Below are 69,040 nucleotides of genomic sequence, written 5' to 3' on the forward strand. Positions count from 1 at the left end.
AAACCCTCAATTCTTGAAGAGAGAATTAGGCAATAGAGTGTCACTTTATTACGTAATGTACCTCTAAAGTCAAAATAAAAAAAGTCTTTGCAAAATTAATACGGTACTTCGTTACTTCGTAAAATCATACGCAACCAATTGTCCCATTGTCATTTCATTCATCTTTGGATTATTTTACTATGTATATTTGAATATTTATAAACTAGTCTATGTCCGTGCATTGGCACGGGATTTCTATAAAATTAGTAAATAAAGCATTAATTTTAGTTTCCTTTTTATTCATATTATTATTTAAATTGAATAATTTTTTTAATAACTTCCTATTTTTTTAGTAATTTTTTCCTCTTGTTGATTTTTTAATTTCATGCTATGCTAGTTTCCTATTTGGTTCAACTTGATTTAAGGTAATTAAGGGGATGACGTGGAGTAGTTGTGGTTTGAGAATTGGGACTCTGGAAGTCTCTTATTGCTCACCACTGTACTTTAATAATATAGATTTTACTATAGAACATTGAAGATACTAAGGACATTGTCAATCAAAGTATTACACTTAAATTAAAGGTGGAGGAAAAAAATAAAATTATTGTTCAAAATCCTAGCCGTCCTCCTCCCTTTTTTTTTCTCTAGGGTTTACAAATTTCAAAGGGTTTCTAGGCCGTAAATAGTCAAATTTCTTCGGAAATTTGGCTATTTCCGGCCCTTTTGGTTTAATTATTCATGTGTTTGTCTTCAGATTCAATAAAACTACACCGTTTGAGTGTAGTAAGTTCTCCTATGGTGGGATTAGTGAGTGTAGTAAGTTCCCCTATGGTGGGATTAGTTGAGTATTTGGGTCTTAGTATTAGTATAGTTTTGGTGGAGTATCGTCGTGACTTCGGTTCGTTGATAAAGAATTATACGAGATCGAACCAGTTATCAAAATTTCAAATTGACTTAGATGAATCGGATGGAAACCGTCCTCGCGGCTATAACAAATCGTTAGACCGTCTCTCCGAAAAGGGTGTATGTTCCAGCGATATGTGCGAGAGATGTCCCACAGTGCAAGATCTTCCCAACGATGGTAGTTTTGATGAAGGAATACCTCTTTTTGATTCAATTTGTTATGTATTTGTTAAATTCGATTTCTGTTGTAGATGTCGTATGACTTTCTATTAATAAATTGATTTTACATTCAAAAAAAAAAAAAAAAGGTGGAGGAAGTGCAAAAATACTCCGTAAAATGTTACTTACTCTGTTTTTGTTCAATTGCTCATTTCAATCTGCCTTAAACATCTAAAATATATGGAGTAATTTTCAACGAGTCCAATAATAGGTTATACTAAAAAAAATTACTCCATCGGTCCCTAAAACATTGTCTCAATGGTTTTGTTCACCTTAAAATTGTGTATATTCAAAAGGAAATGGGTAAGAAGGTCTTTTAATAACATGTTGAATTCACAATCTAAATTAGGTATGAGAAAAATAAATATGACATTGTACGGAGTAGAAGTAACCTAGCAGATCATCCATGTTACAGCAGACCATCGGACATCTGATAAGACAGATCAAGCAAAGCAACCGCAGGAAGTACCTATTGAAAGTACCACAAGTCCTCAAGAACCGCGCAGACCCTCAGGTCTACGGGGAAACGACCTGCTAGACGACAACATAGATACGTCGTTAAGCAAAAGGACAAACAACAAGTACATCACTAGCGTACACGCGGCAACATCTGAATAGGCCAAAGTACTGAATAGTACGCCTATAAATACTGCTGTCCCCATTCATTTGCGGACACGTTCAATACAAGTACAATTCTTAACCCTCTCTACTTTCTCTCTCTAGAGTATTATCTCATTTGCTGACTTAGGCATCGGAGGGGGTTTCCTCGGTTAAACCCCCGAGGTTAGCTTACGTTCGTTCTGTCTGACAGGGCAACAACACCAGGCAGGGCTCCCCCAGTTCCATACTCGGAACAAGTGGCGCTAGAAGGAGGGGGACCTCCCAGACCTCGCTCTTTAAAAACCTACCCTCCCACATAATGACCGAGTCAAGCGAACCGGTAATCCAACAGATAGAACCTCCCACCTCAAAAAACAACCAGAAAACCACAAACATACCCTTGTTTGGCATGCCTCAAAGTCTTGGTCCGCCAAGAGAAACACCACAACCCAGAGCTATGACAACCCCCAGCCAGGCCCAAGGTATCCCAATTCCGACCAGTGCCTCGCTAGCATGGCTGGGGGCACAGTTCTCACCTGACCAGATGCGCACAGCAATAGAAGTCCTGACATTCCTTACTCAATCAACCCCACAAGCCTAGGTCGTGAGAACAGCCCCAGAGGTTGAGGTTGAGCAGAGGAGAAAACGTCCCAGACCCCAACATAGTCCGAATGTTTGGAGGAGGAACCTGCAGCAAGACATGGAAGGCGCTGACAATCAAGAGTATGAAGCAGAGAGTATCACACCGAGCAGAGCTCAACCCCGAGCAAGGACTGAACAAGCACCCAGTCAAAGACACCACTCCGTGTCAGGTACGCCCAATCCCATCCGAGCAGTAGTTAAGCCTGATAACTCTCCCTTCTGCGATGAAATACTCTCTGAAAGAATGGAAAAGATAAAAATGCCCACCTGCAAATACTCCGGAAAGACAGACCCAACGAATCACCTCTCTGCCTTTGGGGGACACATGATGCTATATACCAACACAGACTCTATGTGGTGTAAGGTCTTTCCTTCCACTCTAGAGGGGATGGCACAGAGCTGGTTTGGTAAAATACCCAAAGGCACCATAACCTCTTTCCGGCAGCTAGCTATCTTGTTTCGCACCCAATACGTGGCAAACATTGCCAGAGAAAGGATGACAGGGGAGCTGATGTCAGTCATCCAGGGGCCTCAGGAATCTCTGAGGGAATACATATCCAGATTCAATATGGAGGCGTCGAATATAACCAAGTTGCAGCAAGAGGTAGCAGTCCTGGCCATGATGACTGGTCTGCGGGATGGAGAGTTCAAGAGTTATCTGGGCAGAAAATCATTCACAACCCTGGCAGAGGTACTAGGAAAGGCAAATGAATTTATAAAGAGTGAAGAAATTGGCAGAGCAACCTCACGTCGATATGTGGCAAGTGAGAACAATTACGGTAATCAGAGCAAGAAAGAGCCATACAAAAAAGAATACCCAGACAGAAGAGAAAACCCACAGCCCAGAAGAGACTGGCAGGGACCAGGCAGAGGCAGAGGTAGCGAATTCAAAACTGAAAAAAGGGGGAAGTTTAATGAATATACCCCCTTAGTGGCATCCAGAACTCAAATTTTTGCCATCAGCAAAGAAGACGAGAAGTGGCAGAGACCTCCCAAAATGTACAACAAGTACAGGGACCCAAAAAAGTACTGTGATTTTCACAGAGATCATGGCCACCTCACAGAAGAATGCACTCATTTGAAGGATAATATCGAAGATCTGATCCGGAGGGGATACTTGACTCAATTCAAAGCAAAAAGCTCGTATAGCAGGACCTATGAGAACAGAGATAATGATAATAGGTCCGACAATAAGAAGGTGGAACCCTAGCAAAGCTATCAAGCAGACCAAAAGAGAATGGGCGACATTTTGGTCATAACAGGAGGGCCAGTTTACGCAGGAACCACTGTTAGCGGGGCCAAGGCCAGTGTGAGCGAATTCAAACACCAGGTTAATTACCATAATTCTGGCAGGTGGCCTGCCCCTCCAAAAATCCCGCAGTGCACTTTCACAGAGGAGGACTGTAAAGGCATAATATACCCCCATGACGACCCTATGGTACTAGCCCTGAACGTAGCAAACAGAAAAATCCACCGTATTCTGATAGACGGAGGTAGCTCTGCAAACATCTTGTTCTGGCCTGCTTTCCAAGAGTTGCAAATTGATGAGAAATACGTAAAGCCAGTCAATTACCCAGTAATCAGATTCACAGGAGCCACAGTGATACCAGAAGGGATAGTCAGTTTGCCAGTGCAGATTGGCCAAGGGAAGGATATCAAGGACATCATGGTAGACTTCATGGTTGTGAAAGTCCCCGCAGCCTACAACGTCATTCTTGGCAGACCATTCATTCATGACGCAGGGGCTGTAGTCTCCACTTATCACCTCACCATGATGTATACGACAAATGATGGCCGCTCAGCCAAGGTCAAAGGCAGTCAGGAGCAGGCTAAGAAGTGCTACCACACAGCGCTAAAACAACCACCTAGACCCCCACCACTGGCAGAAGAAGAACTTCCCCAATCTCGAAAAGGAAAGAGAGCAGAGCGCAAAAAAGACAAGTTGCTAAGCATGGAAAACTTCGAGCATCGGGAGGAAGGTCTGTTGGAACCCACGTCAACTGACGAAACTGAGGAGATAGAATTAGAGGAAGGGTTGACAGACAGGACGGTTCGAATTGGCACAGACGTAGATCTATCCCTTAGAGTGAACCTCATTGGTCTGCTGAGAGAGCACGCAGACATATTTGCTTTCTCAGCGGACGAAATGCCAGGGATTGACCCCAGTGTTATGGTCCATAGACTGAATGTCAGCAGAGAAGTTAGGCCAGTGAAACAGAAGAAGAGAAATTTCTCGACAGAGAAGAATGTAGCCATCCAAGAAGAAATCAACAAATTGCTAGCAGCCAAGTTTATAGAAGAGTGCGATTACCCAGAATGGCTGGCTAACGTTGTGATGGTAAAGAAAGCAAATGGTCAATGGAGGATGTGTGTAGACTTCACAGACCTAAACAAGGCCTGTCCGAAGGACTGTTACCCATTGCCCAGAATAGATCAGCTGGTTGATTCCACCAGTGGACACGCTCTCTTGAGTTTCATGGATGCATTTTCCGGCTACCATCAGATCAGTTTACTCGAATCAGATCGTAAGAAAGCTGCTTTCATCACAGACGCTGGAGTTTATAACTACAAAGCTATGCCATTCGGCCTAAAAAATGCAGGTGCAACTTACCAGAAGCTTGTAGATAAGATATTCGCACAGCAAAAGGGCCGGAATGTGGAAGTATATGTGGATGATTCCATAGTCAAGAGCAAAAAAGAGGCTGATCACATCGCAGACTTGCGAGAAACATTTGCTACGTTGAGACAGTACGGCATGAAACTAAACCCAAAGAAATGTGTGTTCGGTGTTAAGTCAGGAAAATTCTTGGGATTTCTGGTCAGTGAAAGGGGAATAGATGCCAACCCAGAGAAAGTGGAGGCCATACTCAACTTGCCAGAGCCAAAAAACATACGAGATATACAGAGATTAACTGGAAAGATGGCAGCACTCACTCGTTTTATCAGTAAATCTGCAGATAGATCCCTCCCATTTTTCCAGGTACTGAAAGGCAACAAAACATTCAAGTGGGAAGCAGAGCAAGAAAAGGCATTCGCAGAGGTAAAAAATCATCTGAAGAACCTCCCAACAATAGCCAGACCAGAAGTAGGAGATGTTTTGCAGTTGTACATCTCGGCCTCCAAAACGTCTGTAGCAGCAGCCTTAATAGTGGAAAAGGACAAGGCCCAACAGCCAGTATATTTCGTCAGTCACATTCTCAACCCCGCAGAGCAGAGGTACCCCCTGATCGAAAAAATGGCCTTCGCAATTATGATAGCTGCCAGGAAGCTGAAACCATACTTCGACGCTCACAAGGTACAAGTATTAACAAATCAGCCTTTAGAGAAATCATTGCGAAGGCTGGATACCTCAGGCAGACTGCTGAAATGGGCGGTAGAACTCTCAGAGTACGATATTGAACACAGGCCAAGAACGGCCATAAAGGCACAGGCATTAGCAGACTTCATAGCTGAGGCATCTTACGAGGAGGAAGAGGAGCCTCTGGGGACCTGGCAGATATATGTAGATGGCTCAGCCGCAGTTACAGGGTCAGGAGCAGGCATTATAATGACTTCACCAGAAGGTAATGTCTTTGAATATGCCATAAAGTTCAAGTTCAAAGCCTCAAATAATGAAGCAGAGTACGAAGCAGCGATCGCAGGCATTCAAATGTCCAAGGCAGCGGATGCTAAAAAAATCGTGTTGAAAACAGATTCCCAGTTAGTGGCCAGTCAGTATAGAGGCGAGTATGAAGCTCGAGAACCGTCCATGCAGAGGTATCTGGCACTGATGAAAGAAGCAGTAGCCCAGTTGGAAAGCTTCGAGATCCAGTTGGTCCCCAGAGCAGAGAATAGCCAAGCAGATGCTCTCTCAAAATTAGCAAGCTCTTCGCTGCAAGACCTTGAAAGAACAGTGATGGTGGAAGTACAGGAAGAAAAGAGTATCGATAAGAGGCCTATGGTAAATGCCATCAGCACAGAGCCTCAGTGGTACGACAGTATTGAAGGAAATAATGCCCTTGGTCCAAGTATGCATTCAATGTTAAGTCTAATAAATGCGGTTCAGTATTAATTAACAAGTTAATAAATTCAGTGAGATCAAGTGAGCTGAATGCCTAGCTAGAGGCCGCTTCAGTTCAAGTGGAATTAATGATATTAATCCACAGCTTACTCTTGACTGAACCCGTAGGGTCACACAAATAGTACGTAAACGGATCAAGTATTTAATGGCATTAAATACTCCATCTATGGATATTCAGAATCGACGGATCTTGGTTTCAGTGGGAGCTGAGATCGTCACAGGCAAGAAAAGAATACTCCGGAAACGATGATATTGCCGGAAACGGAAATATGGATCGTATCGGAAATATAAATATTATCCAAGTCGTAGATGTTGCCGGAAACGGAAACATGGTACGTATCGGAAAATATTATCGGAAATAGAAATATTGCCGGAATCGGAAATATTGCCGGAAACGGAAATATTGTCTGAATCGGAAATATTATCGGAATCGGAAAATAATTCCGGAAACGGAAATATTAAATATTTGTTCGAAACGGAAATTAATTCCGGAATCGGAAATGTTAAATATTGTTCGTATCGGAAATGAATTCCGGAATCGGAAAATTAATCGGAAGCGCGTCGTACGAATTAGCATCGGACGAGCTTGCTAGACGAAGGCCCAGCACGAAGCCAGGCCCACGTCCAGCGAGGGAAACGCGCGCCACAACACGCCAGCCCAAGGCTGCGCCAGGCCCACCGCAAGGCAGGCCCAGCGCGCGCCCAAGGCTGCGGCAGTCGTGGGCTGCGTTGCTCGGGCTGTGCGCGCGCGCGCATGGCGCCCCTCGTGGGCTGCTGTGCGTGCGTGTGTGTTTGTGTTCACATACGAAACCTAAAACGTACAGGATTCGTTTAATGATTAAATTCCTAATCCTAAAAGATAAATTAATTAAATAAGAGTTTCACTAGGATTCTAATTTAATTAATTCGTATCCTAGTAGGATTCCAATTCTCTTTCCATACCCCTATAAATATGTGGCCTGGGTTCACAATTTATAACGATTTTTCAAGTATTAAAAGTGAGTTTTTGAGAGAAAAATTCAGTCACATATCTTGCCTAAAAGTGCCCAAATTATTAGTACCTTAAGGGCGATTCTAGTTGGTCAATCTTAAGGCGGATCCGGACGTGCTGTGGACTATCTACGGAGGGACGACACTTGTAGTCCTAAAGACTTGTTCTTGTTCGGTTCGGGCGCAGCTAGGGAAGGCACGCAACAAAGAGTATGCATCTAAACTATGCTATATGATTATGTGTAAATACTATGTATTCCTGGCCAAATGGTTTTTCCGCATGATTTATGAATTGTCATATGTATCATAACCTAACAAGGCGTTCTAAAATTTTGACAAAAAAAGTATTTTTCTGCCGAACCCAGAATTCTCAAATTCGAAGCCTAACTATGACTTTTCGAAGGTTTTAGTTTTTCGAATGCAAAATTTCGTAAATTTAAGATGTTAAATTAAATATTTGCGATTCTTGTTGATAAATCTTGAATTTTTATTGACCTACTGTATATGTTTAACAAGTTTGAATGCCTAGCCTTGTTAATTATGCAATCTAATTTGTAATTATGATTAATTTGTTGAAAATTAGAATAATTTAGAATTAATTTGATTTTCATAATTAATTATAATTTAATTAGATACCTATGATTAAAAACCACCATAAAAATTGTAAATTTATGATAAATTTTAAATTTTTATGACCTAGGCTTGAATCCATGATAATCGGAAATCAATTGAATAATAAATTTTCGATTTTTCGCCCTAAAATTATGAAATTAATATTATTTATTAATTTGTCATTAATTTTAAATATAAATTTTCAAATTTTATGCGATTCGTTCATATAACTTGCACGCACAAAGCAATGGACGCTACGTGTTACCCTTAAGGGGTGTTGTATAGTGCGGGCATGTGACGACGAGCAAGGGAGCTCGTCGCCCATGCGGCACGAATGCAATGAGCAAGGCCATGGTGCACGAGCACAAGGCAGCAGCCCTGCCTTGTGTCGTGGGCTATGAGCAATGGACGAATGGGCATGGGCGAAGGCAAGGCACGACAGTCGCGTGTGGGCAGCAAGCGAGCTGCGCCACAACGCGCACTGCCTCGCACAAGCGCGCGCAGCCTCGCGCGCAGCGAGCGCAAGCTCGCGTGCAGCGAGCGCAAGCTCGCGTGCCACGAGTGTTGCGCCCAGCGTCGATGCCTCGCGCAGCGAGCGCTGGCGCGCACAAGCGAGCGCTGGCGAGCGCGCACAGCGAGCCCTGGCTCGCATGCAGCAAGCGCTGACGAGCGAATGCAGCGAGCGATGGCTCGCGTGCATCGAGCGCTGGCGCGCGCGCAGCGAGCACCAGCTCGCGCGATGGCTTGCGAAGGGTAGAAGCAGCAGCTATGCGACGTAGCGCATGGGCTGCGCGCACATGGCCAGCGATGGCTGTGTGCGTGTGGCCCATGGGCGTGCGATGCGTAGGGTGTTTGCGTTGCGATTAGATCGTTTTGAATGTTTAATTTGAAATTTTCAGTTTACGTAATTTTAATTAATTTTAAAATTAATAATTTAAATTATTTTCTTGGATTTTAATTTTGAATATTGTAATTATAATAAATTTTATTTATTCTAATTATTTTACTAAAATTAAAATCATGAATTAATTTAAATACGACTGAAATTAAATTAAACTTTTGGATTCAATTATAAATTTATATGAGCTTTAAATTTTAATTAAATTTGTATGTTTCCGGTTAGACTAGAAATACATTTTTATGTTTAAAATTAGTAAAGCATATGAATTTATTGGTTTAAGTGGGAGCCCTTTTTAGTCATAAACTCTTGATTAGGTCTACAAATCCTTAAGGTTAAAACAACTTGATTAGAATTAATAAGGACTGAATAATTGGTAGATTATTGGTGCCCTTGATTAATTGCTGCAAATGTTTACGTGATGCATAATGTGTTTTACTAACCAGCTATGTGGGCCATTCATGATAATGAATGGGTGAATGGTATATATTGTATATGTACTGTTTTGCAGGTTATGAAGTGACTAGTATGGCCCAAATAGGATAGAAAAATATGGTCTGCGTACCATTAATTTGAATGTAATTGGTCTAAAGTACCAAAGTTGTTTTTCAATTCAAATATGGTCTGCGTACCATCAAATAGTTGTAATTAGTTTTAATTATAGCTTATCCTATTTGAAGAAAATGGTGCCTCCCACGGAGATTTTCAAGACGGACTTTGAAGTTGAAGCTTCAAGATGAAGTCGGGCCATACTAGATCACATTTATCTTATGCATGTTTTAAGTTATTTATTGCTTTTAAATATGTCTTAAAATGCATGAGATCAAAAGCTTGATTATGTTGCATGATTAAGGATTTTAGTTCACTTAAAATCTAACCAACATAGTAAGAGCCTTAAGTTCCAAACTTAAAAATTGAGTTATAAGGTGCCATGCCAAAATATACACTTGCTTGGATATCCTTTACATCAATCTAGTAATAGTTTTCGCTCAGCGAGGTGTTACTTATTGGTCCTAAAGGGGCAAGGTACACAAATAATTGTGAGTACATGTTAGTTTTGGTGAAACTCAACGATATAAGTAAGGAGTCCTTTTATGTCGTGGCAAAATCGATAGGTTTACCTAATAAGTTCTTAGACGTACCTATCAACCAAGAATAGTTTCTAGACTATTAGCAAAAGGCTTTTGCTTACCTAAGATGTTTTAGGATTAAGTCGACAAACTGTGCTTAGTTCTTCAATGATTTTAGGATCTTGGAATCATTTTATTCACACCTGCCGGAACACATAACTTGAATAAAATGCTTAATAAACATTGAATTATGCATGTATGCTAGAATTTAAGTTTATTAAGAGAAACTGTGAATGGTTATTTATTTGTTTATTCTTTTCAATTGTAGTTTTTAATATGGCAAACAACAATCAAAACATCATCATAGGTTCTGAGCTTATGGTCAAGCTGAACCTGGCAAATTTTCTTGAATGGGAAGCTAAGCTAGTTGAAATAGTCAAACTCAATGGACTTGAGTATGTACTGTCACATCCCATGCCAAGCTACTATGCCAGAGACATGACCCCTGAGAGATTTTACGCCTGGGATGCGGATCTCAAAAAGGTTATGAGTCTCATGCTGAACAATATCCCTGATGATTGGGCTAGAAGGTTTGTAGCCTATGAACCTTTTACGCTCATCAAGAATCTGAGGGATATCTGTCGTGGAAGCACGGAGGACAGGGACCTGAACGTCCATGAGTTGATTGAATCAATGTCTGGTCTAAAGGTTAGTTCTCCCAACATGTGTTATAGGATGAAGGTCCAAGAAACACATGTTCAGCTCCTTCGCACTAAACAGAGGGTAGGCGTCCCACTGAGGTTCCATGTGGATCTTATACGTTCATACTTTGATCGCCTAAGTCTACTAGGAACACCAATAAGCGAAAGGATGGCAGTCTCTATCTTGCTCAATTCACTACAAAGTGGGTTTGGTCGCTTCAAGCAACTATACCTAAGTGAACCAAGAGAAGAAACAGTTGCAGAATTTGTTCACCTTGTCAGAAAGGCTGAAATAATACTGGACTGTGAAGCCAAAGATTTACTCAAGGCTAGAAGGAGACCGTTCAAGAAAGGTGGAAAGTCCAAGGGCAATGCTAAATCAAAGCAGGACAAATCCACATCAAGCTGTCTTTATTGTGATGGAATAGGCCATTACAAAAGAGAATGTCCAAAGCTAAAGGAAGATCAGAAGAACGGAACAGTCGTTCCATCTTCAGGTATTTTCGTTATAGACTGTATACTTGCTAATTCAACTTCTTGGGTATTAGATACAGGTTGTGGCTCACACTTATGTTCCAATCCACAGGGACTAAGAAGAAGTAGAAAGTTAAGCAAGGGTGAAGTCGACCTACGAGTGGGAAATGGAGCACGGATTGCTGCATTAGCTATAGGAACTTACTATTTGTCATTGCCCTCCGGGCTAGTTTTGGAACTGGAAGAGTGTTTCCATGTTCCAAGTCTTACTAAAAACATCATTTCAGTTTCTTGCTTAGATGCTAAGGGATTTTCCTTTTTAATAAAAGACAATAGTTGTTCGTTTTATTTTAAAGAGATGTTTTATGGATCTGCTAGATTAGTCAATGGACTTTATTTATTAGATCACGACAAACAAGTATATAACATAAATACCAAAAAGGCCAAAAAGGATGATTCAGATCTCACCTATCTGTGGCATTGTCGATTAGGCCATATAAACTTGAAACGCTTAGAAAGACTTCAAAAGGAAGGAATTCTAGAACCATTTGACTTAGAGGATTATGGTAAATGAGAATCATGTTTACTTGGCAAAATGACAAAGCAACCTTTCTCTAAAGTTGGAGAAAGAGCAAATGAACTATTGGGTTTAATCCATACAGATGTATGTGGACCAATGAGTACAAATGCTAGAGGTGGTTTCAGCTACTTTATCACTTTCACTGATGACTTCAGTAGATATGGTTATATCTACCTAATGAAGCATAAGTCTGAATCCTTTGACAAATTCAAGGAATTTCAGAGTGAAGTAGAGAATCAATTAGGCAAGAAGATTAAGGCACTGCGGTCTGATAGAGGCGGTGAATATCTGAGCTATGAATTTGATGACCATCTGAAAGAATGTGGAATTCTATCAGAATTGACTCCTCCAGGAACACCACAATGGAACGGTGTGTCGGAACGGAGGAACAGAACCTTGCTAGACATGGTCAGGTCAATGATGGGTCAGGCCAAACTTCCATTAGAATTTTGGGGACATGCACTAAATACAGCTGCACTCACTATAAATAGAGCTCCGTCTAAAGCTGTCGAAAAGACTCCATATGAATTATGGTTTGGAAAGCCTCCAAATGTGTCTTTTCTTAAGATTTGGGGATGTGAAGTATACGTCAAACGATTAATTTCAGACAAACTTCATCCAAAATCTGACAAATGTATCCTTGTGGGCTATCCAAAGGAAACAAAGGGGTATTACTTCTACAATACATCTGAGAACAAGGTGTTTGTTGCTCGAGATGGTGTCTTTTTGGAGAAAGATCACATTTCCAAAATGACAAGTGGGAGAAAAGTAGACCTCGAAGAAATTCGAGTCGAACAACAAACTCTAGAGAATGCTCAAGATGACATTCAGGATGAAACTCAGAGATCTTCAGAAGAATCTGGTGAGAATCATGGTCAAACTAGAAATGTTACCCCGCGTAGATCGCAAAGATATAGATCTCAACCGGAAAGGTACTTAGGTATTTTGACGAACGAGAGATATGACGTTCTATTACTTGAAAGTGATGAACCTGCGACTTACAAGCAAGCTATGACGAGCCCTAGCTCCAAGCAATGGCAAGAAGCCATGCAATCTGAATTAGACTCCATGTCTGAAAACCAAGTATGGGATTTGGTCGATTTGCCAGATGGCTACCAAGCCATTGGAAGCAAATGGGTTTTCAAACTAAAAAAGGACAAGGATGGGAAACTTGAAGTGTTCAAAGCTAGATTGGTTGCAAAAGGTTACAGGCAAGTCCACGGTGTGGATTACGATGAAACCTTTTCACCAGTTGCAATGCTAAAGTCTATTCGGATAATGTTAGCAACCGCTGCATATTACGATTACGAAATATGGCAGATGGATGTCAAAACTGCTTTCTTAAACGGCGTTTTAACAGAAACTGTGTTTATGACACAGCCTGAAGGTTTTGAGGATCCAAAGAATGCTAAAAAGGTATGCAAGCTAAAGAAGTCAATCTACGGATTGAAGCAGACATCCAGGAGCTGGAATATACGTTTTGATGAAGCAGTCAGTGACTTTGGTTTCATCAAGAACACAGACGAATCTTGTGTATACAAGAAGGTCAGTGGGAGCAAAATTGCTTTCCTAGTATTATATGTCGACGACATATTACTTATCGGAAATGACATTCCTATGTTAAACTCTGTCAAGATTTGGCTTGGGAAATGTTTTTCGATGAAAGATCTAGGAGAAGCACAGTACATATTGGGCATCAAGATTTACAGAGATAGATCTAAAAAGATGATTGGACTTAGTCAAAGCACTTATATCAATAAGGTGCTTGATAGGTTCAAGATGGCGGACTCCAAGCGAGGCTACCTACCCATGTCTCATGGAATGACTCTAAGCAAGAATCAGTGCCCAAAAACACTTGATGAGCGTAGACGAATGAATGGAATTCCATATGCATCATTGATTGGTTCAATAATGTATGCTATGATATGTACACGCCCAGATGTTGCGTACGCACTCAGTGCTACAAGCAGATACCAGTCAGACCCAGGAGAGTCGCATTGGACTGCTGCCAAGAATATTCTGAAGTACCTGAAAAGGCACAAAGATGACTTCCTGGTCTATGGTGGAGATGATGAATTAATTGTTAAAGGCTATACGGACGCAAGTTTCCAAACCGACAAAGATGATTTCAGATCACAGTCGGGGTTTGTCTTCTGCCTCAACGGAGGAGCAGTAAGCTGGAAAAGTGCTAAGCAAAGCACCATTGCAGATTCTACAACTGAAGCGGAGTACATTGCTGCACATGAAGCAGCAAAGGAAGCTATATGGCTAAGGAAGTTCATAGGTGAACTTGGTGTAGTCCCCTCCATTAAAGGACCAATAGCCCTGTATTGTGATAATAACGGAGCTATTGCACAGGCAAAGGAGCCTAGACACCACCAGAGAGTCAAGCATGTACTTCGTAGATTTCACCTTCTACGAGAGTTCGTTGAAAGAAAAGAAGTCGAGATAAGCAAAATTGGAACTGATGACAACATATCAGATCCATTGACTAAACCTCTGCCGCAGGCGAAGCACAACTCGCACACTGCAGCTATGGGAATCAAGCATATTGGAGAATGGCTTTGATGTCTCTGTTTAATGTTTTAAAGTTTTAGAGTTTAAATCTTTGTAAAACATTATTGGTTAATCATTCACAATAAATGAAGAGAATTCATTTTTCCATTTAATTTGTGGTTTATTAAATGATGAGTCCCTTCAATTTGACGATATATTCAAGATAGACTGTCAGGACCAGTCCTGTGACTAAGAAATGTCTATCAAGTGAACTTGAATGTCAAAGGTTGAAAATGGTCCCTAGTCGGAGTTTTCTATAAAATTGGACGCATAGAAAACGTTAGACGATTAGAATGCAAGATGACTAGTAGTTCTGTTTCTTGAACTATGTGGACATAGCAATGTCATAATCATTTGCATAGATACTTACTTTGTGAAGACTAGTATCGGACAAGACCTATGAAACTTTACTGTAAGAGATGAAAATCTGTCATAAGTAAATTTCATTAAAATTATTAGACACTAAATCCTCAATACCTGAGTGATTTGAGATTACTTGTTTGAGAACTGGTTGCTTTGACGTTGACCAACCGTCGCACCGTAAAAGGAGGCTATAAAGGCAACGCTCAGGTAATCACCTATCAAACGAAGTCTAATCTCAAGATCGCAAGATTGGGATTGTCCTCCCATAAATCGGGATGAGATGCTTAAAAGTTGTACAAGGCCACTCGGAGAGCTAGAAACTGTGAAATGCATGGCCGTGCTCGGATGAATCATAGGCTATGATTATCTGTTTATTTGATCAGTTGAACTCTGAAACCGAGGAACACCTCTGGACATAATAAGGATGACAACTCTTACCTTATGTTCAAGAGCAAGCATCGAGCGACAAAGGAATTAGAAAATGCACACTTGTCCCTAAGGACAAGTGGGAGACTGAATGAAATAATGCCCTTGGTCCAAGTATGCATTCAATGTTAAGTCTAATAAATGCGGTTCAGTATTAATTAACAAGTTAATAAATTCAGTGAGATCAAGTGAGCTGAATGCCTAGCTAGAGGCCGCTTCAGTTCAAGTGGAATTAATGATATTAATCCACAGCTTACTCTTGACTGAACCCGTAGGGTCACACAAATAGTACGTAAACGGATCAAGTATTTAATGGCATTAAATACTCCATCTATGGATATTCGGAATCGACGGATCTTGGTTTCAGTGGGAGCTGAGATCGTCACAGGCAAGAAAAGAATACTCCGGAAACGATGATATTGCCGGAAACGGAAATATGGATCGTATCGGAAATATAAATATTATCCAAGTCGTAGATGTTGCCGGAAACGGAAACATGGTACGTATCGGAAAATATTACCGGAAATAGAAATATTGCCGGAATCGGAAATATTGCCGGAAACGGAAATATTGTCTGAATCGGAAATATTATCGGAATCGGAAAATAATTCCGGAAACGGAAATATTAAATATTTGTTCGAAACAGAAATTAATTCCGGAATCGGAAATGTTAAATATTGTTCGTATCGGAAATGAATTCCGGAATCGGAAAATTAATCGGAAGCGCGTCGTACGAATTAGCATCGGACGAGCTTGCTAGACGAAGGCCCAGCACGAAGCCAGGCCCACGTCCAGCAAGGGAAACGCGCGCCACAACACGCCAGCCCAAGGCTGCGCCAGGCCCACCGCAAGGCAGGCCCAGCGCGCGCCCAAGTCTGCGGCAGTCATGGGCTGCGTTGCTCGGGCTGTGCGCGCGCGCGCATGGCGCCCCTCGTGGGCTGCTGTGCGTGCGTGTGTGTTTGTGTTCACATACGAAACCTAAAACGTACAGGATTCGTTTAATGATTAAATTCCTAATCCTAAAAGATAAAGTAATTAAATAAGAGTTTCACTAGGATTCTAATTTAATTAATTCGTATCCTAGTAGGATTCCAATTCTCTTTCCATACCCCTATAAATATGTGGCCTGGGTTCACAATTTATAACGAGTTTTCAAGTATTAAAAGTGAGTTTTTGAGAGAAAAATTCAGTCACATATCTTGCCTAAAAGTGCCGAAATTATTAGTACCTTAAGGGCGATTCTAGTTGGTCAATCTTAAGGCGGATCCGGACGTGCTGTGGACTATCTACGGAGGGACGACACTTGGAGTCCTAAAGACTTGTTCTTGTTCGGTTCGGGCGCAGCTAGGGAAGGCACGCAACAAAGAGTATGCATCTAAACTATGCTATATGATTATGTGTAAATAATATGTATTCCTGGCTAAATGGTTTTTCCGCATGATTTATGAATTGTCATATGTATCATAACCTAACAAGTATAGTATCATACAAGCTTGGCAGGGGTCTCCCTACAGCAGAGCCAGAACAGAAGAAGATAAAGCGAAACGAACACTGGTTTGTGATCTACCAGGGCAGATTGTACAAAAAATCCTTCTCCCTACCCTGCTGAGATGCGTCTCAACAGAGGAATCACAGAGAATCATTGAAGAAATTCATGAGGGAATATGTGGTAATCATATTGGGGGTAGAACACTAGCCTTAAAAGCTCTCAGAGCAGGGTACTATTGGCCAACCATGGTGAGTGACTCGCACTAATACGTGAAGAAATGCGACAAATGCCAAAAGTTCGCTCCAGTAATCAATCAGCCCTCAAATGATCTGCAACCAATCATCAATCCCATACCATTCGCTCAGTGGGGAATGGACATCCTGGGTCCGTTTACAGCCGCGAGTGGAGGAAGAAGATACTTGATCGTGGCAGTGGATTATTTCACCAAGTGGATAGAAGCAGAGCCCACAAAGAGCATAACAGCAAAACGAATGAAAGACTTCATCTGGAGAAACATCATCACAAGATTTGGCATCCCAGAAAGTTTGGTCTTTGATCACGGGACACAATTCGATTGCACACCGGTAAAGGATTATTGCGCAGAGCTAAGAATCAAGTTTGCTTACGCATCAGTATGCCACCCACAGAACAATGGACAGGCCGAGGCGGCGAACAAACAGATCCTTGGAGCTCTGCGAAAGAAAATCGAGGATTTTAAGGGTGCATGGGCAGACCTCATACCAGAAATTTTGTGGTCCAATAGAACAACTGAGAAAGAGGCGACAAGAGAAAGTCCCTACAAGTTAGCCTTTGGAGCAGAAGCAGTATTACCGGTAGAGGTTGGCCTGCCCAGTTTCAGAGTGCAGTACTATGATGAAAGCACCAATGAACAACTCATGAGGGAATCATTAGACCTTCTGCCAGAGGTAAGGTTGCTAGCAGAGCTGAGACTCACAGTAAACAAAGAGAGAATGAGCAGAGCTTACAACAAAAGAGTCAAACACAGACCTATGCATGTGGGAGACCTGGTGCTCAGACGAACAGCAGCCACAAGAAAGGGCAAGGCAGAGGGGAAATTCACTGCAAATTGGGAAGGACCATACCAGATCACAAGGGAGATAGCCCCTGGCTCATATCATCTCATGACAATGGATGGAAAAGAGTTAAAGAACAGTTGGAACGCCAACATGCTCAAAAAATACTATGTTTAGTATAAGTGATCTATACAATGATAAGGCAAGATAAGCCAAAATTATCCCTTTTTGTACTCCTTTTTACAGAATACATATAATGAAATGAGCTTGGCGGTTCCAAGAAAAGATATGGTGATAAGCAAAGTACGATGTAACATAGAAATACACCATGATACACACATTCAACAGATGACTTGACTTGATCACTCAAGTTAGCTGAAGAACAGTGTCATGATGAATTTCTAAGCTAGAATATCGCAGAGCAATTTCCGAGTTTTGCCTTGGCCAAAGCCAAGACAATTCAAAATTGGAAGCAGCCCAAAAGGCTAGCTAGATTATCGCAGAGAAATTTCTGAGTTCTGCCTTGGCCAAAGCCAAGGCAATTCAAAATTGGGAGCAGCCCAAAAAGCTAGTTAGAATATCGCAAAGCAATTTCCGAGTTTTGCCTTGGCCAAAACCAAGGCAATTGAAAATTGGAAGCAGCCCAAAAGGCTAGCTAGACTATCGCAGAGCAATTTCTGAGTTTTGCCTTGGCCAAAGCCAAGGCAATTCAAAATTGGAAGCAGCCCAAAAAGCTAGTTAGAATATCGCAAAGCAATTTCCGAGTTTTTCCTTGGCCAAAGCCAAGGCAATTCAAGGTTGAAGGCAGCTCAAAAGGCTAGCCAGAATACCGCAGAAATGTCACAGAGCAGTCCCTAAGTTTGCCTTGGCAAAAGCCAAGACAGTCCAAAAGGGGAGGTAGTCATAAGACATGCTATAAAGTTTGACTCTGATCAAGGCTAGAACTTTCCAAAGGCAAACAAGATATCAAAAATTGGCTAAGTACTTAGCAAAATATGCATATCAAATGCCGGCGGCTATACCTTCATTAAAAACCAAGGAAAATAGATAAAGTACAGCCCTACAAAATGGCTCTGGGCAGTAAAAATACCAGCCCAACTCGAAAATATTTCAAAAAGAAAGGCAGCAATAAACTAACTACAAATTGTTCCAAAAACGAAGTGACACAAACGCCACCACCCAATAGGGTAAACGCAAAATAATATTGTTCAAAACCAAACTATTACATAACAGGCCCAGTAACACAAGAGGAACAGGGGGATAGCCGCCACACCCATTATTCGTTGTTGCCCGCAGCATCATCCTCATTAGAGAAGGGCAAGTCTCCTGGGTGAATGTTCTCAACGCAGAAGTCAGGCACATAACTAGGTTCCGCGGCATGTCCCTCAGCAGTTTCAGCCTCTCGCAGTTCCCTAAGGATAGTAAGGTGCAGGCCAGCGAGCCAATCCTCCTCGATTAAGCTCCAATCAAACTGCGGATACTTGTGCTTGATTATAAGAGAGGCTGCCTTCCACCCACCGTCATACCTCTGCGTCAGAAGAGCATACTGAGCGTCAGATCGACAAAATTCCCGCACAGCAGCAGCCACCTCCTTCTGCACAGAACGGCGAAGGCCTGCCAGCTCATCAGCATGCCTCTGCTCAACAAGGCTTAGCTGCTCCGCCAAATCTTCAGTGCGTTTCCTCTTAGCCTCTATCTCCGCCTGAGCCTTGGCCAAGCTCTCCTTAGCTGGACGCAGAGCAACGACCTCACTAGCCAAATTATCCCTCTCCACGGATATGGCCTGAACGTTGGCATTAGCAATGGTAAGGGAAGAAGACGCTCTCTCATTTTCTAAGGTCAAATCCCGAATCTGCCTGTCTCGTTCTTCAAGGAGAGCAAGATGCTCGTCATGCTTCCTCTGATAATAGAAAAAGAAGTCACAGAGCTCCTTCACTGCACCTCCAGCCTAAAAAAAAAAAAAGTGTTAAAATAAAAACATGCAAAAAACGACTAAGTACAAAACAATAGGGATGTACAAACTTCATACCTCTAACACCTTCTGGCAGGCGTTAGCCCCAGGAGTATAAACACGCTCCAGAGGACGGTCAGCTGGCAACGTCATTCCCTTCAACATCCGATATGCCAACGTCCCACCCTTCTCTGGGAAGCTAGCATACAAGGATTCATTAGCTTTGACATCCCAGTTAGGAACAAAAATGTCGCCGCTAATCGGTGCAGGAGGAAAGAGGGCAGCTAGCTCCGGGTTCACCTCAGGGCGAACATCGAGGATCTCCTTCTCCAAAAACTCGTGGTTTCTGATGTTTACATAAGAAGGGATGGAGGATTCGGGCAACTTCAACTGCTCCTCCAAATAAGCAGCAAGAGCAGCAGACGAGGTAGGGAGAGAAGCAGTGCTCTGATTAGCAGGAGCAGAAGCTTGAGCCTGCTCCTGTGAACGAGAGCTTTCCCCAGTGCAAACGCGTTTACCTGGGCGTTGCACAAAAGGAACATCCCGCTCCTCGGCCACAATTTCCACCTGCTCAGAGATAGAAGAATCCACGACCTGATCTGGTTGAGCAGACCGCAATTGGTCTGCAGCTGTTCCAGTCGCGTCAGCAGAAACACTCTCCATCTCAGAGCGAGGCCGGCGTTGACCCGCCACACTACCTCCTCCGCGAGTGGTATGACCACGCCGCGCAGAGGAAGGAGTAGAAGAGGTAGCTCGAGAGGTAGGGGTAGAGCGTGGTGCCAAGATGCCTGCCCCGGTAACTACTCCCGCAGAGCCTCCGCCTCTTCCAGTACGGCTAACCACAGAGCCCCCACCCCTGGCAGGGCGATTAGCAGCAAGACTCCCTCCTCGGGCAGTCCGCCGAGAACTCGCCTTGCGACCACCAACAGCGTCAGCTATGGTACGGTAGGCATTGGCAGGGTCCTCTGCCGGTTCGTTGGTATGTGGGGTCCCATCAGCAGCCAAGCCCAAAGAACTCAAATCAAGATGTTGGCGACCTAGCAGGGCAACAGGAAAGTGTCATGATAGTATAAAAAAAAAACTAAGTACAAGACAGAAAAAGTCAAAAGGAAAAAAAGTATACCGTGGGGATGATTATTGCACAAGTGCATAGCGGAAAGAACATCATTCTGCAGAATATACATTGACTGAGGTAGCCAATTCCTGGGTGCACGGCCAATATCCTTCCCATTGGCGTCACGTTTGACCACGGAGTCAAACCACTCGTAGGCAGCATCCTCCAAATTATGACCAGCAAGGACCTCTACACCTTCCATTCTGCCATTAGGAGGGACAAAAGTGCGGGGCAGCGGAAAGTCGGCGGGAACTCGGAGCCAGAAGAATCGACCATTCCAATCCCTCTGCCCGGTAGGATTACCCAGACAAGTCATCTTGCCTCGAGCAGTGTAAGTGGTGAACCAACCAATGCTCCCTTCCTTGTTATCACTGCTTCGAATACAGTGCAGTCGTTTGCATAAAGAGAGAGTCTCAGGGAAGCCTTTGAAACGCACCACCCACAAGTAGCAGACCAGAGTCCGTATAGCAAACGGATGAAGCTGCGCCAGGCAGACATTAAAAGCCTTCAGGAATTTGGCCAAGGTTGGATCCAAGGGAAAGCGCAGCCCAAAGTCCAGATGATATGAATACAACCCAATATGACCTGGGGGAGGAGCAGTAATACGAGCATCATCTGCGGGGACAACCAGCTCATATCCAGGGGGAAAAGCATAAAGCTCCCTTCCAACACTAGGATAATCATGTTGACGAGCTGCTTTGAGCCAATCCGCATCCGGCGCAGCATTTAAGGGACCATATGAAACTTCAGGACTTAAATAACTTTCAGTCGAGCCAACGGGCAGATCTTCCTCGACATACAACGGAAACGGTCGGAGAAGCCCCACCTCCTCGAGAATGGGATTCTGAAGATGATGCTCTACGTCGCCATAACCACTGCTAGGGCCACTTGCCATCGGAGAACGTTTGCGGTAAACATGCAACGACCCATCAATACTCCCAATAAAAGGCTCGTCTAGTTGATCAAAACTGTCCAACCAAGCTACTTCTGCCAGGGGTTGGATGTCTAGCCCAAGAGGGGCATTAGGGGGAGGGTTCAATCGAACCGCACTGGCCAAATGCTCATGGCGCAGTTCTCTAAGACGCTGACGAAAGGCAGGAGTAGGCCCTGACACAACAGGCGTAACCCTGCCAACAACGGGGGACCCACCCCCAGAGGAAGAACCACTGGAGATAGATATCACCGCAGGCTGAGAAATGACATCATGCATAGACTTAGTCCTATTCTCTGCTATTGTCCTAGCCTCTTCATCAGAGGGTAAAGAGACAGAGGAAGGGGAAGAAGGAGAGTATGGCTCGGAGGAATCACTCATATACCCAGGGCTACTAGGGTTGGCACTATCAGAGGTATCAGACATGTTGACTGAAAGAAAAAAGAAGAAAGAAAGAAGAATAAACAAAGGGTAGAAGGAGAAAAGTCAAGGCAAAACATAAAAAAAAAAAAAAAAAAGCACTACAGAATACAAAACGATAGAGAAAAAAGAGCAAAACGACATAAAAATATACATGTCATATAAAAAAAATAAAAAAAAAGAGAGAGAGAAGGAAGAAGAAGAAGAAAAGCTCCAAAAAGCGAAGAAATGGCGAAGCCAAAAACACAAACACTCCCACATCTCACTCAAAGAACACATACCACAAAAAACTCGCAGAAACTACTTAAAACAGTTGAATGTACATGCAAAACCAAAGAAAACAACAAGGAAAAAGCAAACGAATTACCTGGAAAAGAGAAGAGCGAAGAGAGAAGTTCAACAATGGCGGACTAGAAACCCTCGAAGAAAAACGCGAACCCAAAAAACCTCGACAATTTCAGAAGAAAACGCCACCACCAACGGATGCGCAATCGCCGGAACAACACGAAAACACAAGAAAGCAAAGAACTTGGAGTTAGAGCGCTCGGAAAATGGTGAAATTGAGTTCGAAGCGAAGTGAAGTTAGAGGAGAGTAAGAAAATGAAGAAGGTAAGAAAGAGGAGAGAGAAGAAGAAAGTGACTGAAACCCGTATTTAAAAGAAGAAGTAAACGGCCAAGATTTGAAGACCCTTCGAGTCACCTACCTGGATGAAGGGCACGTGGGGCGCAATAAACCGTGACGGTTCATTTTCCTTTCAAAATGCTAACTACAGTAAAACCACGACGATTTAAAAAAAAAAAAAAAGGGGGGCAAAGATACATACAGCCAATCGCGCAGGTTATGACCAGAAAGAGCAGGTCTAACTCCAAGTAGTCAGCCCTACTCTTGGGGACTAGTTGTACAGGATGCAGCCAAAAAACACAGAAAGAGCAGGTCTAACTCCAAGTAGTCAACCCTACTCTTGGGGACTAGTTGTACGGAGTAGAAGTAACCTAGCAGATCATCCATGTTACAGCAGACCATCGGACATCTGATAAGACAGATCAAGCAAAGCAACCGCAGGAAGTACCTATTGAAAGTACCACAAGTCCTCAAGAACCGCGCAGACCCTCAGGTCTGCGGGGAAACGACCTGCTAGACGACAACATAGATACGTCGTTAAGCAAAAGGACAAACAACAAGTACATCACTAGCGTACACGCGGCAACATCTGAATAGGCCAAAGTACTGAATAGTACGCCTATAAATACTACCGTCCCCATTCATTTGCGGACACGTTCAATACAAGTACAATTCTTAACCCTCTCTACTTTCTCTCTCTAGAGTATTATCTCATTTGCTGACTTAGGCATCGGAGGGGGTTTCCTCGGTTAAACCCCCGAGGTTAGCTTATGTTCGTTCTGTCTGACAGGGCAACATCACCAGGCAGGGCTCCCCCAGTTCCATACTCGGAACAGACATATATCTCTATTATATAAGGGAAGAGCTGAAGGTAATTTCGTAATCACACTTTTGGTGTCTCTAAGGAAAAGATAATAATACCCTCAGTTAATTCACAATTTAATTAATTAATGCCCCTACTAACTACAAAGTTTAAATTACTACTCCATTAATTATAAAAGGCAAAAGGGAGTGTTTAAGACTTTAAGTTGATAGTCAATCTTTAAATTATTAAAAAAAAAAAATTGGTGGAATATTAGTTAATTACGGAATATTATCGTTCTGTTTTCTAAGTTTTCAATTTATGCATCATTTGCGTTAGTTTTCGAACTATGATCATGCATAATCGTCTCTATAAATTTGGTGGATCTCAATCTATCGTATCAGTTTTTAAGTTTTCAACTTACGCCTTTTGTTGCTATAGATCTTTCATACCATTTTCTTAACTATTGGATGAGTTATTTTTTACGAAGTCTTGAAATAGGTATAAAGAAATCGGTTAAGATGCTTTCAAAATAAGAAAAAAAATAGCTAATAATTTTACGATAGTAAATATTAATTTCTCAATATCGGCCTACATGCATTCTAAAAATTCACGCACGCATCGTGTGCATAAAAAACTAGTTTATGATATACTCCATCTGTTCCTAAATGTTCTTTCCATTTCTTAACATTTTACATCGTTAATATATCTAATTACACGTTATTAAACATTATAATTTTTTTATATACGGAGTGGGTAAAGTACTCATTGAGACAAATCAAACAAGATCCCATATGACTATGTTTTTTTTTCTTATATACTCCGTATTAAACATAATTCAAAATTTCTTTTCTATTGTGAATAATGTCAAGATTTCAGATGAAAAAAATATTTAAGAACGGAAGGAGTGTATAGTACTCCCTCCGTATTTATTTAAGGGATACATTTGGTCGGGCACGAGTATTAAGAAAAAGAATTGAATGAAATAAAATAATAAAGCAAGTGAGTTTGGGTAGATATTTTAATAAGTAATAAGTGGGGACCATGTCATTTTTGGGGTGGGAAGTGGGGGTAGGGTTATAAAATTATTTGTTTAATAGGATGGTGGGTCATAGGGTAAATTAGATGTATTATTTAATTAGACGGTAGGGTTGATAAGTTATTAAAAATGGCAAATGTATCTCTTAAATAAATACGGTCAAAAATAATAAATGAATCCCTTAAATAAATACATAGAGAGTATGACGCAATATTTTAAAGACAAAGGAAGTGCAATTAACTATAGGTTGTTTGATTTGCGACGTCATCTCGGAAAGTGTCAATAGCTAGAGCAGATTGGAGCTCAGGAGCTGTACAAGTTAAACTGAAACAAGAGAACCCGCGTTTGCCTGCTCAAGTGCTGATCTGTCCCACTCCTTCTCAACGTAGGTGACCACGTGGAGGACCCTAACTCGCTCTGCAATTATTTTTTCTTTAAAAAACAATATGCACTTGTAATGGGCCCCAATGATTAGCAGTAACAACCCTCGCAATCAATGGACAAGGTTTCAACACAACTCGCCTCTTCTCCACTCAACGACCCAGATTAATCCGCCCTATCGGCCCTTTAAGCCATTATTGACTTGTACTTTTATACATACATAATTATTAAATATTAATATTTTATTATCAAATGAAACGAAGTTTCTAGGCAGCTTTAAAACGAAATTGCCTGATATTAGTCTTCTCCGCCAATCTTGCCAAATACAGACCAGAAAAATAAAAACACAGTTAAATTTAAATTAGACAGCCTTAAAATCACCTAAAATCCAACCCGCCAGCTCTAAAACACACTATTTCAAAATTTCAAAACCTCATTTCTCTTTCCTAAACCATCATCATCCTTCATTCTTCTTTTATCTTTATCTTTTCCTTTAATTTGATCTCTGGTTTTTTCTAAGTTCGAAAAGAACCAGAGATTGCGTTTCTGACATATATTATGTCCCAATTTCTAAACACCTAAAGAAAAAATAAAAAATAAAAATGGAGAACGGTGTATTATTTGAAAAATATGAGGTGGGGAGGCTTCTGGGTTGCGGCGCCTTCGCCAAAGTTTACTATGGGAGGAACATCAAAACTGGGCAAAGCGTGGCGATCAAAGTGATCAACAAGAAAAAGATTGTAGGAACGAATCTAATGGCTAATGTCAAGAGAGAGATTATGATCATGGGCCGTCTTCGCCACCCGAACATCGTACGTTTGTACGAGGTTTTAGCCTGTAAGGTGAAGATATATTTTGTAATTGAGTTTGCCAAAGGTGGTGAGCTCTTCGCTAAGGTGGCGAAAGGCCGTTTTAGCGAAGACCTTAGCCGGAAGTATTTCCAACAGCTTATCTCCGCTGTTGGATACTGTCATTTTAGGGGAATTTACCACCGTGACCTTAAGCCCGAGAATCTGCTGGTAGATGAAAATGGCTGTCTTAAGGTTACGGATTTCGGGCTTAGCGCGGTTAAGGATCAGATCCGACCTGATGATGGGTTGCTCCACACGTTGTGTGGGACACCCGCGTATGTAGCACCGGAGATCTTGTCGAAAAAAGGTTATAATGGTGCGACGGTAGATGTATGGTCGTGTGGGATTATATTGTATGTTCTTACAGCTGGGTATTTGCCATTCAATGATCCGAATTTGATGGCTATGTATAGGAAGATTTATAAGGGGGAGTTTCGATGTCCAAAATGGATGTCTGCTGAGCTTAAGCGTTTCTTGGGTCGTCTTCTAGAAACGAACCCGAAATCTAGGATTACTATTGAAGAGATCATTCGTGATCCTTGGTTCAAGAAGGGTGGCTTATTTAAGGATAAAGGTTCAGAGTTTGAGTTTCAGTTTTATCATGACTACTATTGTGATGACTTGGATGACAGCCTCTTTGCTCTGAAACAACAACAGTCGGTTGTGGAAGCGGAGGCGAGTAGTAGCACTAGTAGTAGTACCAATAGCAGTAGTAATAGTATTATTCCACTGAATGCATTTGATTTGATCGCTTTCTCGTCAGGGCTCGACTTATCAGGGCTATTAAACGAGTCTTTCAACCCTTTTGTGAATGGTGAAAAGTTCTTATCAGCTGTGCCTGTAGATAAGATCATTACCACGGTTGAGAAAGTCGCGGGTGAGCTGAATTTGAAGGTTCGCAGGAGGAAAGATTGTGTGGTTGACTTAGAAGGTTTGAATGGGAACTTCATTGCGAGGGTGGAGATAAACCAGCTGACTGAAGAGCTGGTAGTTGTTGAGGTGAAGATAAAAGGGGGAGAATCTGTGTCCTACAATAACATTTGGAAGAAGAAACTAATGCCCAAACTTTCTGGGTTGATATATGACTCTAAAACACAACCTGCGCAAGAAACAGATACAAATACAACACCTGATGCAGTATCTGTTCATCAGTGACTGACGATCTGGTATATATGTTTTCGGAGTACTAATTATACTACTGGCTATTGCTACCATCACCTGAAGAAAAGTTGCTACACACTCTGTAGTATATGTTCTCTTCATTTTTAGTGTTTTTCAAGTTTTAACATTGTAATCATCAGCTTTAATTGTTGCGGCAGGCCGGCAGCTGCGAGCTGGGTGGCTTCTAATGGGAAACCGGTACGCTGTCAAATCCGGGTAATAGAAATTGTTGTTTGTGCATTTTGTTTAGTACACATGAAAATCTATCATCTAGATAGATTGTGTGGAGTTATTTTGTGGGTGTTATATTTTTTGTTTTTATTTTTGTTTTGACCACAGTTTGTGAGATCAAGTATAATCATCATGTGTGAAGTTGTAGTCTGTTTTTTATTGTAATGTAACTAATAATCCATGTATTCAGAAGGGGAGAAAGTAGCAATACCAGGGTATTTCCTGATTATTGCGCCCGGATGAGAAAGCATTTTTGAGGTAATGTTTGCCATTACCAAAACAAAAAAGAAAATAATTGATACATTTGTAAATTGTAGGGTACTTAATACTACATTCATTGTACAGTTGATGAATAAATGAAAAATGTGAGCCTGCCTGGCAAGATGTATATACAGATTACAGATTCAATATCTATAAATAATTGATGCAGGTACTATGAGTTTGCTGTAACCCTGTAATGAACATGCATATTGGAGAAACATATACCACACAGCATGTTTCCGTGTGTGAATTGACGATGACGAATCCGTGCACACATTGTAAACATGAGATACTAGATTACGGTATGACCACATGTGTTGTCCGGTGTAATTAAATCACCCGGAGTACAAATTTGTGGACGATTTGAATTAGTCTATTATTAATTGTCATTTAGTGGTAGGCTCCAATAATTGGGGTCGGCCCTCGGCTGTACACATTATGGCAAGCACTTGGAAGAGTCTTAGAGGTCGAGGTGATCATGATAGTGTGTCGGGTAGTCTTGCTCAACTACTCAATACAAGATATTTTGTGTGAAACTGCTGTTGTCTATACTTTCTCAGTTTAATGGACAGGATTACTCCAGACAATCTGGAGAAACTTCCTGAAAGTATATTCTGCTATCTTGGCATATAGAAAACGAACCAACTGCTTTATATCCAATTTCAGATTTTATGTAAAATATTTTAATATCTAATCTTTTGGCCTTACCATAAATGCCATCATTCTAAAGGTAATTACTTAAAACTTTAAAGTTATGATGATGCAGCAGAATACGTAATATGATGTTGTGTGTGACCAGGTTGCATGATTGTGCTACTTGCAGGCTGATGGTTTGATGTACCTAACCTACTCGATCATCTACTAAGGGTTTGAACAGGTAAGAGTTGAACTCAAATATTCCATCAGTTTTAAAATAATAGGGACACTAAGATAAATGATTGGAAAGTAGAGAATAAGTATGGGAAAAGTGAAATGTAATAAGAAAAAATAATAAAAAAAGTAGGTTGAGTGAAGTTGTAAGAAACGAAGAATATAAAAATAGATTGAGTGGAAAGTTATGAATAAAAATAGATTGAGTGGAATCTTGTAAGTTGTACTCCCTCCGTCCCGAAATACTTGACCTGTTTTCCTTATCGGGCCGTCCCTTAATACTTGACCTGTTTCTAAAAATGGAAATATTCTAACAATATTATATTATTTCTCACTCCACCTCTATTGACCCACCTACCCCTTACTCCATACAAAAAATAATTAAAAATTCAACCCCTACTATCTCCAACCCCACCTCTTAACCCACCTCCCACTAACTACATTAAAATAATACCCCACTATCAACTACTACCTATTAAATTAAATAAGTCAATTCAAGTTCCTTAAACTCTGTGCCGGTCAAACCGGGTCGAGTATTCCGGGACGGAGGGAGTAACTTATAAGTAAAGTAGGAAAAGAAATGTGTGAGTATAAGTGAAGAGGGGAGGGGTTTTTCGGTAACATCACTTTTGGTGTCCCCATATGATAAGACTTACCCTCTAAAATTTCACAATTAAATTCAAATAAAAAGTTAATTATTTATATTGATTTTAAAAACTAAAAATCAATAACATATCAGGAAAGTTTTTTGGTGCCAGCATTATGAGTTAATCTCCATACATGTAAAATTTAACGGATATTTCATGAAATGACCCGAGGTTTGCGTTAATGCACCAAATACCCCTAATGTTTCCTGAATGCACCAAATACTCCCGAGGTTTAAAACAATAACACAAAATGCCTCTAATGAGCATTTTCCGTCCATTCCGTTATTTTTCCGTTAATATGGTGGGTTAATAGGTTATCCATCCAAAAGTAGAATACAATAGAGTGTCATTATTAATTTGAAACACTTATTTATAGAAACCCTCTGCATCATTTCGAAACAGAGGGAGAAAATTGAACGACTGCAGTTAATTTTATTTATTTTCCAGTGCCACGCCGGTGGGCTGAGATTTGGATTTGGGTCTGATTAATTTAGATTAAAGCCGGTTTTCTGGTTGCTTTTGAGTTATTATTTGGGGGTTATTTCAGATATTAGGGTCGAAAATAGAGTTGAATAGCCTAATTTTTGTGGGCACGTCTGAAGGAGTTATGACTTATGAGGTCGGGTAAAACTATTGTCAAGTCTAACATGTCAAATTCTCTCAAAGAAAGGTACAAGGCTCCCTCCCTTCCACAGAAAACACAGACATACCCCACACTCCCCAGGAGTTGAATAAACACAGCTCAACAGCTCTCCTTGCCATCTTTAACATTGCCCCAATAAGAGATTCTTATATCTTTGCTGCACAAGTGCAGGCCCCCTGAGCTTCTTATATACTTATTTACCACAGGCCCCTTAAGCTTTTAAGTTTACCACAATGACAAGCACAACTAGAGGTGTATTATTGATCATCTCAACTTTTGACCACCATTTCAAGTTAATTTCAGAGGATTATCCTAAACGATTGTAATTAGTTTTTGTGTGACTACATACACAATAAAATATAACAAGGTCTTTAATTAATTACTTGTATTTTTTAAAATTAGACACGGTGATTATTAATTAAAAAATTTCATTATTACATATTTGGAACTATTTACACACTTTATTCTGTAATACAACGGGTATTCTAGGACCATTACATGCTAAGACAATAATTAAATAAATGAAATTTGACAAACCTCTAAGAAATGGAACACACCAGATGGATGGATAATGAGACCATTATTGATGGTTGAGGATTATGTTCCGAACATGCTGATGTCAAGGAAGAACAAGGTGAGTTTGAGGACACAACTTTCATCTCTTACCCAGGCTGAATGATGACAGAGCAAGCAATGCCGGCTTTTCAAGAAGAGGAATTCCCATAAGTAGATGATTAGGTATCCAACGAAAGCATTTCAACATTCTACAGTTGGATAAAACAAGGTGATCCAGTCAGGTCAATTATATCACTGGCAGCTCTTCTTTTCTTGCTACCTACAGCGATTCTATAGTCAGGTGAAGGCGTACAAAGTTCTATAACCTCAATCCCCTCATTAGAAAATGGCCAAACAATATTGGCAAATCTAATAGGCGATTGAACCCTTGTTGGTTTGTCGCTGATATCATCGATTACTATACATGTTATTTCGTCTTTCTTGGCAAAATCGACCATTGAAGATTGTTCTCTCTCTGAAGAACCAGCTTGCTGAAATGGCTGTATACGCTCTTCTATTATAGGGGAAGAACCTCTCAGCTTCTTGGGCCTAATTTCTTTTCCAGGTGTTGAACACTCACTCAAATCATTCTCAACATGGGCAGTAACATCAGCAGGCAAGTCACCAGAAGAATAATTTTCCTCAAGAACAGGAAACACCTCATTCTCAGAAGCATAAATGCCACCAATATATTGTATACGTTCCTCTAATTCCGGGAAAGAGGCTCTAACATCCTCAGTCCAGATCTCTTCACAATGTCGCAACTGCTCATTCGAGGTGTTCAGAGTAGAGCCACTAACATCAACAGGAAATTGATGCAGTGGTTGTATATGATCCTCCAGCGCGCCCATCATCAATGATGACTCATTCTCCAATGGCCCACCAATGCCTATGAAATCCTCTTCTAAGATGTTATCAGCTGATTTTTGTACAGTAAAGTTTTGAACATGAATTGAAGAAGGATTCATCTCCATTGAACCATCAGACAAAGATTCTATTCTGTCATCAGAACAGCTGGCCATAACTTCACTATTAGTTGAGTCTAAGTCATCACCATCCTCACAACCGTAAGTTTGGTCAATATCCTCATAACAAGGGAGCTCATCCATTGAACAAAAATGGAGCTTCATATGGGGAGGCAAGCTTGGACACCCAGCAGCGTGCTTCATATACTTTGTAGAGAAGAAACTAACTCTGAGGTTCATACTGAAAATACAACACAACTCAAACTCTTTAGTTTCAGCATAGCATTACTACATTAGATTGAAATTGAATGGATCATTTAAAACGATCTGAAACATAACGACAAGAAAAATATATTATACCTTTGCCAAGAGTGGAGAGTAAGCATAGTGAGTGCAAGTTTGATTTTGTTGGCAAGTCCTCCGAGGGTTTTAAAGCTCGCAGCCGCCTCTCGTACTGCTACTGACTCTCTAGGATGTTGCCATGCCCATTCAAACTGCAACACCAACCAAAATTGGAGAAATGAAAAGAAAAAAAATCTTGAGGAATACATGAAGAATATATATTAAAAAAACAAAATTTTACAGGGCGATCTCCAAATTAACAGAGCAAATGAGAAGAAAAAGCAATTACAATTGGGTAAAGTCATAATCAAAAGAGCAATCTTGCAATGAACCAGACTAAGATAATCAAAAGAGCAATCCACTGTTTCGATGAATGATCATCATCAAAATGCTATCTTGCAATAGACCAAGCAATTAAACCCGAAAATTCGCTCAATTTAATGAAAGATAGTCACCAAAATTAAATCTTGCAATAAACCAAACAAATTTACCCCCCAACTCAATAAAATATCACAATCAAAATGCAATCTTGGAATCAACCACACAAATTATCCACCCCAAATTCAATAAAAACATCATAACCAAAATTCAATCTTGCAATAAACAACTCAAATTATATCCACCGATTCAATTCAAGAAAATCCCATTTATGATTTACTCATAATAATGATTTATACTTCAAACTTAATGATCAATAAAGCAAATAGAAGGGGGTAATTTATAAGGATAAAAAAAGAAAAAAGTGATAACCTGAAGAGCAGCAACATTAGTTGGAAAACCATGAATGCAAAGAACCATTTCCCATGGACGCTTCTTCTTCGTCCTGAAAGCGCCGCTAGTAATTTCCCCATTATGTTGCCTAATCCGTCGCTTTGGATTCACAGTAAACCTAATTTGTTCATTATTTTTTCAAATTTAATCAACGAAAATGGATATCCAGAAATTCAAAACTTGTAAAATTTGTAGAACATGAAATTAAAGTAAAAAATTAAAACGGACCCAATATAAGAATGACCCTTGAAACGAGGGCTGAGAGATGTCAATAGATAGCAACCAAAAAACCGAGTTTTTTCACCTTCTTCACACTTCTCCTTCTTCACTATTTCTGTCGGTTGTTCCGATTTCTTCTGATTCCTACGCCATTTTATTGCCTGATCTTGTTTCTGCTTCTTCGGCTTTGCTTTCCCCGATCTTCTCCGGCTCATCTTTCTCACTTTCTGATCGTTTTTCTCTCTCCTCACTTCACCTCTTCTTGTTCTTTTTTTACTTTTCGAGTTTTTTGACCGTTGAGATATCTTGTCTCAAATATAAGTATTCAGTACAGTTTTAAAAATAATTGATTTTAATTTTTGCTAATTTTTTTAACACAAATTCTTATTACTAGCCGTTGTAGTGGGTTCAATAACGATCTCGTTAACTTTACTATTAAAATGTGGTAAAATGAATTATTTTTACTTTTTTAGGTGGTAAAATAAAAATTTGAGATTTTTAGGTGGTAAAACACAAATTTGGATTTTTGTAGGTGGTAAATCACAAAAAATCATAACTATTACCTCCGTTTCTAAATGTTCTTTACGCTTACTATTTACACAATGGGGTGTTTGGCAAATGGCTTTTTGGTGGCTTTTTCACTAGTTTTTAGTTGTTGGCTTTTTATGTTGGTCAAACAACCAAAAAAAGTGTTTGGTAAAGTGGCTTTTTGGTTAGCTGAAAAGCCAGCTTATTCGTCAAAAATGAAAAGCTAGTCATACTAGCTTTTTTGTATGGCTTTTGGCTTTTCAATCTTCAAATTACTTTTCATTCCTTAATTTTTCACTAATTAACAATGAATAATGATATTAATAAGTCATTAGCAATTAAAAAATTTATACGGACTAATCAATTATTAATTATGCATTAGAAGTTTAGAACTATTAATTACTAACTCATATTTTTAATTACTACTAATTTATTAGAGTGGGATTAATTACTACTCCCTCCGTTTCTTTTTGATCTTCCTGTTTGGAGTTTTGGGTGGAAATTAAGAAACTGGAATCTTTTAATGATTGGGTGTAAGAGTAACGATTGGGTGTAAGAGAAAATAATAAATAAATGAAGAAAGTAATAAAGAAATGAAGGAGAGAGGAGATATTTTTATGAAAGTAATAAAAAATCATAAAAGTGGGGTTGGGTGGGTGAATAGGGAAATGTGAATGAATTAAATAAGGGATGGTGGAGAAATTTATGGTAAAAAGTCATGTCCCAAAATAGAAACAGGAAGATCAAATAGGAACGACATTTATAGAAACAGGAAGATCAAAAAGAAATGGATGGAGTACTAATTAAGAACTAATTAATCAGTGAACATTTAAAATACAACTAATTAATTAATTAATTTAAATAGTAATTTTAATTAATATATTTTTTATGAATAATTTTTTTTTTTACCACCTAAAAAAATCTAAATTATCTTTTTTACCAACTAAATAACTAAAACTTGTATTTTACCACCTAAAAAAAATTAAAATTTGTTTTTTACCACCTTAAAATTGGAAAAATAGAAGAAAATGTTATGTAGGGGCCATATATTCTATTCTTTCATGATTTAATATATTTAACTCTCTTATTTTCCTTTACTTCCTTATCTTCCATGAATTTTACATAATTTTCACCATCATTAATTCACAAAATTGACAAATTCAATGGAAGTAAAGGGAGAAGGGTGAAAGAGTTTAAGAAAATCACAAAAAGAGTGTAAAAAATTAAAGTGAAATTGAATTAGGTAGCCATACATAAAGGTTTCATCTATTTTTTCGTATTCAGGTGGGAAAAAACAAGTTTTAATCATTTAGGTGGTAAAATACAAGTTTTAATTTTTTAGGTGGTAAAAAATAATTTTTCGATTTTTATAGGTGGTCAAAAACAATTTGTCCATTTTTTATTTACTAACTAAATTATTTAATAATTTATTAAATAATTAATAGAGTATTCAATGATTAACCATGCATTAACAATGATTAATTAATAACTCATAATTTTAATTAATACTAATTAATAAATATTTAAGTTAATAATTCTTTGAACTAGAAGTAAATAATAGTTATTTTTGTTATTCATTTATTTTATTACGAATTTTATTATTTATTAATTAGATTATGTAATAATTTATTAAATTGTTAATTTAAATACTAATTAACTCGGTTCATTAATTACTAAGAATGTAATAAATGGTTAATAAAACATAATAGTGTCCATAAGTATCATTTTACATAGTCACAATCAACCGCCAACAAATGAGTTTACCAAACATCTTTATAAGTCAAACAGCCAACTGAAAAGTCACAGCCAACAGCCAGTCAAACCAGCCAAGTAAAACAGCCGAGAGCCAATTGCCAAACAGCCCCAGTAATTAAGAAACTTTGGTGAGCCTGTGATGGTGGGGGTAACAAATAGGAAAATAAATTGGTTATAAATTGCCCAACAATGCAAGTAGATGAAAATTATATTAAAGTATTGTGAGTGAGTAAAATACGTTTGGCTCCCATAATGAAATATTGCAACTTGTATTTAGTGGTGGGCCAAATAAGAGTGTAAATGTAAACGGTATATGCCCAAAATAGAATAAAGTAAAGTGTAAAGAACTTTCAGAAATGGGTTTAAACAGAAAGCGTAAAGAACTTTCAGGAACGTACGGAGGTAGTATTACACTGAGTTGCAACCGTTATAACACAAAAACTATGAAAAAACATAATCGATAATAGCATCTTCTTTTTATCATCCCTTGGTTGGTGAAATACATAGTTCTTCTTTTTCCACTGTTGTCCATGATTTCCTTATCGAAGAGATATCCAAAAGTTGAAGCCGACTTCATAGAGCTTTACTTGTTACGCTCTTCATCTAACAAACTATGTTGTTTACAAAGAAAGTGTGTTTATGCAAATAACTATTTTTTTTCCTTGTATAAGATATTGTGTTTATGTAAACTTTATGTCAAAACAAAGTATCAATTTAATTCTTTAAAACCATGTGCAATTTGTTTAAAACAAAGTATCAATTTAATTCGTTAACTAGTTGGAGAATAATTTGTTTTTAAATAATACGGAGAAGTATAGATGAGTAAAATAGTAGTGATGGCCAAAAATAGGAGGGATGACCAAATACGTAAATGAAAAAAATAAATACGTTGTGGATAATTTATCACAATGTATATAACCAATCTCAAGCAAGTATGTATGGTTATCCTACTTTATTTATCAGTTTATGCTTTCATATTAACTGTCTATGTTAAACTAAACGGATTTTTCATGAAATACCCCTGAGTTTTGGCGTAATTCATCAAATACCCCTCGACATTCAGAAATTCATAAAATATCCCTATTTCAATACTTAATGTATCAAATACCCCTATTTCAAAACTTAATACACCAAATATCTTTAATGACGTCATCAACCTTATTATCAACCAATTAACGTCTAATTAACCCAACTAATCCCTAATTAACACCCCTAATCAACCCTTCCATTAACAAACCAAATTGACCCATCCATTAACCCACGTACTAACCCACCCATTTCTTTTTCTTTTCCCCCTCTCCTCCCTTCTTCCCTTTTGCCATGAAAGCCATTACTGACGTTTTTCTTCCTTCTCCTCCCTTCTTCCATTTACAACATCGATTGCGTAAATAGCATAGATCATTAAACGAACATACCTTAAGATCGTAAACAACAAGCATAACCATAATTCACACTGCAATTTCCCAATTTTATCAAAACGAAAATCAGAACCATTTTCCCATTTTCCCAATTTCAGAACCAAAAATTAGAACAAATTTCCCAATTTCATCAAAACAAAAATCAGAACCAATTTTCCAATTTCATCAGAAAAAAACAACGGTAAAGAAAAGTAAAGCTCCCCAGTCTGAAGCTCCTCCTCCACACGAACCCCCGCAACAACGCCGTCGAAATTCATCTCTTCAAAATTGCAAATAAACACATTCGGAACTTTTAACAAAATTGTCAGAATATAAGAAGCTTTAACTGGGTATGAGAATTCCTCTAATCTTCCGTCTGGTAATGTAAGCTTTGTCGTTACTAAAGAAGTCGAATCACAGGATGAACAGATACACATTTTCTTTAATTTAATTTTTATTTTTATTTTTCTGCCTTTTAAGAATTTGGTTCAACTTTGTTTTTGACATTGGATATGAATGAATTAATGGTGATGGGAGGAAGAAGAAGGGGGGTATATATAGAATAATATACTATTTAGAGTTTTTTGAGTGGTTGGGTACTGGGGGGCTGGCCGGCAAGGGAAGGATCGTTAATGGTGGCTGGAGGAATGGGAGAAAGAAGGGGGAAAGACAAAAAAAATGGGATAATTAAGGAGTTAAGGGGATTAATTGGGAAAAAATGGGTTAATGGGTGGGTTAGTCGGGTTAATTAGGGTTGATGACGTCACAAGGGTATTCGGTACATTAAGTATTGAAATAGGGGTATTTTATGAATTTCTGAAAGTCGAGGGGCATTTGGTGAATTACGCCAAAACTCAGGGGTATTTCATGAAAAATCCGTAAACTAAGTTTAGCGTAACATTTATACTCAATATCATTTACCTACTTTTAGCACTTTAAATAAATTTGCAAGTGCTCGTACTTTTTGTAATATGTTTAAAAGATAGTTTTGTATACCTTGGGGGATTGTATCGGAAAAATGTAGGACTTGTGAGTAATGATGGCACTGGACTTGCAAAAGGGTTCTTGGTTTTAGAGCTTAGGATGTTTTTGGGTAACCTTTTGATGTATTATAAACAACATTGCGGATGTCTTTTGAGGGTAGATTTAGTACTAAAAGTCATAGGGGGAATGCCCTGTTTGTATCAAAGTTGATTACAAGGAAGTAATATAATATCTAAAGACTTATATTTGCAAGTGTAAATGCAGCAGATTAAGATCAGAATTTGAGAGAAGGAAAGGAAGAGACTGCTTTCATTACTTAGGCCTTAAGCCCACAATACAGCTTATATAGTGAGCAAACCCTTACAACGGCTCTCACCATTACCCTGCCACCTGTCTACTGACAACACATGATTTGAGGAGAAAAGGACAAGATCAGTACATGATCCTAGGTAGATATTTATTCTAGCAAAACAGAAAAGATGCTACTAAGCTAAATTACTTAAGAACCCTTAGACTAATAATAAAGCTGTAAAATCATTTGCATTTCCCTTATTACTCCCCCTCAAGCTGAGAGTGAGTTTGGGCTAAAACTCCAAGCTTGTTCAAAAGAAACTGATGTTGATTAACTGTCAGCAACTTTGTGAAAATATCAGCAACTTGTTCTGAACTTGGAACATGACTAGTGATTAGCCTCCCTGATTTGACCATATCTCGCACATAGTGGCAATCAATTTCCACGTGCTTTGTTCTTTCATGCATTACTGGGTTGGCAGCAATGGAAATAGCAGCCTGGTTGTCACATTTGAGCAAAGCAGGTGACAAATTAGATAACCCCATATCTTTCAGAAGGGATTGTAACCAAGTAATTTCACACACAGTAAGAGTCATAGCTCTATATTCTGCCTCAGCAGTGGATCTTGCAACCACACTTTTCTTCTTTGCCTTCCATGAAATCGGAGATCTTCCTAGGAATATGCAATATCCCGTAGTAGATCTTCTAGTTGTAGGACAACTAGCCCAGTCGCTATCGCAAAAGGCTGTTAATTTTGCCGCTGAAGTTGATGCAAGAAGAATACCTTGAGAAATTGTTCCAACTAGATATCTAAGTAACCTCTTGGCAGCTTGCATATGGACTGTAGTTGGCCTATGCATGAATTGTGTCAAAATTTGAACTGTAAAGGCAATATCTGGCCTTGTGTCTGTCAGATAAATTAGCTTACCCATCAATTGTTGGAAGTCTGTTGGATCATGCAAAACATCTCCTTTATCCGGAGCAAGTTTTGTGTGACTGTCCATAGGCAACTTCAGTGGTTTAGCATTGAGCATTCCATGTTGTTTCAGTAAATCATGCACGTATTTTCTTTGTGAAACAAAGAAACCATCTATTGATCTTTCAATCTCAAGACCTAGGAAATATGTTGCTGGACCCAGATCTTTCATGTGAAAAGAATCTGATAAGAATGACTTTAGTTTGATAATTTTAGAGTTGTTGTTTCCCGTGATGAGTAAATCATCTACATAGATGAGAATTAGAGTGAAATGAGGGCCAAAAAACTTTGAAAAGAGACTGTAGTCAGCTTTGGATTGAACAAACCCGAATTGTTGCAATGTTGTAGAAAGCTTTAAGAACCACTGCCGAGGTGCCTGTTTCAGACCATATAGAGACTTGTTTTGAAGGAAATAATGCCCTTGGTCCAAGTATGCATTCTATGTTAAGTCTAATAAATGCGGTTCAGTATTAATTAACAAGTTAATAATTCAGTGAGATCAAGTGAGCTGAATGCCTAGCTAGAGGCCGCTTCAGTTCAAGTGGAATTAATGATATTAATCCACAGCTTACTCTTGACTGAACCCGTAGGGTCACACAAATAGTACGTAAACGGATCAAGTATTTAATGGCATTAAATATTCCATCTATGGATATTCGGAATCGACAGATCTTGGTTTCAGTGGGAGCTGAGATCGTCACAGGCAAGAAATGAATACTCCGGAAACGATGATATTGCCGGAAACAGAAATATGGATCGTATCGGAAATATAAATATTATCCAAGTCTTAGATGTTGCCGGAAACGGAAACATGGTACGTATTGGAAAATATTATCGGAAATGGAAATATTGCCGGAATCGGAAATATTCCCGGAAACGGAAATATTGTCAGAATCGGAAATATTATCGGAATCGGAAAATAATTCCGGAAACGGAAATATTAAATATTTGTTCGAAACGGAAATTAATTTCGGAATCGGAAATGTTAAATATTGTTCGTATCGGAAATGAATTCCGGAATCGGAAATTTAATCGGAAGCGTATCGTACGAATAAGCATCGGACGAGGCCCGCTAGACGAAGGCCCAGCACGAAGCCAGGCCATCGCCCAGCGAGCCGCACGCAGCAACGCACGCCTCGACCAGGCCCAGCGCAAGGCCAGGCCCAGCGCAAGGCCAGGCCCAGCCAAGGGCGCACGCGCACGCAGCACCACACATGGGCTGTGCGCTTGTCGTGGGCCGCAAGGCCTGCGCAGGTGCACGGCTTGTACGATGCGTGTGCGGAAAATCCTAATTCTATTAGGATTCGTGCGAAGATTAAAATCCTAATCTTATTAGATTTGCTTTGTTATTTAGAGTCCTAATAAAGTTCTAATTAACAAATCCACATCCTAGTAGGATTACAATTCTTTTTCCATACCTCTATAAATAAGGGCCTAGGGTCATTATTTATAAACAAGTTTTCAAGTATTCAAAGCAAGGATTTTTAAGCAGAAAAATCAGCCATAACTCTTGCCCATTTAGCCGAAAATAAGTAGTACCTTAAGGGCGATTCTAGTTGGTCAATCTTAAGGCGGATCCGGACGTGCTGTGGACTATCTACGGAGGGACGACACTTGGAGTCCTAAAGACTTTTTCTTGTTCGGTTCGGGCGCAGCTAGGGAGGGCACGCAACAAAGTGTATGCATCTAAACTATGCTAAATGATTATGTGTAAATAATATGCTTTCCTGGCTTTATGGTTTTTTCCGCATGATTTATGAATTGTCATATGTATCATAACCTAACAGTGGTATCACGAGCCTCTTATTATTTTCATAATCTAAATTGCATGAACATAGTTAAACATTACAAATTTGCAAGAATTAAAAGGGGTGATTAATTTTCGTAATTGTTAATTAATTGCAAATTGCGTTTATTTAATTATACGTACGCAGTTTTTCGGCAGTTTCTTCGTTACTCATCCAAATCGAGTGATTTTTGTGTCAATTCCGCATGTAAAAGGCATTCTAAAATTTTGACAAAAAGAGTATTTTTCGGCCGAACCCAGAATTCTCAAATTCGAAGCCTAACTATGACTTTTCGGAGGTTTTAGTTTTTCGAATGCAAAATTTCGTAAATTTAAGATGTTAAATTAAATATTTGCGATTCTTGTTGATAAATCTTGAATTTTTGATTGACCTACTGTATATGTTTAACAAGTTTGAATGCCTAGCCTTGTTAATTATGCAATCTAATTTGTAATTATGATTAATTTGTTGAAAATTGGAATAATTTAGAATTAATTTGATTTTCAAAATTAGTTATAATTTAATTAGATACCTATGATTAAAAACCACCATAAAAATTGTAAATTTATGTTAAATTTTAAATTTTTATGACCTAGACTTGAATCCATGTTAATCGGAAATCAATTGAATAATAAATTTTCGATTTTTCTCCCTAAAATTATGAAATTAATATTATTTATTAATTTGTCATTAATTTTGAATATAAATTTTAAATTTTTATGCGATTCGCTCATATAACTTGCACGCACAAAGCAATGGACGCTACGTGTTACCCTTAAGGGGTGTTGTATAGTGCGGGCATGTGACGACGAGCAAGGGAGCTCGTCGCCCATGCGGTACGAAAGCAATGAGCAAGGCCATGGTGCACGAGCACAAGGCAGCAGCCCTGCCTTGTGTCGTGGGCTGTGTGCAATGGGCGAATGGGCGAGGGCGAGAGCAAGGCACGAGCAGTCGCGTGTGGGCAGCAAGCGAGCTGCGCCACAGCGCGCACTGCCTCGCGCAAGCGTGCGGAGCCTCGTGCGCAGCGAGCGTAAGCTCGCGTGCCACGAGTGCTGCGCCAAGCATCGATCGCTCGCGCGCAGCGAGTGCTATTGTGCGTGCGACGAGCGCTGCGCCCAGCGATGGCGTGCGAGTGCTTGTTGTGCGTGCGATGAACGCTGCGCCCAGCAATGGCGTGCGAGTGCTTGTTGTGCGTGCGACGAGCGCTGCGCCCAGCGATGGCGTGTTGCGACGTGCGACGAGTGATGCGCCCAGCGATGGGCTGCGGCAGCATGCTCGTGCGTCGAGCGCGGGCGCGCGCAGCGAGCACCAGCTCGCGTGATGCCTTGCGATGGTGAACAGCAGCAATGCGAGGCAGCGCATGGGCTGCGCGCACATGGCCAGCGATGGCTGTGTGCGTGTGGCCCATGGGCGTGCGTTGCGTGGGATTGTTGCGTTGCGATTAGATCGTCTTGAAATTTTAATTTGAAATTTTCAGTTTACGTAATTTTAATTAATTTTAAAATTGATAATTTAAATTATTTTCTTGGATTTTAATTTTGAATATTGTAATTATAATAAATTTTATTTATTCTAATTATTTTACTAAAATTAAAATCATGAATTAATTTAAATACGACTGAAATTAAATTAAACTTTTGGATTCAATTATAAATTTATATGGGCTTTAAATTTTAATTAAATTTGTATGTTTCCGGTTAGACTAGAAATACATTTTTATGTTTAAAATTAGTAAAGCATATGAATTTATTGGTTTAAGTGGGAGCCCCTTTTAGTCATAAACTCTTGATTAGGTCTACAAATCCTTAAGGTTAAAACAACTTGATTAGAATTAATAAGGACTGAATAATTTGTAGATTATTGGTGCCTTGATTAATTGCTGCAAATGTTTATGTGATGCATAATGTGTTTTACTAACCAGCTATGTGGGCCATTCATGATAATGAATGGGTGAATGGTATATATTGTATATGTACTGTTTTGCAGGTTATGAAGTGACTAGTATGGCCCAAATAGGATAGAATATATGGTCTGCGTACCATTAATTTGAATGTAATTGGTCTAAAGTGCCAAAGTTGTTTTTCAATTCAAATATGGTCTGCGTACCATCAAATAGTTGTAATTAGTTTTAATTATAGCTTATTCTATTTGAAGAAAATGGTGCCTCCCACGGAGATTTTCAAGACGGACTTTGAAGTTAAAGCTTCAAGATGAAGTCGGACCATACTAGATCACATTTATCTTATGAATGTTTTAAGTTATTTATTGCTTTTAAATATGTCTTAAAATGCATGAGATCAAAAACTTGATTATGTTGCATGATTAAGGATTTTAGTTCACTTAAAATCTAACCAACATAGTAAGAGCCTTAAGTTCCAAACTTAAAAATTGAGTTAAAAGGTGCCATGCCAAAATATACACTTGCTTGGATATCCTTTACATCAATCTAGTAATAGTTTTCGCTCAGCGAGGTGTTACTTATTGGTCCTAAAGGGGCAAGGTACACAAATAATTGTGAGTACATGTTAGTTTTGGTGAAACTCAACGATATAAGTAAGGAGTCCTTTTATGTCGTGGCAAAATAGATAGGTTTACCTAATAAGTTCTTAGACGTACCTATCAACCAAGAATAGTTTCTAGACTATTAGCAGAAGGCTTTTGCTTACCTAAGATGTTTTAGGATTAAGTCGACAAACTGTGCTTAGTTCTTCAATGATTTTAGGATCTTGGAATCATTTTATTCACACCTGCCGGAACACATAACTTGAATAAAATGCTTAATGAACATTGAATTATGCATGTATGCTAGAATTTAAGTTTATTAAGAGAAACTGTGAATGGTTATTTATTTGTTTATTCTTTTCAATTGTAGTTTTCAATTAGTTCAAGTGGAATTAATGATATTAATCCACAGCTTACTCTTGACTGAACCCGTAGGGTCACACAAATAGTACGTAAACGGATCAAGTATTTAATGGCATTAAATACTCCATCTATGGATATTCGGAATCGACGGATCTCGGTTTCAGTGGGAGCTGAGATCGTCACAGGCAAGAAATGAATACTCCGGAAACGATGATATTGCCGGAAACGGAAATATGGATCGTATCGGAAATATAAATATTATCCAAGTCGTAGATGTTGCCGGAAACGGAAACATGGTACTTATCGGAAAATATTATCGGAAATGGAAATATTGCCGGAATCGGAAATATTGCCGGAAACGGAAATATTGTCAGAATCGGAAATATTATCGGAATCGGAAAATAATTCCGGAAACGGAAATATTAAATATTTGTTCGAAACAGAAATTGATTCCGGAATCGGAAATATTAAATATTGTTCGTATCGGAAATGAATTCCGGAATCGGGAATTTAATCGGAAGCGTATCGTACGAATTAGCATCGGGCGAGGCCCGCTAGACGAAGGCCCAGCACGAAGCCAGGCCATCGCCCAGCAAGCCAACACGCACCATCGCATGCCAAGCCTCAACCAGGCCCAGCGCAAGGCCAGGCCCAGCCAAGGCCTAGGGCCCGCGCGCGAGAGCACTGCAGTGGGCCGAGCGCTGTGCGCCTAACGTGGGCCGCAAGGCTTGCGCGGGTGTACGGTGCTCATACAATGCTTGTGCGGGAATCCTAAAGCAATCGGGATTCGAAATATGATTAAATCCTAAAACTATTAGATAATGATTATTTAATTAGAGTCCTAGTAGGATTATAATTAAATAAATTAGTATCCTAATAGGATTCCAAAACCTTTTCCATAACTCTATAAATAGGTGCCTAGGGTCACATATTTACATAGATTATTCAAGTATTACAAGTGAGTTTTTGAGAGAAAAATTCAGTCACATACCTTGCCTAAAATTGCCGAAATTATTAGTACCTTAAGGGCGATTCTAGTTGGTCAATCTTAAGGCGGATCCGGACGTGCTGTGGACTATCTACGGAGGGACGACACTTGGAGTCCTAAAGACTTGTTCTTGTTCGGTTCGGGCGCAGCTAGGGAAGGCACGCAACAAAGAGTATGCATCTAAACTATGCTATATGATTATGTGTAAATAATATGTATTCCTGGCTATATGGTTTTTCCGCATGATTTATGAATTGTCATATGTATCATAACCTAACAGTGGTATCACGAGCCTCTTATTATTTTCATAATCTAAATTGCATGAACATGGTTAAATATTACAAATTTGCAAGAATTAAAAGGGGTGATTAATTTTCGTAATTGTTAATTAATTGCAAATTGCGTTTATTTAATTATACGTACGCAGTTTTTCGGCAGTTTCATCGTTACTCCTCCAAATCGAGTGATTTTTGTGTCAATTCCGCATGTAAAAGGCATTCTAAAATTTTGACAAAAATAGTGTTTTTCTGCCGAACCCAGAATTCTCAAATTCGAAGCCTAACTATGACTTTTCGAAGGTTTTAGTTTTTCGAATGCAAAATTTCGTAAATTTAAGATGTTAAATTAAATATTTGCGATTCTTGTTGATAAATCTTGAATTTTTGATTGACCTACTGTATATGTTTAACAAGTTTGAATGCCTAGCCTTGTTAATTATGCAATCTAATTTGTAATTATGATTAATTTGTTGAAAATTAGAATAATTTAGAATTAATTTGATTTTCATAATTAATTATAATTTAATTAGATACCTATGATTAAAAACCACCATAAAAATTGTAAATTTATGATAAATTTAAAATTTTTATGACCTAGACTTGAATCCATGTTAATCGGAAATCAATTGAATAATAAATTTTCGATTTTTCGCCCTAAAATTATGAAATTAATATTAATTTATTAATTTGTCATTAATTTTAAATATAAATTTTTAAAATTTTATGCGATTCGTTCATATAACTTGCACGCACAAAGCAATGGACGCTACGTGTTACCCTTAAGGGGTGTTGTATAGTGCGGCACGAATGCAATGAGCAAGGGCATGGTGCACGAGCACAAGGCAGCAGCCCTGCCTTGTGTCGTGGGCTATGAGCAATGGACGAATGGGCATGGGCGAAGGCAAGACACGGCAGTCGCGTGTGGGCAGCAAGCGAGCTGCGCCACAACGCGCACTGCCTCGCGCGCAGCGAGCGCAAGCTCGCGTGCCACGAGTGCTGCGCCCAGCGTCAATGCCGCGCGCAGCGAGCGCTGGCTCGCACCAAGCGAGCGCTAGCGAGCGAACGAAGCGAGCGCTAACCCGCGTGCAGCGAGAGCTAGCGAGCGATGGCTCGCGTGCATCGAGCGCTGGCGCGCGCGCAGCGAGCACATGCTCGCGTGCATCGAGCGCTGGCGCGCGCGCAGCGAGCACCAGCTCGCGCGATGGCTTGCGAAGGGTAGAAGCAGCAGCTATGCGACGCAGCGCATGGGCTGTGCGCACATGGCCAGCAATGGCTGTGTGCGTGTGGCCCATGGGCGTGTGATGCGTGAGGTGTTTGCGTTGCGATTAGATCGTTTTGAAATTTTAATTTGAAATTTTCAGTTTACGTAATTTTAATTAATTTTAAAATTAAAAATTTAAATTATTTTCTTGGATTTTAATTTTGAATATTGTAATTATAATAAATTTTATTTATTCTAATTATTTTACTAAAATTAAAATCATGAATCAATTTAAATACGACTGAAATTAAATTAAACTTTTTGGATTCAATTATAAATTTATATGAGCTTTAAATTTTAATTAAATTTGTATGTTTCCGGTTAGACTAGAAATACATTTTTATGTTTAAAATTAGTAAAGCATATGAATTTATTGGTTTAAGTGGGAGCCCTTTTAGTCATAAACTCTTGATTAGGTCTACAAATCCTTAAGGTTAAAACAACTTGATTAGAATTAATAAGGACTGAATAATTGGTAGATTATTGGTGCCCTTGATTAATTGCTGAAAATGTTTACGTGATGCATAATGTGTTTTACTAACCAGCTATGTGGGCCATTCATGATAATGAATGGGTGAATGGTATATATTGTATATGTACTATTTTGCAGGTTATGAAGTGACTAGTATGGCCCAAATAGGATAGAAAATATGGTCTGCGTGAAGGAAATAATGCCCTTGGTCCAAGTATGCATTCTATGTTAAGTCTAATAAATGCGGTTCAGTATTAATTAACAAGTTAATAATTCAGTGAGATCAAGTGAGCTGAATGCCTAGCTAGAGGCCGCTTCAGTTCAAGTGGAATTAATGATATTAATCCACAGCTTACTCTTGACTGAACCCGTAGGGTCACACAAATAGTACGTAAACGGATCAAGTATTTAATGGCATTAAATACTCCATCTATGAATATTCGGAACCGACGGATCTTGGTTTCAGTGGGAGCTAAGATCGTCACAGGCAAGAAATGAATACTCCGGAAACGATGATATTGCCGGAAACGGAAATATGGATCGTATCGGAAATATGAATATTATCCAAGTCGTAGATGTTGCCGGAAACGGAAACATGGTACGTATCGGAAAATATTATTGGAAATGGAAATATTACCAGAATCGGAAATATTGCCGGAAACGGAAATATTGTCAGAATCGGAAATATTACCGGAATCGGAAAATAATTCCGGAAACGGAAATATTAAATATTTGTTCGAAACGGAAATTAATTCCGGAATCGGAAATATTAAATATTGTTCGTATCGGAAATAAATTCCGGAACTGGAAATTTAATCGGAAGCGTATCGTACGAATTAGCATCGGACGAGGCCTGCCGGACGAAGGCCCAGCACGAAGCCGGGCCATCGCCCAGCAAGCACGCGCGCAGCCAAGGCAGCGCCCAGGCCTACCGCAAGGCAGGCCCAGCGCGCGCCAAGGGCCACGGATGCGTGGGCCGCGCTGCGTGGGCTGCTGCTCGCACGCGCATGGGCAGCCCTTGTGGCTGCCGTGTGTGTGTGAGTTTGTGCTCATGCGTGATTCCTGAATCTACAAGAGTCAGTGTATGATTAAATTTCTATTCCTAATTGGATAAATTAATTAAATAGAATTCATGTAGGATTCTAATTTCAATTAATTCGTATCCTACTAGGATTACGATTCCTTTTCCATAACTCTATAAATAAAGGCCTAGGGGTCATAATTTATACACAAGTTTCAAAGTATTCAAAAGTGAGTTTTTTGAGAGAAAATTAAAACACACATCTTGCTCATAAAGTGCCGAAATTTTCTAGTACCTTAAGGGCGATTCTAGTTGGTCAATCTTAAGGCGGATCCGGACGTGCTGTGGACTATCTACGGAGGGACGACACTTGGAGTCCTAAAGACTTGTTCTTGTTCGGTTCGGGCGCAGCTAGGGAGGGCACGCAACAAGGAGTATGCATCTAAATTATGCTATATGATTATGTGTAAATAATATGTTGTCCTGGGTTAATGGTTGTTTCCGCATGATCTATGTAATGTCATATGTATCATAACCTAACAGTGGTATCACGAGCCCCTTATTATTTTCATAATCTAAATTGCATGAACATGGTTAAATATTACAAATTTGCAAGAATTAAAAGGGGTGATTAATTTTCGTAATTGTTAATTAATTGCAAATTGCGTTTATTTAATTATACGTACGCAGTTTTTCGGCAGTTTCTTCGTTACTCATCCGAATTGAGTGATTTTTGTGTCAATTCCGCATGTAAAAGGCATTCTAAAATTTTGACAAAAATTAGTATTTTTCTGCCGAACCCAGAATTCTCAAATTCGAAGCCTAACTATGACTTTTCGAAGGTTTTAGTTTTTCGAATGCAAAATTTCGTAAATTTAAGATGTTAAATTAAATATTTGCGATTCTTGTTGATAAATCTTGAATTTTTGATTGACCTACTGCATATGTTTAACAAGTTTGAATGCCTAGTCTTGTTAATTATGCAATCTAATTTGTAATTATGATTAATTTGTTGAAAATTAGAATAATTTAGAATTAATTTGATTTTCATAATTAATTGTAATTTAATTAGAAACCTATGATTAAAAACCACCATAAAAATTGTAAATTTACGATAAATTTTAAATTTTTATGACCTAGACTTGAATCCATAACAATCGGAAATCAATTGGATAATAAATTTTCGATTTTTTCGCCCTAAAATTATGAAATTAATAATATTTATTAATTTGTCATTAATTTTAAATATAAATTTTAAATTTTTATGCGATTCGTTCATATAACTTGCACGCACGAAGCAATGGACGCTTCGTGTTACCCTTAAGGGGTGTTGTATAATGCGGGCATGCGACGACGAGCAAGGGAGCTCGTCGCCCGTGCGGCACGAATGCAATGAGCAAGGGCGTAGTGCACGAGCACAAGGCAGCAGCCCTGCCTTGTGTCGTGTGCCACGAGCAATGAACGAATGGGCATGGGCGAAGGGCGAGCCAAGGCAGTCGCGTGTGGGCAGCAAGCGAGCTGCGCCACAGCGCGCGCTGCCTCGCACAAGAGCGCGCAGCCTCGCGCGCAGCGAGCGCAAGCTCGCGTGCCACGAGCGCTGCGCCCAGCATCACTCGCGCGCACAGCGCGCGATGTCGCGCGCCCAGCGAGCGATGTCGCGCGCCCAGCGAGCGATGTCGCGCGCCAGCGAGCGATGGCTCGCGCCAGCGAGCGATGGCTCGCGCGCACAGCGAACGATGTCGCGCGCCCAGCGAGCGATGTCGCGCGCCCAGCGAGCGATGGCTCGCGCGCCCAGCGAGCGATGTCGCGCGCGCGCACTGCGAGCGATAGCTCGCGTGCGATGAGCGCTGGCGCGCGCAGCGAGCACGATGTGTGCGGAGGCTTGCGATAGGGAAGCAGCAGCTATGCGACGAGCGCATGGGCTGCGCGCACATGGCCAGCAATGGCTGTGTGCGTGCGGTCCATGGGCGTGCAACGCGTAGGGTGTTTGCGTTACGATTAGATCGTTTTGAATGTTTAATTTGAAAATTTCAGTTCACGTAATTTTAATTAATTTTAAAATTAATAATTTGAATTATTTTCTTGGATTTTAATTTTGAATATTATAATTATAATAAATGTTATTTATTCTAATTATTTTACTAAAATTAAAATCATGAATTAATTTAAATACGACTGAAATTAAATTAAATTTTTGGATTCAATTATAAATTGATATGAGCTTTAAATTTTAATTAAATTTGTATGTTTCCGGTTGGACTAGAAATACATTTTTATGTTTAAAATTGGTAAAGCATATGAATTTATTGGTTTAAGTGGGAGCGCTTTTTAGTCATAAACTCTTGATTAGGTCTACAAATCCTTAAGGTTAAAACAACTTGATTAGAATTAATAAGGACTGAATAATTGGTAGATTATTGGTGCCCTTGATTAATTGCTGCAAATGTTTACGTGATGCATAATGTGTTTTACTAACCAGCTAAGTGGGCCATTCATGATAATGAATGGGTGAATGGTATATATTGTATATGTACTGTTTTGCAGGTTATGAAGTGACTAGTATGGCCCAAATAGGATAGAAAATATGGTCTGCGTACCATTAATTTGAATGTAATTGGTCTAAAGAACCAAAGTTATTTTTCAATTCAAATATGGTCTGCGTACCATCAAATAGTTGTAATTAGTTATAGCTTATCCTATTTGAAGAAAATGGTGCCTCCCACGGAGATTTTCAAGACGGACTTTGAAGTTAAAGCTTCAAGATGAAGTCGGGCCATACTAGATCACAAATATCTTATGCATGTTTTAAGTTATTTATTGCTTTTAAATATGTCTTAAAATGCATGAGATCAAAATCTTGATTATGTTGCATGATTAAGGATTTTAGTTCACTTAAAATCTAACCAACATAGTAAGAGCCTTAAGTTCCAAACTTAAAAATTGAGTTAAAAGGTGCCATGCCAAAATATACACTTGCTTGGATATCCTTTACATCAATCTAGTAATAGTTTTCGCTCAGCGAGGTGTTACTTATTGGTCCTAAAGGGGCAAGGTACACAAATAATTGTGAGTACATGTTAGTTTTGGTGAAACTCAACGATATAAGTAAGGAGTCCTTTTATGTCGTGGCGAATTCGATAGGTTTACCTAATAAGTTCTTAGACGTACCTATCAACCAAGAGTAGTTTCTAGACTATTAGCAAAAGGCTTTTGCTTACCTAAAATGTTTTAGAATTGAGTCGACAAACTGTGCTTAATTCTTCAATGGTTTTAGGGTCTTGGAATCATTTTATTCACACCTGCCGGAACAATAAAATCGAATAAAATGCTAATAACTTGTTGGAATTGCATGGTTGCTTTAATTTCAAGTTATTATTCATGATAAATGTTTAGACTTTGCATGCTTCAATGTATGTTTTAATTATTGTTTATAATTAAATATCTTGCACTGCAATAAATCCTTTTAGAAAGGTAACAGTAAATTTCCTCGATTGGTAGTGAATCCAAGAACGATTCACGGAAAAGAGAGAAAGTGAGCAATTTAAAATGTACGTTTCTTATATCCACTTTTATGGTTGTTTTCGAATATCAAAATCGAATGGCAAACCAATTGGTGCTTGTGAATTCAAAATACACTGTAGTTTTGAAATCATGAAGCATTGAGTTTATTACGCTCAGCTTTACCAATGGTTAACAACCTAATATCTTTGTCCATTTAATTCTCGAATGAGTCTAGTCCCTAGACATTCGAATAGATCGATGCTTAGTGAACTTTAGAAGCTTCTAGTAAGATCATCTAGTTGAAACAAAATATTCAACATAAATTAAAATGGTAAAGAACCTTGTTGGTGACATTGGACATGTCTAACAAAGTATAAAAGTCAACACTAAAGAATTCAATTCTTAAGACTATAAGAAAGGGTACAAGAAATAGGAAAACGAGGAACAAATGAAAGGAATTTACGATTCCGTTTCTACCTATAAGTTTATGTTTAAAGAGAAGTGACCTAGCAATCAAACTTCCTTGGTATCATATACCGCTTGAGGTTCTTACTTCGGTAATAACTCAAACAATGGAAGCTAGGATACACTAATGACCTACAAGTGGGAAATGAAGCATGGCAATGCTACATTAGTTGTAGGGTCATCTAGTTTGTTTTAAGTCCTTTCAAAGGCTGGAACTTAATGGCTATTTTGTTCCATAATCAACATACCTAAATTTCTGTTTTCAAACACAGAAAGACTCACATTCAAGAAAAAACAAAGACAATGTTTGTTTGTTTATTTGAATGAAATGGTCAATTACAGGTTGAGTCAATATGCTTGATTAAAACAAACAACTCTTTAAAGAACTTTACTAGGTTCAAATCAACCCCTTGATTTGAGTTCCACTAATCTTTGGCATTGTTGCTTAGACCATATCAACAAGTTAACATTCAAAAAGCTCTATTTTTATAAACTTTTGAAAGTTGATTGATTTCTAGATCATTTTAAGACAACTAGTCTTACTTGTTGAAAGTAACAAAAGATATGAACTATTGTTAGAACGCCTAGACAATAGAGTTCAAAGCTAAAGAAAGATTTTATGACTTTATTATTTCACATGGATTTGAGTGAATATAGGTTTATTTACTCAATGTGATATAAGTTTGAATCTGTTTGGCTAGTTCAAAGATTCAGAAGTATAAAATCCACTTGGCAAGAAATCATAATGATCTAGGTTAGATCATGTTCATGATTACTTGAGACCAAATATGATCATCAATGATTGTGTGTTCACAATCTAGGTCCATAAGATATGGCATATCTACGTTGGAATGATCGAAGTCAATTAGTACTTGATTCGATCAATGATGAATCATAAAGACTTTTCCTATAATTTCTAAAACAAAATGCTCAACTACCACCAAACTAAACCAAATTCGTCAAAGCTATTGAAAAGTAATTTCAGAATATCTTTTCATAATATATCTAAAGAGTTCCTAAACTCAGTGGGAGCTTAGTGTTTGTTATTCAACAAACTAAGGCCCAAGCATAGATATATGTTTCATTGTGATTTATTCAAATGAGACACAAGGGTATTGTTTCTACCACGAATTTTTGAGAACATAATGTTTGTTTGCTCGAAATAATGTCCTTTTGGAGATTCGTTTCCAAAATGACAAGTGGGAGAAAATAGACCTCGAAAGTTTTCGAGGCGAACAACAAACATAAACGGACATTCCGGAGGCTTTTCGAAGTGCTTTTGAAAATCCGAACTTATTCTTTAAGGACGTTAGAAGTGGCTTTAAAGAATAGATATCTCTTAGAAGACTTTACAAGTGCTTCAAGGAGAACAGAATATTCAAAGGACTTTCAAGTGGCTATTGATATTCTATTGTTTGATGTTCTATACCCAAGTAGGCATAGAATTCAAGTCACTGAAACTATGAGATTCTTCTATTAGATAGTAAAGAAACATAGAGATCAGGTCAATGAAACTATGAGATTCTTCTATTAAATAGTGAAGAAACCTACAACTTGCAGTCAAACTATTATCATGTAGATTAATGAGTTTGTGACTTGTAAGAAAGCTATGACGAAACCCAGATTCCCTAAAATGGTTAGAGGCCATATATAGACTCAAATGTTTTTAAATGGTTAGAGGCCATAAAACATACTCAATGTTTTGATGACAAAATTGAAATTTTGTTGATTTGCAAGAATAGTTTCACACCTATTGGTTGCAAGTTTGTTTTAAGGATAAAAACCATCAAACATGGAATTGTGTTCACACACAAAGCTAGATTAGTTGCTAAAGGTTACAAGCAAATTCATGGTGTGAATTGTGTTGAAACCTCATGCATAATCGTAATGCTCAAGTCTATAATTCAAGCAATGATTGCATATTGGTACATATAGCAATTGGATGACAAAACGTATTCCTCAATCAAATGTTGGAATAAACTATGTACATGGTATGTCATAGGATTTGTGGATCCAAATAAATGCTTGAAAAGGAAAGCTAGCTTATGAAATCTAAGTCCAGATTTAAGCAAGCAATTGGGAATTAGAACTGTATTTTAGTGAAGCTAATAAGTATTTTAGTTTCATAAAATATACATGATTCTTATAGATATATAAGAAGTTTAGTGGGAGTACTTAAAACTTAATTGGTCCTATGTGTATTACACACATATCTCTCTATTGTGAAATAACATTCAAATGCTAATGACTTAGATTTGAAATTATTCATCAATGATGGACCATGGCGAAACTTAGTACATACTGGGTATTAAGATCTATTTACAAAGATCTTATGATATTGTTTTGGATTAAGTAATGGCATTTACTAAATCAAACACGAAAGTCTCCATTGGAGATGTTCGACCCATGTGAATAAATCTAAGTAAAGGATGTTTTAACTATGTATAAGCATTTACTAAGTTAAACATCAAAGAGTCTAAATGAGATTCTTAACCTATATTATATGTCAAAGAATTTAGCTGAATTTAGTATCTACTGAAACTAGATAAGCTAAAGTTACATGAATAGAATTCAATTGGGAAATATTCTGCAAAAGAATTTATCATGTATGATATAATATGAGGATCGCCAAAAACGTATCGTATGACTTTAGGCATGACGAACATATACCAATCTCTATTGATCTAAGTGAAGATCAACTAGATTGAGATCAAGAATACTTATGGTACTTGAAAAGGTACATAGGAATAGTTCTTGATTCAAGGAAATAAAGATATGCTAAATATTGATGCTACACGCATAAACACTGGCAAAGGATCAAGTAAGACCCTTTGGAGTTAACCATTGATAAGGACGAGCTATATAGCATCGTGTTTTGAAATGGCAACATGGATTGGAGACCATGAGTTGTTGCGTGGGAAATTAAAATAATAATTTCTATGTTCTAAGATATAGTTGAAGAGTCTTCCACATATCTATGAACTGCTTGGATAGGTAAATCCAAACAAAGCATCACTAGCAACCTATACAGTTGAAGTAAAAATGATTATTGCCTAAGAAGCAATAAAACAGGGTTGTTTAAAGTTCTTCACTGAACTTGGGTAGATCACCTATCTGCTGGCTTGATGGTTCTTCATTGAAAAATGCGTAGAACCACTCTTGAAACAAGAAAAACGTCTGCTAACTTGATGGTTCTTCATTGCAAAGTGAGTAAAACCACCATCGAAGTAAGAAAGACTAGATCACATAATAAACAAACTCGAAAAGATCTTATCATCATATCTCGAAGAACATTCGATGAAAAGGATATTAAGATTGGCAAAGCATGATAACTAAACCTATGCAACAAGTGAGAAGCAACACTCACATTGTAGCACTGGAAATCAAGCATAGCTTTGAATTCCATGAATTGTTTTAGAAGATGGGTTTGAGGCCCATGGTTATAAAACATTGGGGATGAACATTTATCATATATGAAATGTATTTTCATATTCCATTTAATCTTGGTTTAGTATTAAATGATGAGTCCCTTCAAATTTGACGATATATTCAAGATAGACTGTCAGGACCAGTCCTGTGACTAAGAAATGTCTATCAAGTGAACTTGAATGTCAAAGGTTGAAAATGGTCCCTAATCGGAGTTTTCTATAAAATTGGACGCATAGAAAACGTTAGACGATTAGAATGCAAAATGACTAGTAGTTCTGTTTCTTGAACTATGTGGACATGGCAATGTCATAATCATTTGCATAGATACTTACTTTGGGAAGACTAGTATCGGACAAGACCTATGAAACTTTACTGTAAGAGATGAAAGTCTGTCATAAGTAAATTTCATTAAATTATTAGACACTAAATCCTCAATACCTGAGTGATTTGAGATTACTTGTTTGAGAACTGGTTGCTTTGACGTTGACCAACCGTCGCACCGTAAAAGGAGGCTATAAAGGCAACGCTCAGGTAATCACCTATCAAACGAAGTCTAATCTCAAGATCGCAAGATTGGGATTGTCCTCCCATAAATCGGGATGAGATGCTTAAAAGTTGTACAAGGCCACTCGGAGAGCTAGAAACTGTGAAATGCATGGCCGTGCTCGGATGAATCATAGGCTATGATTATCTGTTTATTTGATCAGTTGAACTCTGAAACCGAGGAACACCTCTGGACATAATAAGGATGACAACTCTTACCTTATGTTCAAGAGCAAGCATCGAGCGACAAAGGAATTAGGAAATGCACACTTGTCCCTAAGGACAAGTGGGAGACTGAAGGAAATAATGCCCTTGGTCCAAGTATGCATTCTATGTTAAGTCTAATAAATGCGGTTCAGTATTAATTAACAAGTTAATAATTCAGTGAGATCAAGTGAGCTGAATGCCTAGCTAGAGGCCGCTTCAGTTCAAGTGGAATTAATGATATTAATCCACAGCTTACTCTTGACTGAACCCGTAGGGTCACACAAATAGTACGTAAACGGATCAAGTATTTAATGGCATTAAATACTCCATCTATGAATATTCGGAACCGACGGATCTTGGTTTCAGTGGGAGCTAAGATCGTCACAGGCAAGAAATGAATACTCCGGAAACGATGATATTGCCGGAAACGGAAATATGGATCGTATCGGAAATATGAATATTATCCAAGTCGTAGATGTTGCCGGAAACGGAAACATGGTACGTATCGGAAAATATTATTGGAAATGGAAATATTACCAGAATCGGAAATATTGCCGGAAACGGAAATATTGTCAGAATCGGAAATATTACCGGAATCGGAAAATAATTCCGGAAACGGAAATATTAAATATTTGTTCGAAACGGAAATTAATTCCGGAATCGGAAATATTAAATATTGTTCGTATCGGAAATAAATTCCGGAACTGGAAATTTAATCGAAAGCGTATCGTACGAATTAGCATCGGACGAGGCCTGCCGGACGAAGGCCCAGCACGAAGCCGGGCCATCGCCCAGCAAGCACGCGCGCAGCCAAGGCAGCGCCCAGGCCTACCGCAAGGCAGGCCCAGCGCGCGCCAAGGGCCACGGATGCGTGGGCCGCGCTGCGTGGGCTGCTGCTCGCACGCGCATGGGCAGCCCTTGTGGCTGCCGTGTGTGTGTGAGTTTGTGCTCATGCGTGATTCCTGAATCTACAAGAGTCAGTGTATGATTAAATTTCTATTCCTAATTGGATAAATTAATTAAATAGAATTCATGTAGGATTCTAATTTCAATTAATTCGTATCCTACTAGGATTACGATTCCTTTTCCATAACTCTATAAATAAAGGCCTAGGGGTCATAATTTATACACAAGTTTCAAAGTATTCAAAAGTGAGTTTTTTGAGAGAAAATTAAAACACACATCTTGCTCATAAAGTGCCGAAATTTTCTAGTACCTTAAGGGCGATTCTAGTTGGTCAATCTTAAGGCGGATCCGGACGTGCTGTGGACTATCTACGGAGAGACGACACTTGGAGTCCTAAAGACTTGTTCTTGTTCGGTTCGGGCGCAGCTAGGGAGGGCACGCAACAAGGAGTATGCATCTAAATTATGCTATATGATTATGTGTAAATAATATGTTGTCCTGGGTTAATGGTTGTTTCCGCATGATCTATGTAATGTCATATGTATCATAACCTAACACTGCGTACCATTAATTTGAATGTAATTGGTCTAAAGTACCAAAGTTGTTTTTCAATTCAAATATGGTCTGCGTACCATCAAATAGTTGTAATTAGTTTTAATTATAGCTTATCCTATTTGAAGAAAATGGTGCCTCCCACGGAGATTTTCAAGACGGACTTTGAAGTTAAAGCTTCAAGATGAAGTCGGGCCATACTAGATCACATTTATCTTATGCATGTTTTAAGTTATTTATTGCTTTTAAATATGTCTTAAAATGCATGAGATCAAAAGCTTGATTATGTTGCATGATTAAGGATTTTAGTTCACTTAAAATCTAACCAACATAGTAAGAGCCTTAAGTTCCAAACTTAAAAATTGAGTTAAAAGGTGCCATGCCAAAATATACACTTGCTTGGATATCCTTTACATCAATCTAGTAATAGTTTTCGCTCAGCGAGGTGTTACTTATTGGTCCTAAAGGGGCAAGGTACACAAATAATTGTGAGTACATGTTAGTTTTGGTGAAACTCAACGATATAAGTAAGGAGTCTTTTTATGTCGTGGCAAAATCGATAGGTTTACCTAATAAGTTCTTAGACGTACCTATCAACCAAGAATAGTTTCTAGACTATTAGCAAAAGGCTTTTGCTTACCTAAGATGTTTTAGGATTAAGTCGACAAACTGTGCTTAGTTCTTCAATGATTTTAGGATCTTGGAATCATTTTATTCACACCTGCCGGAACACATAACTTGAATAAAATGCTTAATAAACATTGAATTATGCATGTATGCTAGAATTTAAGTTTATTAAGAGAAACTGTGAATGGTTATTTATTTGTTTATTCTTTTCAATTGTAGTTTTTAATATGGCAAACAACAATTCATTCAACATTCGATCAATTCTCGAAAAGGAGAAGTTGAACGGGAAAAACTTCCTTGACTGGCAAAGGAACTTGCAAATAGTTCTTATGCAGGAAGAAAAGGAGTATGTCTTAGAAGAGGCGATGCCCGAAGCCGCAGGCGACAGGGTCACTCAGGCAGCCCTCAATCGTTGGATTGATGCCAACAAGGATGTGAAATGTCTAATGCTCGCCACCATGAGTGCGGATCTGCAGAAAACGTTCATCAACTCAGATGCTTTCACAATCATCAGTGAGTTGAAGAACATGTTCCAAGATCTGGCTCGAGTCGAAAGATTCGAGACTCATAGGCAAATTCTTGAGACCAAGCTTAAGAAAGGCGAGCCCGTAAGTCCACATGTTCTCAAAATGATTGGACTCATTGAGAATATGAGTCGGCTGGATCAGCAATTTTCTCAGGAAATGGCTATAGACACCATCCTCCATTCTCTTCATAGCGGGTATGATCAGTTCAAACTGAACTACAGTATGAATAGTCTGGACAAAACTCTCACTGAGCTTCACGGTATGCTGAAGACCGCTGAAAAGACGCTCAAAAGTGATAAGCAGGATGTGCTTATGGTGCGTGGGGGCAAGTTCAAGAAATCTGGAAAGAAGAGGAATGCTAAGAAAGGTGGCAACAAGGCCAGCCCAACTAAGCAAACTGGCGCCAAATCTGTAAAGAGGAAGGTCAGTCAACCCACTTCTGAATCCGAATGCTTCTACTGCAAGAAGAAGGGGCATTGGAAGAGAGATTGCTTGAAGCTAAAGGAAGATCAGAAGAACGGAACAGTCGTTCCATCTTCAGGTATTTTCGTTATAGACTGTATACTTGCTAATTCAACTTCTTGGGTATTAGATACAGGTTGTGGCTCACACTTATGTTCCAATCCACAGGGACTAAGAAGAAGTAGAAAGTTAAGCAAGGGTGAAGTCGACCTACGAGTGGGAAATGGAGCACGGATTGCTGCATTAGCTGTAGGAACTTACTATTTGTCGTTGCCCTCCGGGCTAGTTTTGGAACTGGAAGAATGTTTCCATGTTCCAAGTCTTACTAAAAACATCATTTCAGTTTCTTGCTTAGATGCTAAGGGATTTTCCTTTTTAATAAAAGACAATAGTTGTTCGTTTTATTTTAAAGAGATGTTTTATGGATTTGCTAGATTAGTCAATGGACTTTATTTATTAGATCACGACAAACAAGTATATAACATAAATACCAAAAAGCCCAAAAAGGATGATTCAGATCTCACCTATCTGTGGCATTGTCGATTAGGCCATATAAACTTGAAACGCTTAGAAAGACTTCAAAAGGAAGGAATTACAAAGATATAGATCTCAAAGATATAGATCTCAACCGGAAAGGTACTTAGGTATTTTGACGAACGAGAGCTATGACGTTCTATTACTTGAAAGTGATGAACCTGCGACTTACAAACAAGCTATGACGAGCCCTAGCTCCAAGCAATGGCAAGAAGCCATGCAATCTGAATTAGACTCCATGTCTGAAAACCAAGTATGGGATTTGGTCGATTTGCCAGATGGCTACCAAGCCATTGGAAGCAAATGGGTTTTCAAACTGAAAAAGGACAAGGATGGGAAACTTGAAGTTTTCAAAGCTAGATTGGTTGCAAAAGGTTACAGGCAAGTCCACGGTGTGGATTACGATGAAACCTTTTCACCAGTTGCAATGCTAAAGTCTATTCGGATAATGTTAGCAATCGCTGCATATTACGATTACGAAATATGGCAGATGGATGTCAAAACTGCTTTCTTAAACGGCGTTTTAACAGAAACTGTGTTTATGACACAGCCTGAAGGTTTTGAGGATCCAAAGAATGCTAAAAAGGTATGCAAGCTAAAGAAGTCAATCTACGGATTGAAGCAGGCATCCAGGAGCTGGAATATATGTTTTGATGAAGCAGTTAGTGACTTTGGTTTCATCAAGAACGCAGACGAATCTTATGTATACAAGAAGGTCAGTGGGAGCAAAATTGCTTTCCTGGTATTATATGTCGACGACATATTACTTATCGGAAATGACATTCCTATGTTGAACTCTGTCAAGATTTGGCTTGGGAAATGTTTTTCGATGAAAGATCTAGGAGAAGCACAGTACATATTGGGCATCAAGATTTACAGAGATAGATCTAAAAATATGATTGGACTTAGTCAAAGAACTTATATCAATAAGGTGCTTGATAGGTTCAAGATGGCGGACTCCAAGCGAGGCTACCTACCCATGTCTCATGGAATGACTCTAAGCAAGAATCAGTGCCCAAAAACACTTGATGAGCGTAGACGAATGAATGGGATTCCATATGCATCATTGATTGGCTCAATAATGTATGCTATGATATGTACACGCCCGGATGTTGCGTACGCACTCAGTGCTACGAGCAGATACTAGTCAGACCCAGGAGAGGCGCATTGGACTGCTGCCAAGAATATTCTGAAGTACCTGAAAAGGCACAAAGATGACTTCCTGGTCTATGGTGGAGATGATGAATTAATTGTTAGAGGCTATACGGACGCAAGTTTCCAAACCGACAAAGATGATTTCAGATCACAGTCTGGGTTTGTCTTCTGCCTCAACGGAGGAGCAGTAAGCTGGAAAAGTGCTAAGCAAAGCACCATTGCGGATTCTACAACTGAAGCGGAGTACATTGCTGCACATGAAGCAGCAAAGGAAGCTATATGGCTAAGGAAGTTCATAGGTGAACTTGGTGTAGTCCCCTCCATTAAAGGACCAATAGCCCTGTATTGTGATAATAACGGAGCTATTGCACAGGCAAAGGAGCCTAGACACCACCAGAGAGTCAAGCATGTACTTCGTAGATTTCACCTTCTACGAGAGTTCGTTGAAAGAAAAGAAGTCGAGATAAGCAAAATTGGAACTGATGACAACATATCAGATCCATTGTATAAACCTCTGCCGCAGGCGAAGTACAACTCGCACACTGCAGCTATGGGAATCAAGCATATTGGAGAATGGATTTGATGTCTCTGTTTAATGTTTTAAAGTTTTAGAGTTTAAATCTTTGTAAAACATTATTGGTTAATCATTCACAATAAATGAAGAGAATTCATTTTTCCATTTAATTTGTGGTTTATTAAATGATGAGTCCCTTCAATTTGACGATATATTCAAGATAGACTGTCAGGACCAGTCCTGTGACTAAGAAATGTCTATCAAGTGAACTTGAATGTCAAAGGTTGAAAATGGTCCCTAGTCGGAGTTTTCTATAAAATTGGACGCATAGAAAATGTTAGACGACTAGAATGCAAGATGACTAGTAGTTCTGTTTCTTGAACTATGTGGACATAGCAATGTCATAATCATTTGCATAGATACTTACTTTGTGAAGACTAGTATCGGACAAGACCTACGAAACTTTACTGTAAGAGATGAAAATCTGTCATAAGTAAATTTCATTAAAATTATTAGACACTAAATCCTCAATACCTGAGTGATTTGAGATTACTTGTTTGAGAACTGGTTGCTTTGACGTTGACCAACCGTCGCACCGTAAAAGGAGGCTATAAAGGCAACGCTCAGGTAATCACCTATCAAACGAAGTCTAATCTCAAGATCGCAAGATTGGGATTGTCCTCCCATAAATCGGGATGAGATGCTTAAAAGTTGTACAAGGCCACTCGGAGAGCTAGAAACTGTGAAATGCATGGCCGTGCTCGGATGAATCATAGGCTATGATTATCTGTTTATTTGACCAGTTGAACTCTAAAACCGAGAAACACCTCTGGACATAATAAGGATGACAACTCTTACCTTATGTTCAAGAGCAAGCATCGAGCGACAAAGGAATTAAGAAATGCACACTTGTCCCTAAGGATAAGTGGGAGACTGAAGGAAATAATGCCCTTGGTCCAAGTATGCATTCGATGTTAAGTCTAATAAATGCGGTTCACTATTAATTAACAAGTTAATAATTCAGTGAGATCAAGTGAGCTGAATGCCTAGCTAGAGGCCGCTTCAGTTCAAGTGGAATTAATGATATTAATCCACAGCTTACTCTTGACTGAACCCGTAGGGTCACACAAATAGTACGTAAACGGATCAAGTATTTAATGGCATTAAATACTTCATCTATGGATATTCGAAATCGACGGATCTCGGTTTCAGTGGGAGCTGAGATCGCCACAGGCAAGAAATGAATACTCCGGAAACGATGATATTGCCGGAAACGGAAATATGGATCGTATCGGAAATATAAATATTATCCAAGTCGTAGATGTTGCCGGAAACGGAAACATGGTACGTATCGGAAAATATTACCGGAAATGGAAATATTGCCGGAATCGGAAATATTGCCGGAAACGGAAATATTGTCAGAATCGGAAATATTATCGGAATCGGAAAATAATTCCGGAAACGGAAATATTAAATATTTGTTCGAAACGGATATTGATTCCGGAATCGGAAATATTAAATATTGTTCGTATCGGAAATGAATTCCGGAATCGGGAATTTAATCGGAAGCGTATCGTACGAATTAGCATCGGACGAGGCCCGCTAGACGAAGGCCCAGCACGAAGCCAGGCCATCGCCCAGCAAGCCAACACGCACCATCGCATGCCAAGCCTCGACCAGGCCCAGCGCAAGGCCAGGCCCAGCCAAGGCCTGGGGCGCGCGCGCGAGAGCACAGCAGTGGGCCGAGCGCTGTGCGCCTAGCGTGGGCCGCAAGGCTTGCGCGGGTGTACGGTGCTCATACAATGCTTGTGTGGGAATCCTAAAGCAATCGGGATTCGAAATATGATTAAATCCTAAAACTATTAGATAATGATTATTTAATTAGAGTCCTAGTAGGATTATAATTAAATATATTAGTATCCTAATAGGATTCCAAAACCTTTTCCATAACTCTATAAATAGGTGCCTAGGGTCACATATTTACATAGATTATTCAAGTATTAAAAGTGAGTTTTTGAGAGAAAAATTCAGTCACATACCTTGCCTAAAAGTGCCGAAATTATTAGTACCTTAAGGGCGATTCTAGTTGGTCAATCTTAAGGCGGATCCGGACGTGCTGTGGACTATCTACGGAGGGACGACACTTGGAGTCCTAAAGACCTGTTCTTGTTCGGTTCGGGCGCAGCTAGGGAAGGCACGCAACAAAGAGTATGCATCTAAACTATGCTATATGATTATGTGTAAATAATATCTATTCTTGGCTATATGGTTTTTCCGCATGATTTATGAATTGTCATATGTATCATAAACTAACAATAATAACGGAGCTATTGCACAGGCAAAGGAGCCTAGACACCACCAGAGAGTCAAGCATGTACTTCGTAGATTTCACCTTCTACGAGAGTTCGTTGAAAGAAAAGAAGTCGAGATAAACAAGATTGGAACTGATGACAACATATCAGATCCATTAACTAAACCTCTGCCGCAGGCGAAGCACAACTCGCACACTGCAACTATGGGAATCAAGCATATTGGAGAATGGCTTTGATGTCCCTGTTTAATGTTTTAAAGTTTTAGAGTTTAAATCTTTGTAAAACATTATTGGTTAATCATTCACAATAAATGAAAAGAATTCATTTTTCCATTTAATTTGTGGTTTATTAAATGATGAGTCCCTTCAATTTGATGATATATTCAAGATAGACTGTCAGGACCAGTCCTGTGACTAAGAAATGTCTATCAAGTGAACTTGAATGTCAAAGTTGAAAATGGTCCATAGTCGGAGTTTTCTATAAAATTGGACGCATAGAAAATGTTAGACGACTAGAATGCAAGATGACTAGTAGTTCTGTTTCTTGAACTATGTGGACATGGCAATGTCATAATCATTTGCATAGATACTTACTTTGGGAAGACTAGTATCGGACAAGACCTATGAAACTTTACTGTAAGAGATGAAAATCTGTCATAAGTAAATTTCATTAAAATTATTAGACACTAAATCCTCAATACGTGAGTGATTTGAGATTACTTGTTTGAGAACTGGTTGCTTTGACGTTGACCAACCGTCGCACCGTAAAAGGAGGCTATAAAGGCAACGCTCAGGTAATCACCTATCAAACGAAGTCTAATCTCAAGATCGCAAGATTGGGATTGTCCTCCCATAAATCGGGATGAGATGCTTAAAAGTTGTACAAGGCCACTCGGAGAGCTAGAAACTGTGAAATGCATGGCCGTGCTCGGATGAATCATAGGCTATGATTATCTGTTTATTTGATCAGTTGAACTTTGAAACCGAGAAACACCTCTGGACATAATAAGGATGACAACTCTTACCTTATGTTCAAGAGCAAGCATCGAGCGACAAAGGAATTAGGAAATGCACACTTGTCCCTAAGGACAAGTGGGAGACTGAAGGAAATAATGCCCTTGGTCCAAGTATGCATTCTATGTTAAGTCTAATAAATGCGGTTCAGTATTAATTAACAAGTTAATAATTCAGTGAGATCAAGTGAGCTGAATGCCTAGCTAGAGGCCGCTTCAGTTCAAGTGGAATTAATGATATTAATCCACAGCTTTCTCTTGACTGAACCTGTAGGGTCACACAAATAGTACGTAAACGGATCAAGTATTTAATGGCATTAAATACTCCATCTATGGATATTCGGAATCGACGGATCTTGGTTTCAGTGGGAGCTGAGATCGTCACAGGCAAGAAATGAATACTCCAGAAACGATGATATTGTCGGAAACGGAAATATGGATCGTATCGGAAATATAAATATTATCCAAGTCGTAGATGTTGCCGGAAACGGAAACATGGTACGTATCGGAAAATATTATCGGAAATGGAAATATTGCCGGAATCGGAAATATTGCCGGAAACGGAAATATTGTCAGAATCGGAAATATTATCGGAATCGGAAAATAATTCCGGAAACGGAAATATTAAATATTTGTTCGAAACGGAAATTAATTCCGGAATCGGAAATATTAAATGTTGTTCGTATCGGAAATGAATTCCGGAATCGGGAATTTAATTGGAAGCGTATCGTACGAATTAGCATCGGACGAGGCCCGCTAGACGAAGGCCCAGCACGAAGCCAGGCCATCGCCCAGCGAGCCGCACGCAGCAACGCACGCCTCGACCAGGCCCAGCGCAAGGCCAGGCCCAGCCAAGGGCGCGCACGCACGCAGCACCACACATGGGCTGTGCGCTTGTCGTGGGCCGCAAGGCCTGCGCAGGTGCACGGCTTGTACGATGCGTGTGCGGGAAATCCTAATTCTATTAGGATTTGTGCGAAGATTAAAATCCTAATCTTATTAGATTTGCTTTGTTATTTAGAGTCCTAATAAAGTTCTAATTAACAAATCCACATCCTAGTAGGATTACAATTCCTTTTCCATACCTCTATAAATTAGGGCCTAGGGTCATTATTTATAAACAAGTTTTCAAGTATTCAAAGCAAGGATTTTTAAGCAGAAAAATCAGCCATAACTCTTGCCCATTTAGCCGAAAATAAGTAGTACCTTAAGGGCGATTCTAGTTGGTCAATCTTAAGGCGGATCCGGACGTGCTGTGGACTATCTACGGAGGGACGACACTTGGAGTCCTAAAGACTTTTTCTTGTTCGGTTCGGGCGCAGCTAGGGAGGGCACGCAACAAAGTGTATGCATCTAAACTATGCTAAATGATTATGTGTAAATAATATGCTTTCCTGGCTTTATGGTTTTTTCCGCATGATTTATGAATTGTCATATGTATCATAACCTAACATGTTTAGCTTGCATACATTTGTGTAGTTATTGTTCGAGCTTATCTCCCTTTGATTGACTACTACTCTGCTGCCCGGACCACTGTATCCTTTAGGAAGTGTCATGTATACCGTTTCAGCCAAGTCACCATGTAAAAATGCATTTGTAACATCCATTTGGCATGTTTCCCACTTTTCCATGGCTGCAACAGCCAAAAGTGCCCTTACTGTGGTCATCTTAGCTACTGGAGCAAAGGTAGCATTATAATCTTCACCAAACACTTGCTTACACCCAAGAATGACCAGCCTTGCTTTATGTCTTTCAATGATGCCGTCAGACTTGTATTTTCTTTTAAATATCCATTTGCAACCTATTGCTTTCTTTCCCATTGGAAGTGGAATAACTTCCCAAGTGTTGTTCAATTCTAAGGCTTCCAACTCCTTATTCATGGCTTCAACCCAATGAGCATGAGGCACAGCTTGTTTGAAGGTAACATGATCTTTTGAGTAGGTTATTGTAGCCACAAATGCATAAAATTCTGGTTCAACTACTGTCTGGGCAAGATTTGCAATTGGCATAACATAATCTTTCCCCCAACTTGGTGATTTTCTTGGTCTCGTAGACTGTCTGAGAGCTGGTTGAACAATAGGGTCTGCCTGCTGTTGTTGAGTATCTATTATTGGAGCATTGATCTGCTCATCACAAGTTTCCATGGGTATCAAAGGATCATCATAAATCTCTTGGGTTAGAGGTGAAGTAGGTAAAGAAACTGGGAGGGGTGTCATGTATGTTGGATCAGTGTTTGGATTGAAAGGAAACAAATATTCATGAAACGTCACATCTCTAGACACAAAAATCTTCATCGTGAGAAGATTTAGAAGCCTATAACCTTTCTGAGTTGATGGATTACCCAAAAAGGCACAGGGAACACCTCTTGGTGTGAACTTGTCTTGATGAGTATCTGGATTAGATGCAAAAGCGAGGCATCCAAACACTTTGAGGTGAGCGTACTCAGGTGTCTTTTTGTGAAGTAATTCGTATGGAGTCTTGTTGTTAAGAACATCAGTAGGCAACCTATTAATAATATGCACAACAGCCATCACACAATCCCCCCAATACTGCAAAGCCAAACCAGATTGGAACCTCAAACCCCTAGCCATTTCAAGAACATGTCTATGCTTTCGTTCAACCCTGGCATTCTGTTGAGGTCTTTTGACACAAGATGTTTGGTGTACAATGCCACTTTCTGCAAAGAATTTCTGACACGGAGTATCATCAAACTCCAATGCATTATCTGTTCTGAGAATTTTTATTTTCTTCTGAAATTGGGTGTAAACATAATTCTGAAAACTCTGCAAGGTTGACAGTGCCTCTGATTTATATTGAATAAGATAGATCCATGTATGTCTAGTACAATCATCAACAATGGTCGTGAAATACCTGAACTTTCCTCTAGTTGGTGTTTTATATGGTCCCCATATATCCATGTGTACTAGCTCAAATTGCTCGAGAGCACGAGACTCACTTAACGCAAATGACAACTTTGTAAACTTTGCCAAGGGGCAAGTTATACAGATTTCAGTCTTGTCATTCACATAAGGCATAACACAAGGCACATGTTGAAGTTTGGACAAGGATGCATGCCCTAGCCTATGATGCCATAGGGTGTACTGATTTTGTGAGTTTTTGCTGATGGAGAGAGAAGAACAAGTGACTCTGGTATTATTGCATTGTTTTGAGTGAGACATAGCAGAAATTTGAGAAGTTGCATCAGCAAAAGGTACATTTAGCAAATAATACAACCCATCTTTTGCTTTTCCCAAGCCTTTAAGTGCCTTTGTTTGGCAATCAATTATGATAAAATAATCAGGATAAAATATAACTTGACAGTTATTATCCTTCATCAACTTGTTGACAGACAGAAGATTATGTTGGAAATGTGGAACACACAAGACATTCTCCAACACAAGACTATTGTGCAATTTCACAGATCCAATGTGTGAAATAAATGTTGTTGCACCAGTTGGTAGACTTATTTTGATATGTTTTGTGGCTGGAATAGGGTGGATTATTTCAGAGAAAATAGGGGTCATATGGTCACTGGCTCCCGAATCAATTATCCAATCAGTCACAACCACATTTGCAGACAAACTACTCACCATTCCTGAGAAATGATTATCTATTTCATCATCTGATTCGGAGCCTTTTCGCACACAGTTAGCTGATGTAGGTAGCAATTTTAACAGTTGTTCCACTTGTTGTTGAGTAAAACCCAACACATTTCCAGCCGTGTTAACTGAGCTCCCTGCAACTGATCCTGATCCCTGTGCATTTGCAACCATTTTAGACCTCGAGTTCCACTTAGATCCAGTATTCGCAGACCCTCTTCCACCTTGCTTCTTGTGTTTGTGATGCCATTTTGGGTATCCAATAACTGACCAACATCTCTCGGCTGTATGACCTTTTCCATTGCAAGCTGAGCACTGCATAGATATTTCAGTACCTATGCTATACATAGCAACCATTTCACCACCATGGAACTTAGGTGAGTGAAGAATTTCTCTTTGCGACTCCTCCTGTTGCAACATAGCACATGCTACTTCCACGGTTGGAAGAGGTGTCAACATAAGAAGTTGACTTCTCTGTGGCCCAAAAGATTCATCTAGGCCATTAAGAAACTGAAACAACCTTGATTCTTCCCTCTGTTGATCAATGGCCCTTAACAGTTTTGTAATATCACTAGTACTAGTACTAGTAGATACAGCAGGCAAGATGTTCATACAATCAAGTTCCTCCCATAAACATGTCATGCTATTATAGTAGTCACTAATAGAATTGTTATGTTGTTTCAACTCATACAAATCTTTATTCAATCTGTATTTTCGAGACCCATTAGTCAGATTAAAGCGTTTCTCTAATTGCAACCAAACAGTTCTAGCACTGTTAACATACAACACAGACTTTTTGATTAAATCAGAAAGAGAGCTAGTGAGCCAAGAGATTACCATAGAGTTACAGGTATCCCACTGATCTGCTGTTGCGTCATCATCTGTACTAGCCACTGTGCCAGTAACAAACCCCAGCTTGCGTTTTGATGTTAGATGAATCTCCATAGAGCGTTTCCAGGATCTATAATCAGCTGCACCTTGCAATTTCTCAATGTGGTTTGGCATTTGGCCGTCAGAAGGATGCAAAAACAAAGGACTTTGCATTTCCTTGTAGGATATGGCTCCTCCAGCCATGATTTTGAAGAAGATTTAAGATAAGAAGAAAATAAGTAAAGAAGAAGAATGAATGATAACAGATTAAACACACTTCCAAGAAATAGTTTTCTGAATCTGTAATCTCACTTCACATTTCCTTGCTCTGATACCATAAAGACTTATATTTGCAAGTGTAAATGCAGCAGATTAAGATCAGAATTTGAGATCGAGAAGGAAAGGAAGAGGCTGCTTTCATTACTTTGGCCTTAAGCCCACAATACAGCTTATATAGTGAGTAAACCCTTACAACGACTCTCATCATTACCCTGCCACCTGTCTACTGACAGCACATGATTTAAGGAGAAAAGGACAAGATCAGTACATGATCCTAGGTAGATATTTATTCTAGCAAAACAGAAAAGATGCTACTAAGCTAAATTACTTAAGAACCCTTAGACTAATAATAAAGCTGTAAAATCATATGCATTTCCCTTATTAATATCTCATTTTGCGTAAAAAGATACGGTCCGATACTACCACGAAGTTTTAAGTGGTGGGTTGGGCTCATGCAACATTTTTGTGGAAAAAGCACGACAACATAAGCCGACAAAATAAAAACACGTTAAATTGAGTGAAATTAGACTTAGGTACGAATGTGTTTGTTGCGGTCCGGGCCCATTCAAG

General features: G+C 39.1%; 4 protein-coding genes across 5 annotated transcripts; 3 read left to right on the forward strand and 1 right to left on the reverse strand.

Annotated features, from left to right (window-relative positions):
* Window positions 1–2,401: 2,401 nt before the first annotated feature.
* LOC110790904 (uncharacterized) lies at window positions 2,402–3,553 on the forward strand. Its single transcript, XM_021995658.1, has one exon. The coding sequence runs from the start codon at window positions 2,402–2,404 to the stop codon at window positions 3,551–3,553; it is 1,152 nt and encodes a 383-aa protein (XP_021851350.1).
* A 27-nt stretch (window positions 3,554–3,580) lies between these two features.
* On the forward strand, window positions 3,581–17,773 carry LOC130463516 (uncharacterized). The gene is made up of 3 exons (XM_056832665.1): window positions 3,581–6,283; window positions 16,574–16,810; window positions 16,928–17,773. Exons 1-3 carry the CDS (start codon window positions 3,581–3,583, stop codon window positions 17,771–17,773), a joined length of 3,786 nt encoding a protein of 1,261 aa, XP_056688643.1.
* Window positions 17,774–25,105: 7,332 nt separating this feature from the next.
* LOC110779232 (CBL-interacting serine/threonine-protein kinase 11) lies at window positions 25,106–27,487 on the forward strand. The gene has a single exon (XM_021983765.2). The coding sequence runs from the start codon at window positions 25,459–25,461 to the stop codon at window positions 26,860–26,862; it is 1,404 nt and encodes a 467-aa protein (XP_021839457.1). The 5' UTR covers window positions 25,106–25,458; the 3' UTR covers window positions 26,863–27,487.
* Window positions 27,488–29,931: 2,444 nt separating this feature from the next.
* On the reverse strand, window positions 29,932–32,671 carry LOC110779233 (uncharacterized). Of its 2 annotated transcripts, none has more exons than XM_021983767.2 (4): window positions 32,382–32,671; window positions 32,133–32,271; window positions 31,401–31,534; window positions 29,932–31,281 (listed from the first exon to the last, which is right to left on the reverse strand). In XM_021983767.2, exons 1-4 carry the CDS (start codon window positions 32,585–32,587, stop codon window positions 30,285–30,287), a joined length of 1,476 nt encoding a protein of 491 aa, XP_021839459.1. In that variant the 5' UTR covers window positions 32,588–32,671; the 3' UTR covers window positions 29,932–30,284. The 2 variants fall into 2 exon arrangements, with proteins under 2 accessions (XP_021839459.1, XP_056689269.1); XM_056833291.1 differs by having other exon boundaries at window positions 32,458–32,594.
* Between the last annotated feature and the right edge of the window lie 36,369 nt (window positions 32,672–69,040).

This window comes from Spinacia oleracea, chromosome 6, assembly GCF_020520425.1.
Source record: "Spinacia oleracea cultivar Varoflay chromosome 6, BTI_SOV_V1, whole genome shotgun sequence".
NCBI classification, from domain to species: Eukaryota; Viridiplantae; Streptophyta; class Magnoliopsida; order Caryophyllales; family Amaranthaceae; genus Spinacia; species Spinacia oleracea.

Coding starts and splice junctions, on each gene's coding strand:
- LOC110779233 (XM_021983767.2), bottom strand. CDS start 32,587: ATGAGCCGGAGAAGATCGGGGAAAGCAAAGCCGAAGAAGCAGAAACAA. Junction 31,535..32,132: donor CTAATGTTGCTGCTCTTCAG/GTTATCACTTTT, acceptor TTGGTGTTGCAG/TTTGAATGGGCATGGCAACA. Junction 31,282..31,400: donor ACTCTCCACTCTTGGCAAAG/GTATAATATATT, acceptor TTGTATTTTCAG/TATGAACCTCAGAGTTAGTT.
- LOC130463516 (XM_056832665.1), top strand. CDS start 3,581: ATGGGCGACATTTTGGTCATAACAGGAGGGCCAGTTTACGCAGGAACC. Junction 6,284..16,573: donor GTATCGATAAGAGGCCTATG/GTAAATGCCATC, acceptor CAAGCTTGGCAG/GGGTCTCCCTACAGCAGAGC. Junction 16,811..16,927: donor GGTACTATTGGCCAACCATG/GTGAGTGACTCG, acceptor CCATTCGCTCAG/TGGGGAATGGACATCCTGGG.
- LOC110790904 (XM_021995658.1), top strand. CDS start 2,402: ATGGAAGGCGCTGACAATCAAGAGTATGAAGCAGAGAGTATCACACCG.
- LOC110779232 (XM_021983765.2), top strand. CDS start 25,459: ATGGAGAACGGTGTATTATTTGAAAAATATGAGGTGGGGAGGCTTCTG.